The 51281-nt window shown below is 48.0% G+C and overlaps 4 protein-coding genes across 5 annotated transcripts in view; 2 read left to right on the top strand and 2 right to left on the bottom strand.

Moving 5' to 3' along the window:
• Window positions 1-2350: 2350 nt before the first annotated feature.
• Window positions 2351-30979, top strand: LOC120706697 (bifunctional aspartokinase/homoserine dehydrogenase 2, chloroplastic-like). 2 transcript variants are annotated; one of them, XM_039991403.1, is made up of 19 exons: window positions 2351-2640; window positions 3512-3577; window positions 3950-4014; window positions 4174-4551; window positions 5105-5193; window positions 9689-9992; window positions 25680-25732; window positions 25915-26120; window positions 26430-26517; window positions 26594-26707; window positions 27500-27598; window positions 27674-27868; window positions 27965-28047; window positions 28542-28767; window positions 29151-29296; window positions 29489-29624; window positions 30131-30214; window positions 30290-30382; window positions 30489-30979. In XM_039991403.1, exons 1-19 carry the CDS (start codon window positions 2567-2569, stop codon window positions 30732-30734), a joined length of 2745 nt encoding a protein of 914 aa, XP_039847337.1. In that variant the 5' UTR covers window positions 2351-2566; the 3' UTR covers window positions 30735-30979. The 2 variants fall into 2 exon arrangements, with proteins under 2 accessions (XP_039847337.1, XP_039847336.1); XM_039991402.1 differs by having other exon boundaries at window positions 2407-2640; window positions 4177-4551.
• Window positions 30980-34017: 3038 nt separating this feature from the next.
• Window positions 34018-34779, top strand: LOC120709748. The gene has a single exon (XM_039995406.1). The coding sequence runs from the start codon at window positions 34018-34020 to the stop codon at window positions 34777-34779; it is 762 nt and encodes a 253-aa protein (XP_039851340.1).
• Window positions 34780-35448: 669 nt separating this feature from the next.
• Window positions 35449-41770, bottom strand: LOC120706696 (myb-related protein P-like). Its single transcript, XM_039991401.1, has 3 exons — window positions 41479-41770; window positions 41223-41352; window positions 35449-36489 (listed from the first exon to the last, which is right to left on the bottom strand). Exons 1-3 carry the CDS (start codon window positions 41609-41611, stop codon window positions 35748-35750), a joined length of 1005 nt encoding a protein of 334 aa, XP_039847335.1. The 5' UTR covers window positions 41612-41770; the 3' UTR covers window positions 35449-35747.
• A 7401-nt stretch (window positions 41771-49171) lies between these two features.
• Window positions 49172-51281, bottom strand: part of LOC120706695 — a 3381-nt gene continuing 1271 nt past the window's right edge. Inside the window, exons 2-5 of the mRNA XM_039991400.1 lie at window positions 49881-49937; window positions 49728-49775; window positions 49555-49620; window positions 49172-49454 (exon numbers count right to left, since the gene is read on the bottom strand). Of these exons, the coding sequence (XP_039847334.1) occupies window positions 49401-49454; window positions 49555-49620; window positions 49728-49775; window positions 49881-49937 (225 nt within the window). The 3' untranslated portion in view covers window positions 49172-49400. The remainder of the gene's footprint in view (window positions 49455-49554; window positions 49621-49727; window positions 49776-49880; window positions 49938-51281) is intronic.

The raw sequence follows: 51281 nt of genomic DNA, 5'->3' as shown, positions 1-51281 counted from the left end.
GGATTCTCCTCCCTGGTGGCAGTGGGATTGCGAGCGAGGTCATCGAGGAAGACCGAGGTGAGTAGCTCCAGTCCATCCATTGGTACCTTGATGCAGCTGTATCTTATTTGGGGATCTTGATTGTAGATGTGGAGTTAACTGTTGGATTATAGTAAAATGTTGAAATATTAGGCTCAATTGTTGATTTCGTTGCAGTATGTCGTCTTCCCGCAAGCGATGTGCTCGGCATCAGCAAGCGCAAAACTTCTATGCTGAGCAACAGCTCTTGACAGCGGCAGCGATAGTTGAGGTAATGCGCAACGATGAGGAGACCCAACCACGCCGTGGCTCTGTCCCTGGTAGGAAAACAGTACCGAGAAACAAGTACGAAGGGTACCATCGGTTGATGTCTAATTATTTCTATGACCCCCCTGTGTTTGATGAAATGTTCTTTCGGCGCCGGTGAGTGATTGGCATGTCCATGTCCATTGATTACTTGATGTTATAGGTGGCCTAAGTCATGAGCTTCATTTGATATAGGTTCCGCATGACGAAGCATATGTTCTTGGACATATGCCACGCGGTGTCGGCAAAGAATGACTACTTCAAGCGTAAGTGTAACGCCGCCGGTCTTCCTGGTTTCACAACTGTTCAAAAGGTAACAGCAGCGTTGCGTATACTTGCATACGGGGGTGCTGCAGATCGCCTTGATGAGTACTTTCATATGGGCGAGTCTACAATTCTAGAGAGCGTGAGGGGCAGGATGTTGCAAAGTTGTTGGCAAAGGCTGAAGAGAGGGGATTTCCTGGGATGCTTGGGAGTATAGATTGTATGCATTGGGAGTGGGAGAAATGCCCAACTAGGCTACATGGCCAATACAGGGGACACCACAAAAAACCAACTATTATCCTTGAGGCCGTAGCTAGCCACAACCTCCATATTTGGCATGCTTTCTTTGGAATGCCAGGGTCATTGAACGATATCAACGTTCTGCATCGATCCCATGTATTTGATAGCATCTCCAGTGGTACATGTGCCCCTGTGAACTTCAATGTCAATGGTTCCATACGGTCCCAGTAGGCTTGAAGTGCCTGGTTCACACCAACAATAGGATCCTTGCTCACAGTCAAGTAAGCTGCGCACATCACTTCGTCCTCAACGTGACTGAAGTTCTTGGTTCCCTTTGGTGCCCCCTTGTTGCCCGCTGGGGTGCCCCCTTAGGTGCACGCCTCCGGGATGCCTTTTTCGGTCCCGGTTCTGCAACCGGTTCTTCTTGCCCCTGCGAAAAGGAAAAAAAATTAGTGCTTATCCATGTCACTAAACCAATAAGGATGAAATCAAAGTCACCTACCATGTCAAAGGAGTCATGCATTCCTGTTGGCACTGATCGTTCCCCTATTTCTATTCCAGGGGTGTAACTGAACTCACGTGTTGGCACATTGGCAATTGCAAGGTTCTCCCCAGCATCCATGGCTGCCCACTCATCCTCCATTGATGTCGTGGTGCTATGGCTTGATAAAAAAAATAAGACATCACATTCAACATTGTGCTAGCATGAATGAATGCATGGATCCACACGGTCCATATTCCACATACGTAGATCTGTCCCTACTGGACTCATTCCACATGGATTCACAGGTCAATCCAAGCATGGCCCCAAACCATAGCCTTCCCGTCGCAAAACCATAGCCTAATCATGGCCCCAAACCCAGCCTGCCGCCAAACCCTACCCGGCCAAAACTACCCACATCACAGATCCATACGCACAAAATCCACCTGCCTTGGACATAACGAAGCATACGTACCTTGGACGAACGACCGCCGGTGTGGTCGACGAGGAGCCGCTACCAGGAGATCCGCCACCAACGGATCGAGTTCCCCGCGCCCTCTTCCCCCACGAACGCTCCGCGTCGCCGCTAGCAGCCCGCCGTCCCCTACGCTTGCGACCCTTCGACTCCAGCGCTTCTCCACATCCGCCGCCGCGCCGCCGCGCTCGGGGGACGAGAGCGACGGCTTCGAACCGTAGGCGAGCGGCGGCTTCGAGCGGCGGGCGAGCGGCACCTTCCAGTGGTGGGCGAGCGACGACGTGGAGCGGCGGACGAGGGCGGAGGGCTGATTTGGTGGCAGCGGCGGGTGGATTTGGAGGAGACGAGCTATCCACCCGTTGGAGCGAAGCGAGTCACGGGCGACGGTTGGAAAGGATGCGCGGATGAGAAAGAACGCGCTGATATGCGCGGCCCGCGGCCCCTTCGCATTTCCCGCACCGCATGCACAACTTTTTTTTAGAAAGACGTACCCAAATGTGTATCCTTATCGGATATACGTACCTCTCAACCCGATCTATGGACCCCACCGGCCCCAGGGCCCACTTGATGCACAATAGGTTTTCCTTCCTCCCCGAGATTCCATCTCCTCCCTTTTGCCACCCCAGCCGCCGCTCTCGACGCTGTCGGCCGGTGCGGCGCTCTCCAGTCCTCCACGCTCCCCTGCCCAGCTGCAGCTCGAGTCCAGCTGGTGCGGCAGCACCCTCCCTTCCCACGACTTCTCTGTTCTTTCTCTCGGCCTCGGTCTTCCTTTCCTATCGGCGATGACAGGGCGAGTTGCGCTGCCCGTTGTTCATCGAGCCATGGTGGCTTCGCTGGCGACGAACATCCGACAAGGGTATGCCTGCCTATTCCCTTCCCTTCCCATCCCGCTGCACGAAATCAAACACCCAAATCCCTAAGGTCAGATATTTGTTTTCGGATCTGACCATGATTTTACCTACTAAATTCGATCTTTTTGCAACAGTGGTGTTTGTTTTCGGATCTGACCATGATTTTACATGCTAAATTCGATCTTTTTGCATGGTATCAGTCCATCAGAATGCTAATACTGGGTCCGCCCCTGCGGTTGGGGCTGCTCGGCGAACAGGGTTCCAGCCCAGCCCAGCCAGCCATAAATGCCCAGCCGAACAGGGTCATGCTTGTTCAGTTGTGCATGGTATCAGTCCATCAGAATTCAGCTAGAGTTGGCCTTGTCCGGCCCGTAAACTTTGTATCAAAGCCAATTAAGAACTGGCAAAACTAGGAAATGGACAGTCATCTGTTCAGATTGGATTTGGTCCAAGAATAAGAAAGCCAGGAACGGTCAGAGCTATGCATTAACAAATAGCTGCTCGTATGGTCCGGATCCTGCCACGGAAATTGGGAGCATGAATGCACAAACTTGAAATTCATGCATCGCATGTGGGTCTCAATTAGCAGTTGAAGTAGTAGATGAGAAGTGATGTATTTCGGAATTTATGACACTGTTGTGAGCTTTACTGAATATTGTTTCAGTAAAATGTCAATTTTTAGTTTCCACATTACGTCTTGGTGGATTGGCCAGTCTTTTTTTTTCACGTTTCCTTTTTTGTTTCCTCCGAGATTTACAGGAGTTTATGCCATCTAATCTCTTCTGTGTTTTCAAAAAACCCCCCTCGGATATATGAGTATGATGTGCCACTCATTTACCTTATCCTGATTGTGTTAAATGCTATGCTGGTTCACAGGGGAACGAGCGCACAATGTTGGAAGTATGACTTAAGTCAAGACCGATCTTTGGGAGGCTCCGTAAGGTACTATTTTTTGTGATTTCTGTTGTGTATTAATAGTGTATCTTTTCAATTAGAGGACCTGGTTACTTTCATTACGGCTAAATTCCAAACTTGTCAGGGCCTTGTAGTCATTTGACCATTTCACTAGTTTCAGTCCACCTTGCAAGCTTCAATTGTATGTTCAGCATTTAGTGTCCGATGTTAGCAGAACCATACTTTTCTTAAAATATACATTTCAGTCCAGAATAATTAGCTTTGAAAGTCTAGTTATGTTGTCTTCCTTATGTTCAATTGGATCATTACTCCTTTACCAGTTCTATTCCAGTCATTTAAGCTTTGCCCCAAAAGCCCCTCAAGTTAATACCCTCTTTGTTCTGTTGCTACATTTTTCAGGATAGGTCAGTCTCAAGGAAGTTTTCTCACGCATCGTTCCACAAATTTGCTCAGACCAGCTGCTGGTAGTTCTGCCTTCCATCATTCATTCAAAATGTTTTCTTATCCTTAGCACAAACCATTCTAGCCTTGTCTCAACTTGAAAATGTTAACTTTTTCTCACCCTGACATGTTACCAGCTAAGAATTTTTGCATTTCTTCACCTATGTATTTTTTTCTTGCAGCAGCTATTTCAGTCGAACAAGATGATGTTAATACATATCTTCCAAAAGGTGATATGTGGTCTGTCCACAAGTTTGGCGGAACCTGTATGGGAACGCCCCAAAGAATTCAGAGTGTCGCAGATATTGTGCTCAGTGATTCTTCTGAGAGAAAGCTGGTCATAGTTTCTGCAATGTCCAAAGTAACTGACATGATGTACAACCTTGTACATAAGGCTCAGTCAAGGGATGATTCATATATGATAGCACTGGAAGAAGTTTTCGAGAAGCATATGGCTGCAGCAAAGGATCTTCTTGATGGGGAGGATCTTGCAAGCTTTTTGTCTCAGTTGCACTCAGATGTCAGCAGCTTGCGAGCAATGCTCAGTGCTATTTATATAGGTTTGCACTGCAAACTCCCCACTTCTCAGTTCATGTTCATGTTCCTGGGTGATGATTCTTTTTTGTCAGATCTGGAAGTATTCTCTTGTTGAATCCTTTCTTGTTCTATTTTGCTGTCTTGGAGAGTTCATTGCACTGTTTAAAAAGGACATCGCCTAGCCTACGTAGGCATTAGGCGCTAGCCTCCATCTTGGTGCCTAGATGCTGCCAACTGCCCACCTAGTGCCTGGCACTTTCTATAAAACCGGACCTCATTGATGTCTGCAGTATGTCATATGCTAAATTCATCATGCATTGACTTGTACACCAAAACTTTGAAAGTACCATCCTCTTGTAAGAGTTAGTCCCATGTAGCTTTATACCTGTTTTGGGGTTCTGTATTTGGTTAAGTAGTCACATTATCCACTGACGCACTTTGTTTTGACTAGTAGATATTCTTGTTAGGTAAGGTTAGGTGAGGTTACCAAATACACCCAAGATCAGTGGTAACTTCAAATTTGTTTGTCTGACATTTATAATACTTGTATCAATATTTATTTATATATTTTTGCAGCTGGGCATGCCACAGAATCTTTCTCCGACTTTGTTGTTGGGCATGGAGAGTTGTGGTCCGCGCAGATGTTATCATATGCAATAAAGAAGGTAACACATGAAAAATCTTCACAACTCTGTACAATTTATTTTTTTACTTAGACAGCTTATTAATGCTACTGCGAACTTATGCATTGTAACATCAGAATTGGCATGATGCTACATGGAGTGGCCTCGTGCTCTGTTAATGTCCAACTGAATAACAACGAGGAACACTTAATAGTATTTGCACTTGTGATGAATTTTTTAACTTGCCGACTGAACAATTTATGCAAGAAAAATAAAACAATATCATTCAGGGGGAACACATGGGTCATCTTTTGCAGCAGCACCACCAACAACAACAACATAGCATTTTTTCCCAAGCAAGTTGGGGTAGGCTAGAGATGAAATCCAAAAGAAATAAAGGTCATGGTTCAGGCACATTGATAGCTAGTCTCCAAGCGCTCCTATCCAAAACTATCTCTTTAGAGATATTCCAATCCTTAAGGTCTCTCTTAACTGACTCATCCCAAGTCAATTTAGGTCTACCTCTACCTCTCTTTACATTATCGACCCGCTCAAGAACCCCACTACGCACCGGCGCCTCAGGAGGCCTCCGTTGGACATGTCTAAACCATCTCAGCCGATGTTGGGTAAGTTTCTCCTCAATTGGTGCCACCCCGATCCTATCCCGAATAGCTTCGTTTGGGACTCTATCCCTCCTTGTGTGTTCGCAAAACCACCGCAACATCTGCATCTCTGCTACACTCAGTTGCTGGACATGGTCGCCTTTTTGTAGGCTAACATTCAGCACCGTATAACATCGCCGGGCGAATTGTTGTCCTATAGAACTTGACTTTTAGCTTTTGTGGCACCCTTTTGTCACAAAGGATGCCAGAAACTTGACGCCATTTCAACCAGCCAGCTGAAATCGCGCTGAAATCACACATCATGTACTCGGTCTTGGTCCTACTAAGTCTGAATCCTTTCGACTCTAACGTGCGTCTCCACAGCTCTAACTTCCTATTAATCCCTGCCCTATTCTCGTCAACTAGCACTACATCATTAGCAAAGAGCATACACCAAGGGATCTCACCTTGTATATTCCTTGTGACCTCATCCATCACTAAAGCAAATAAATAAGGGTTCAATGCTGACCCCTGGTGTAGGCCTATATTAATAGGAAAGTCAGTGGTGTCGCCATCACATGTCCGGACAAACGTCGTCGCTTCTTTGTACATATCCTTGATGAGGGTAATGTACTTAGTTGGGACTTTGTGCTTCTCCAAGGCCTACCACATGACATTTCTCGGTACTTTGTCATACGCCTTCTCGAGGTCAATAAAGACCATGTGCAAGTCCTTCTTCTGCTCCATATATCTCCATCAATTGTCGTATTAAGAAAATCGCCTCCATGGTTGACCTTCCAGGCATGAACCCAAATTGGTTTTGGGTTACACTTGTCACTCTTCTTAGGCGATGCTCGATAACCCTCTCCCAGAGCTTCATCGTATGGCTCATCAGTTTAATCCCACGGTAGTTAGTACAACTTTGAACATCGCCCTTATTTTTGAAGATAGGTACTAATATACTTCTCCATTCTTCCGGCATCTTGTTTGACCGAAAAATGAGGTTAAAAAGCTTAGTTAACCATACTATTGCTCTGCCACCTAGGCATCTCCACACCTCAATGGGGATACCATCAGGGCCCATCGCTTTACCTCCCTTCATCCTCTTCAAAGCCTCCCCGATCTCTACCTTCTGAATTCTCCTCACAAAACGTCTGTTGGTACCATCAGGGATCATCGCTTTACCTCCCTTCATCCTCTTCAAAGCCTCCCCGATCTCTACCTCCTGAATTTTCCTCACAAAGCGTCTGTTGGTATCGTCAAAAGAGTCATCTAACTCAAGGGTAGGGCCCTCACTCTCCCCATTGAACAACTTGTCGAAGTACTGTCTCCATCTATCCCTGATCTCCTCATCCTTCACTAGCACTCGATCTGTCCCATCCTTGATGCATTTGATTTGGTTGATGTCCCTTGTCTTCCGCTCACGGATCCTAGCCATCCTATAAATGTCCTTCTCCCCTTCTTTCGTGCCTAGCCGCTGATACATATCATCATACGTCTTACCCTTTGCTACACTCACAGCTCGCTTTGCAACCCTCTTCGCTAATTTATAGCCCTCGATGTTGGCTGCACTCTTGTCAAGGTGGAGGCGCTTGAAACACTCATTCTTCTCCTTAATATCCCTTTGCACCTCGTCGTTCCACCACCAGGTGTCTTTCCCCTCCTGTTTGCCTCCCCTCCTCACGCCAAACACCTCTGAGGTCACTTTCCGAACACATGTTGCCATCTTTAGCCACATGCCATCTGCATCTTCTCCTTCTTCCCAAGGCCCCTCACCTAGCATCCTCTCCTTAAACGCTTGTGCCGCTTCCCCTCTAAGCTTCCACCACTTTGTTCTCGCAATCTTGGCACGTTTGTCCCGGTGGACACGTATCCGAAGACGAAAGTCCGCCACCACAAGCTTGTGTTGAGGGACAACACACTCCCCAGGTATCACCTTACAATCTAAGCAATCACGTCTATCCTCCCTTCTAGCAAGGATAAAGTCGATCTGGCTCGAGTGTTGTCCATTACGAAACGTCACAAGATGGGATTCCCTCTTCTTGAAGCACCGGCGAAGCACCGGCGAAGCAAAACTGTTGGGACAACACACTACCGAAGATACACGCTAACACACTAGTTTCACACAGAAACACACTAGTTGCCGCAGCAACCTACTTGGAACTGATCCACTTGATCAGCTCCTCCTGAAGTACCTAAAGTTGCCTCTGGTCAGCCTGTAAGCATCCGGCTATGGCAACTCCTACTCTGCAACCCTGGCAGTCATTTACGGCAACCTGCCAGTAGCCACTAGCCACACACACTCCTCTTATGAAGAGAACAACCAGATCACTCTCTTTTGGTGCTGCTTGATCTCTTGAGGGAGCTAGGCCCTCTCCTCTCTTTTTATAGCACTAGATATACACTACTATACAGCCACAATGGCTTACATGCCAAGGCAAAGACTTGGCTCAACTTGGTCCCTTAAGCAAAGACTTGGATCACAAGTCAAAGACTAGACTTGGACCCTAAGTAACTTACATGTACCTACTGCACTACTAGTCAAGATTATTGCTAACAAAAACTTTTCAAATTTGCTCCAGCCTTTAGTCCTCTTTATTATCTATTATTCTTGAATACCCAAAGCTCAGTCTTTACAAGCCATTATTGTGTGAAATGACCATCATTTGCTGCTCTAGTCCAGTTCTTATTCGAAGTACTGTTATCATACGTAACCATGTACTTGTGTGGTTCAGTATTGAGATGATACAGATTCATAGTTACTGAACATTGACAGGACCAGTGACTTCATTGCTACTGCTTTCTCCAATTGCCATACAATTCACATAGTGGTTAGGGGTTTAATTATTTGCTAGTAAATGATTAGTCCTTAAGCAAGGATATTAGAGGTGTCAATTGGTGACCTTAGGTGCCCCTCCAACCCTCTTTAGTTCAAAATTTTGCACTAATTTTCCAAACTGAGATATCATTTTGGAGAATTAGTACAAAATTTTGAACTAAAGAGAGTTGGAGGCATGGTTCTTAAGGCGTCGCCTAGGCGACGCCAAGGCGTCAAGGCGCTCAGGGAGGCCAAGGCGTCGCCGACGCCCAGCCAGAAGAGAGGAAGAGTAAGGGGAAGGAGCGACCGGGATGAGGTGTCCATGGTCGCCTTACCATAACAGCAGCAAAGTGAGAGAGGGAGGGAGGGAGAAGGGGGAGGAAGAGGAGAAACAGCTTCCTGCTAGCTCTGGCGTCGATCCGACGGACAGCAGCCATCTGGAGAGCGTGAGGAAGGGAGGGAGAAGGGAGAGGAAGGGAAGGCTTCCCTGCTGGCTCTGGCGGCTGGCGCGGATCCAGCAGGCAGCGGCTCACCTGGAGAACTTGAGGGAGGGAGAAGGGAGAGGGAGAGGAGGGGGAAGCTTCCTGCTAGCTCCGGTGAGGGAGGGAGAAGGAGGGAGAGGGCGAGGGCGAGGAGGGAGAGGAGCGGAAGGCAGCCGCCGCCGCCGGCAGTGACTCGCGAGCAAAAGGGTGGGCAAGTTTGAGAGTGTTCGGGAGAGGGGAGCTAGGTCAGGCCTGGTGGGGATGTGGGGTGGTGCTTGGGCTTTTAGTGGGCTGGGCCAAGTTGTCTCCTTTCTCTTATTCTTTTTCCTTTTCTCCCTTCTCCTTCCTTCTCTTTTTTCTTTTTCTCCCTACATCCTGCTGCTATAAGGCGTCGCCTTGCTCGCCTAGGCGTCCGCCTAGGCGTCGCCTCGCCATGCCGACGGGGTCGCTCGCCGTGCCTCGCCTTAACGCTTTAAGAACATTGGTTGGAGGTGCACCTAAGGGTCACCAATTTGCACCCCTAAAGGATATTATTTCTGCTTTCCCTTTGTTACAGTTACATGACACAGGTAATGTAATATGTTGTTTACCTTTGTGAACAAATTGACCTATGCTATAGCATTTAAACCATGCAGTCTGGAGCACCATGCAGTTGGATGGATACAAGAGAAGTTCTAGTTGTAAAACCTAGTGGTCCTAATCAAGTAGACCCTGATTACTTAGAATCCGAGAAGCGGCTTCAGAAATGGTTTTCTCGACAACCAGCTGAGATAATAGTTGCAACGGGGTTCATTGCGAGTACAGCAGAAAACATACCTACGACACTAAAAAGAGATGGAAGTGACTTCTCAGCAGCCATAATTGGTTCTCTTGTAAGGGCACGCCAGGTCACTATCTGGACTGATGTTGATGGGGTATTTAGTGCGGATCCTAGAAAAGGTTTGTCCTGTACGATTCTTCATATGCTTTCTGACAATTTTTTGTTTCATTTTAACTTGCTGAAATTAGCAATAGCATACTGTGCAAACTCAACTTTGCGTGATAACACTTGCATTTGCATTTGCTTTTTAATCTCATTTTTCGGTCAAACAAGATGCCGGAAGAATGGAGGAGAAGTATATTAGTACCTATCTTCAAAAACAAGGGCGATATTCAAAGTTGTACTAACTACCGTGGGATTAAGCTGATGAGCCATACGATGAAGCTTTGGGAGAGGGTTATCGAGAGTCGCCTAAGAAGTGTGACAAGTGTGACCCAAAACCAATTTGGGTTCATGCCTGGAATGTCAACTATGGATGCGATTTTCTTAATACGACAAATGATGGAGAGATAAGGAGCAGAAGAAGGACTTGCACATGGTCTTCATTGACCTTGAGAGGCCATATGACAAAGTACCGAGAAATGTCATGTGGTGGGCCTTGGAGAAGCACAAAGTCCCAACTAAGTACATTACCCTCATTAAGGATATGTACAAGGATGCGACGACGTTTGTCCGGACATGTGATGGCAACACCACTGATTTTCCTATTAACATAGGCCTACACCAGGGGTCAGCATTGAGCCCTTATTTATTTGCTTTAGTGATGGATGAGGTCACAAGAGATATACAAGGTGAGATCCCTTGGTGTATGCTCTTTGCTGATGATGTGGTGCTAGTTGACGAGAGTAGGCCAGTGGTTAATAGGAAGTTAGAGCTGTGGAGACGCACGTTAGAGTCGAAAGGGTTCAGACTTAGTAGGACCAAGACCGAGTACATGATGTGCGATTTCAGTGCGACTAGGTATGAGGGGGGAGACGTTAGTCTAGATGGGCAAGTGGTGGTCCAGAAGTATACTTTTCGGTATTTAGGATCGGTGCTACAAAAGGATGGCGACATTGATGAAGATGTTAGGCATAGAATTTCAGCTGGCTGGTTGAAATGACGGCAAGCTTCTGGCATCCTTTGTGACAAGAGGGTGCCACAAAAGCTAAAAGGCAAATTCTATAAGACAGCAATTCTTCCGGCGATGTTATACGGTGCTGAATGTTGGCCTATAAAAAGGCGACATGTCCAGCAACTGAGTGTAGCAGAGATGCGGATGTTGCGGTGGTTTTGCGGGCACACAAGGAGGGATAGAGTCCGGAACGAAGTTATTCGGGATAGGGTCGGGGTGGCACCAATTGAGGAGAAACTTACCCAGCATCGGCCGAGATGGTTTGGACATGTCCAACGAAGGCCTCCTGAGGCGCCGGTGCGTAATGAGGTTCTTGAGCGGGTCGATAATGTAAAGAGGGGTAGAGGTAGACCTAAACTGACGTGGGATGAGTCGGTTAAGAGAGACCTTAATGATTGGAATATCTCTTAAGAGATAGCTTTGGATAGGAGTGCTTGGAGACTAGCTATCAATGTGCCTGAACCTTGAACTTATTTCTTTCGGGTTTCATCTCTAACCTACCCCAACTTGCTTGGGAAAAAAAGCTATGTTGTTGTTGTACTAACCTTTTTATTTGAGAGCAATAATGTTACTAACCTTGGTGATCGGAAGTGATAATCTGTCCATTAGGGACAGGGAATATATAAAGGCCTCATGGTCCATATGAGCCTGCAATATATATGGGCCTTGATATACTTAGCCACCCCCCTTCAAACTCATGGTGGAAATGGAGGATCTGAGGCATTGAGTTTGAGCAGGTGAAGCTGATGTTGCCTCTCGAGTTTGTGCTTTAGTGAAAATCTGCCACTTGTAGTTTAGAGGACACAATTTTTTATGACAATGTGACCAGGTAAAGGAGGAATCAACACTAATATGCTTTGTTAACGCCCTAGTATTGTCACATAGAAGAGGCGTGGGGGTATCACAAGAGATACCAAAATCAGCCAAGAATCATTGAAGCCACACGATCTCTGAAGTGGGGTGGTTGCAAGTGCTCGAAGTTCTGCCTCTATACTAGATTGAGATATGTCAGCTTGCTTCTTGGACTTCCATGTAAGAGGAGAAGAGACAAGAAGGATACAATAGCCTGTGACTGAACGACGATCTGTTGGATCACTCGCCCAAGTAGAGTCTGAGTAAGCGTGGAGCTAAAGCACACTGTCACGAGCATAGAACAAACACTGAGATGAAGTCCCTCTCAAGTATCACAACACACGGAGCAAGTGTCCAAAATGAACAAAAGTAGGAGCACTCACAAATTGACTTAAAATATGAACCGCATGAGCAATATCGAGTTTTTACAGTGAGATAAACAAGACTACACACAATATGTCTATATCGAGATGGGTCTTCAAGAGGTGTACCATTAGTAGGAGGAAGCTACAAGTGAAGATCCAAAGGTGTTGCACCTTTCTATTCTCAGTGATTCTAGAACGAGCAACAAGGTCTTGAATGTATTTGAATTGAGAAATGCAATATCCCTTTGCAGAGTACAAAAACTCAATCCATAAGAAATAACTGAGGGGACCCAAATCAGAAATCTGGAATTTCTTACCAAGCTGCTTTTTGTCATGATTAATATATTCCAAATCATCTCTCGTAATCATCATATCTTTAGCATAGAGAAGTAAGGTATGTCTACCTGGAGGGAGGTGAATAAATAAAATAGGATCATGATCACTAGGCACAAAACCAACCGCCCGTATCATGAAGACAAAGTGCTCAAACCAAGCACGAGGGGCCTGTTTCAGACCATAAAGGGCACGACGGAGATGACAAACATGTCCTCAAGGCACATCAACACCGGGGGTGGTTGCATATAAACTTTCTCATACAAACCTCCATGAAGAAAAGCATTTTAACATCTATCCGAGGGATAGTCAAAGAATATGCAGCGGCCATGGCAATCAAAGTACGTGTTGGAGTATATTGAGCCCATGTGTATAGAGGCCCATCTAGAGGCCCATGTGTAGATTCTATATATACCCACCCTTCTAGGGTCGGAGGAATACATCGATTATTCCTTCTATCATGGTATCATTAGTTTAGGTTTAGGTTTTCACCTCTCCTTTGTTTCCAGCCGCCGGCTCTCCTCTGTTTCCAGCTGCCGGCTCCTCTGGTGCCCGCCGCCGCCGGCTCATGGCCAGCCGGCCGCCGGCTTCCTCCCCCTCCTCCCTTTCCCCCTCCTCCTTCCCACCCCTCACTTCCTCTGCTTCGAGCCCCGCCTGGTCCGCCGCCGCCTGGACCGCCTGGACACATCGGGGTCCCCTGCCTGCTCCTGTCGCCGCCGCCGCCGCCGCTGGGGCGCGGCGGGGGGGGGGGGATCTGCTGGGGGCGCGGCCGTCGCCCTGGCGGCGCTCGATCCGCCTGCTGCGGGCGCAGCGGAGGCCGACTTGGCGCCTCCCCTGTCCCGCACGGGTGAGGAGCCACCTCTTCCTGGGCCGCCCCTTCCTGGGCCGCCCCCTGGCTTCCCTCCCCGTTGGCCCGTGCACCCTGGGCCGCAGCTGCCCCATCCTGTGGTCGCCGGGCGTGCCGCGGATGCCGAGCGCGCCGCGGTTGCTGCTACTGGAGAGAGCGCCGAAGCTGCGCAGGCCGTCGCCGCCCACCGCACTGCCGTTGCTGCAGGATCCCGCCGCCACTGTGGCCCACCGCGCCGATGTCGCGGGCAAGCGGCCCTTCACCGACGCCGCGCTTGATGCCGCGTGGACCGGGCTCGGGATGTCGCCTGCGGATGCGCCGCTCTCCACCGCCGCTCTCCGCGGGCAGCAGGCCGACGCCGCTCTCGCCGCGGCCCTCCTCGCCGCCAAGTCGGAGGCTTCGGCGGCTCAGGAGCGGATCCGCGTGGCTGCCCTCGCCTTGGAGCGCGAGCGTGCCGCGGCCGACGCCTCCGCTCTCCGGGTCGCCGAGGCGGAGCACTTCCTCCGCGCATCCTCCGGCTAGCTGCCCGTCGACCCCGAGCCAGGCGTCTCTTCCTCACGCCAGGCGTCGCCCGCTGGATCTGGAGCCCGGTACGACCCGACCGACCCCATGGTCGCCCAGCTCCACCTCCAGGCCGCCGGGGTCCAGAACATCAGGGCCTTGGTCTCCGTCCTCCTCGACCCCGCGTCCTCCTCCTACGGCCGCTGGCGGGACCAGGTTTTGCTCGCCCTCCGCCGCTATGCCCTCGACGACCACGTCCTCGTCGACTTGCCGATCGAGGCGCGGGACGTGGCGTGGCTGCGCCTCGACACCGTCGCCATGTCCTGGATCTTCGGGACCATCTCCCTGGATCTTCAGGACCTCGTCAGGGTCCACGGTGGCACCGCGCGGCAGGCCTGGGTGGCGCTCGAGGGCTAGTTCCTCAGCAACGCCGAGTACAGCGCCCTCCAGCTCGACGCCACCTTCCGCACCTTCGTGCAGGGGGACCTCTCCATCGGTGAGTACTGCCGGCGGATGAAGAGCATGGCCGATGCTCTTCACGACCTCGGGGATCCAGTGTCCGATCGGGTCTTGGTGCTCAATGTCCTGCGGGGCCTGAGCAGCACCTACGACCACCTGAAGGGCTGGATCGCCCGTCAGAGGCCCTTCCCCACCTTCCTGCAGGTCCGGGACGACCTCGCCCTCGAGGAGATCACCAGGGGTCTCGCGCCCGGATCGTCCTCGCCCACCTCCTCCGCGCTCGTTGCTGCTCCACCGACCCCCTCCGCTGCTCCTGCCACCTCCATGCTCGGTGCTGCTTCAGCTGGGCAGATCGGAGGAGGGGGGGGGCGTGGACGTCGCCGCCGAGGGAGAAGTGGTGGCGGTGGTTGTGGCAGAACCGCCTAAATTATCCCGGCTCAAGTGCGCAGGCCATCACCATAAAGGCAACATTAGCTTAAACGCACTTCAAACGGAACAATTTTTGGTCTGTCGGGTAACGTCCCGATACAACCACCGATTCTCGGATCGAACAAGCATACCCCGCACGAAGGCGAGTTCAGAGATATTACAACCACAATTATACAACTCAGGCATAATAACGATTACATACCAGTTAAAAACATTATTACAAAGCCAACTTAAATAAAACAGTTATACAAGTTATGATTATAAGTTCAGAGTCTAAACAGCGGAAGATGAAACACGATGACTACAACACGTCGCAAAAGTATACCAAGCTAGCCCAAGCATGGTATCACTCGTCATAGTCATTGCCGGCCGAAGACGTATCCCACTCTACGGACCAGTCAGGAGGCAACGAGCAAGGATAGGTCAAGCTAGCGATCTGATCCTCAAAACTCATACCTGAAAAAGGGTTTCAACAGCAAGGCTGAGTATTCTAATACTCAGCAAGACTTAACTGTCAACGGGTATAAGTAGCCCACTTTAACTAGACTATGCAAGGTTTTGTGAGGCTCTGGTTTTCCTTTTGCTGAAAAGCAATAAGAGTATGTTCTTACTTTCAAGTTTTAGCTTCAAGATTCTAGTTGATTAACCATTCTATGTAAGCAGCTACTATCCAATCATGGTGGAACTTCTAAGCAAACATCAAGATTAATAAGAATATTGTTGCTCTTATTACTCTGTGTGGCAGATCAATTAAGCAGTCTCATTTCATCGTGAGAGGCGGACGATTCTGAATCGAAATTCAACCTTGCAAGGACAACCTAACACACACGTCTGGAACACCGTCGGGTCATTCCCAAACAACCGTTGACCTTTCTTTCCGGCTTGTGGATAGTGTCACTCTCCCCGACTAGAGGGCTCCAAGGCCGAACCTTATCCCTTGAAGTCGTAGTGTTGCGCAACATAAAATAAAACCTATCCCTACTGAGAGAGTGAAAGGTATATCCACTCCCCGGTCCAATCGGCTACTAGGCTTGCCGCGTACCATATTTACGGCATGTGGCTAGTACTTTCAAAAACTTAACCGGCACTACCACACACCGCGACCTTAGCAAGTTCATCAACACAGACGGGGTATCACATAAGGTCATGATATCGAACACAACCCCGTCCGTCGTCCTTATATTGATAACAGAAAGTAAACAATCAATCTCTATAAAGCTCGCGAGTGACAGGCAATCACTCGACTTTTACCGGTCCTATAAGCTTAGCAAGTAGTCGAACTCAGGTCTAGTGTTCAGTACATAGGTTCCTAAGATCATGCATCTAGGGTTTCAATTCAAATCCTATGAACTGTAAATGCACAAATAAGTAATACAGTAGTGATAATAATTTGAAGTATAGGTTATGTCCGGGGCTTGCCTTCTCGGTAATTACTAACTATTTCAGCGCTAGGCTCTTCCGAACTTTGGTTCGGGGCTTCAGTTAGTTCCGCAGTGTTTACTTGAGCTTCGAGATCACCTCCGTCAGACTCCGGAATCAACTCGTACGTCCCGTCCGACAAAGTAGTCGTATCTATATGTAATGCAAGAACAATATTAAAAACACACATGGGCAATCGTTTATAGAGTAGTTAAATAACAAATCTAACTACACAAGGCATCATGATCAACAGCACAAAAGAAGTTAACTAACTTCATAAAATGAGTAGTGGTGATTTCCTATACAATTAAGTCATGGTTTGCAAATAAATCAACAAATCAGAGTACAAATAGTAATAAATTCTACCAAAATTACACTAAACAGAACATGAACAAAGTAATCTACCCTGTAAAAATCATGCCAAAACATTTAACCATGTAAACACAATAAATCATTTATGCAGGCAACACCTAGTACAAGCTTGAATTATACCGATCAAACTAAAGCAGATCAGAAGCTCAAAATTTAACATGAGATCTACACAGGGATGATCTAGCTACTGTGAATTTTTCATGAGTTTATCTACACAGAATTTATTCTGAGAAAATAAACAAAACAGACATCAGTTTAGCCAGATTCAATTTTAACTCCTGTTCTAGACATGAACTGAAGCTCAAACTTCTTGGACAAGCTAAGCTACTCAAAAAGAACATGCCGAAATAAAATCATGATTTATTACGAACAGAAACTATTTACCATAAATAAAGTGTACTAAACAAAGTTTAAATCAAAGAAAAAGCTACACAAGAGAACTGATCAGGAAATTTTTATAGCAAAGCTAGTGTAACATGAGTAAACTACCACAAAAATTTCAGAGCAAGACCAGCTTTCAAGCATTAGATAAGAAAAAGACTAAACATCTAGTATTTATTTACCTAGTGACACAAAACCATTTACACAGCAAAAACTTGCAACTAAAGCCTAACATATTATGGTTCTACTGCATAGAGCTCTTCAAGAGGATTCCAAAACATCAAAATTTTCTATTTTATGAATTTTCTACGAATTGATCTAGAATTTCAAAGTTCACAGCAAACTAATACAAACAAGTCCTTATAGCACTATTTCCCTGAGTCACTGACAACGCAGACAACCCCCTGGGGTTTTTCAAATTCAAACCCGAGGTCCTCGGGTCGGGTCAGAGGGGGAGCGCGGGTTTTGACCGGCGATTTCCCGGCGAGGGGCTCACCGGCGGCGAGGGTGGAGGGGTGCGTGAGCCTCACGGGTGCAAGGCGCACCTCTGGGTGCTTGGAATCGAGGCTAGGGCGGTCGGAGGTGGGGTGTCGACGGCGAGCGGCGGCTTGCGGGCTCGGAGCACGGCGGCGGGGTAGCTCCGGTGAGGTTTGGGCGAGGGGAAGTGGCCTGGGAGCTGCGCTAGGACGAGGCGGCGCTAATGGTGGGGGCTGTAGGGGTGGAGCGGGTCTGGGGTGGCGGCTCCGCGGCAGGGTGAGCTCGCCGGGGTTCGGGTGGTGCGGCTGCGGCGTTCCGAGGCGTGGGAGCGAGGGGAGAGGAAAGGGACGAACGAAATCGATTGCTGGGGTTTATGTAGTGCTTAGCGCTCGCTAGAAGAGGGCGGCGTGCTCTGCAGCGGCTGTTCCACGGCGGCGTCGTGGTGGCGGCCGACGGGGTGGTTCTGGAAGCGGCGGGGCGCGTGGCAAGGGAAGAAGAGGGCCAGCTTGAGGCAACAGGAGGGGGAGGTGGTCGTCCGCGACGCGTGGGCGCCAGCGCACGGCGGAGTAATGGCCGGAATGGCCGGGAAGGCGTCGGCGGCGGCGCTGTCGGTGGCGTCGGCGGCGAGAAGCAGAGCAGGGAGGTGGGAGATGGTCATAAGGGTCGATTTGTAATTACCAAAAATTCCAGGGACCTCTCTGTAAACAAGCAATAACTTTTAAACTAAAGCTCAAATGAAAAAGTGCCCAACATGAAAGTTGTTCAACTTTTCAAGATCTACAACTTTGATGTTGTGCAAAAATTTATTTGACCAAAGACTCAAGAGCTAAAATTAAAATCGTTGAAGGGATTTTGAATTCTAGGAAATTTCTCTTTTTCAAAGCAAATTCACTTCAAACATAGACTTAAAAGTAAATTTTGCTGCCATGCATTAAATGCATTGAATTTTTGCAAAAACACCCTCCACAAAAGCTATATTCAGAAATAACTAAAGAAAGGACCCTGCATAAAATCATAATTACACATATAACCTTTCATAATTACAAAAAGATCCTTTTTAAGCAAATCAAACACATGATGCATAGTAAACATACATAATTACTGTGCAGACTCCTATTTAATTACTGTTCAGACACCCGGGGTGTTACAGTGGTGGCACCGGTTGCCCTGCTTCTGGGGGTACCAATACCGGTGGGGGCCGTCGGGGCGCGCCGACACCGGCTCCTGCTCCCGCTTCTGCCGCTGGAGGTGCGCCCTGGCCATCCTTCAGCAACCCATGGTTAGGGCGCATCTCGATGTGGCCGTTCTAAGGTCCGGGAGGGGGCCCTCGTCCTCAACTCCAGCCGGCGGCCGTGTTCACTGGCGCTGCTCCACTCTTCGCGCCGTCCTGGACCCCGCTCAGCCCAGCCAGCAGCCGACCTGGCCTGGGGGGTGGGACCAGGCCGCTCTGGCGCAGTCCTTCAGCACCATGGGACTGACGCCGCCGACCAGCACCGAGTGGATCGCCGACTCGGGTGCCTCGTTCCACACCACTCCCGATGCTGGTATCCTCTCTTCTGTCCGACCCCCACACCCCTCTTGTCCTTCTTCTATCATGGTTGGTGATGGGTCTTGCCTTCTTCTCACCGCCGTGGGTTCTGCTCCTCGTCTTCCTAATGTTCTTGTTGCTCCTCAAATGGTTGACAACCTTCTTTCTATTCGCCAGTTTACTGCTGACAACTCCTGTTCTATCGAATTTGACTCCTCTGGTCTTACTGTGAAGGATTCGGCTTCCCTGCGTTCGCTCCTCCGATGTGACAGCCCGGGGCCCCTTTACACTCTTCGGCTTCCTACTTCCGCTGCCTCGCCTTCGGCTTCTTCGTCTTCTGCTTTTGCTGTGACGCCTTCTTCCACCACCTGGCACCGCCGGCTTGGTCACCCCGGCCGCAACGTTTTGGCTCAGCTCCGCCGTAGTACCGATGTTCCATGTACTAGGGCTCCTGCTGAGCACCTCTGTCATGCGTGCTAGTTAGGTAATCATGTTAGACTTTCGTTTTCTTTTTCTTCTTCGCATGCTGCGCATGTTTTTGATCTCATTCACTGTGACCTGTGGACATATCCTGTACTCAGCATGTCTGGCTATAGATATTATCTGGTCATTGTTGATGATTTTCTCATTACTCTTGGACTTTCCCTTTACGCGACAAGTCTGAGACCTTCCCCACCCTCCTCCACTTTTTTGCCTGGGTGTCCACTCAGTTCGGCCTCATCGTTAAGGCTGTCCAGTGTGACAACGGGCGGGAGTTCGATAACTCCACCTCCCGGTCTTTCTTCCTGTCTCGGGGTGTTCAGCTGCGTATGTCTTGTCCGTATACCTCTCCTCAGAACGGCAAGGTTGAGTGGATGATTCGCACGACGAACGACGTCGTGCGCACCCTTCTGATCCAGGCTTCTCTCCCCCGCGCTTCTGGGCTGAGAGCCTACACACCGCCACCTACCTGCTCAACCGCCTTCCGTTCACTGCTTCTCCTGCTCCCACTCCACACCACGCTCTTTTCGGTACCCCTCCTCGCAACGACCACCTTCGGGTCTTCGGGTGTGCATGTTACCCTAACACCTCCGCCACCGCTTCTCACAAGCTGGCACCCCGCTCGACTCGTTGTGTGTTCCTCGGGTACTTCCCTGATCACAAGGGGTACCGATGCTTTGACCTCACCACTCGCCGCGTTCTGATCTCCCGACACGTCGTCTTTGACGAGTCGGATTTCCCCTACTCTACCTCCTCACCTTCTTCTGATCCCGAGCTGGCGTCTCTACTTCCGACTGACCCGGTGGTTCAGCCACCATTACCTGTATGTCCTTTTCCTGTAGGTTTTCACGGCGCACCGGCACCGTTTCCGGTGATCCCTGCTGCGCCGAGCGCGGCCCCGGTGCCCGCGTTCGCGCCACACGCGACCCCCGGACCACCGGTCGTGCCGCGCGCGCGGACCCGGTGTCTCCCGCTGCGCCACGCGCGGCCCCGGTGCCTTCCCCTGCACCTCAGCGGAACGCTCAGTCGGTGCAGGTGTACCGGCGTCGTTCGGCGTCGACACCGGCGCCGCCTCCTGCTCCGGAGGCCGCCGCCGCCTCCTCCGGCTCCCTCTCGAGCCGAGCCGGAGGTGTACCACCCGCCGGTCATCCATCGAGATCCTCGGCATATCCATCGCATGGTGACTCGGCGGATGGCGTCCCAGGCCGCGACTCTCTCCGCCACCGAGGGAGAGCCGCGTGTCTCTCCGGTACCCTCCTCTGTCCGCGACGCCTTGGCGGATCCTCACTGGCGTCGCGCGATGGAAGAGGAGTACGCGGCTCTTTTTGCCAACCAGACGTGGGACCTCGTGCCGCGTCCGTCTGGTTGCAATGTGGTGACTGGCAAGTGGATCTGGACGCATAAGCGTCGGGCTGACGGCACACTGGAGCGCTACAAGGCTCGTTGGGTTCTCCGAGGGTTCACTCAGCGGCCTGGTGTGGACTATGATGAGACCTTCAGCCCGGTCGTGAAGCCCGCTACGGTGCGCACGGTCCTCTCGCTTGCGCTCTCGCGCACTTGGCCTGTGCGCCAGCTGGACGTGAAGAATGCGTTTCTTCACGGCACCTTGTCAGAGACTATTTACTGCTCTCAGCCAGCGGGATTTGTGGACTCGAGTCGTCCGGATATGGTCTGCCTGCTCAACAAGTCTCTATATGGACTGAACCAGGCTCCTCGGTCTTGGTACTCTCGGTTCGCCACGTTCTTGATGACACTGGGGTTCACCGAGGCCAAGTCTGACACGTCTCTCTTCATCTACCGCCGTGGGGATGAGACGGCATATCTGCTGCTATATGTCGATGACATTGTGCTCACAGCTTCCAGTCAGCAGTGGCTTCAGAGTGTCATCTCTCTGCAGCAGGAGTTCGCTATGAAGGATCTCGGTTAGCTCCACCACTTCTTGAGCGTCACTGTTAAGCCTCACCCGTCTGGTCTTCTCCTTCACCAGCGGCAGTACGCCCTCGATATTCTGGAGCGGGCTGGGATGACTGATTGCAAGCCCTGCTCCACTCCAGTCGACACTCAGGCGAAGCTGTCTGCTGATCTGGGTGATCCGGTGGCTGATCCTACTGCCTACCGGAGTCTGGCCGGCACTTTGCAGTACCTCACCTTCACCAGGCCGGACCTCACCTACGCTGTTCAGCAGGTCTGTCTCCATATGCATGATCCCCGGGAGTCACACCTTGCAGCGCTGAAGCGTCTCCTCCGGTACGTCCGTGGCACTGTGGACCTCGGCCTGGTACTTCACCGCTCGTCCTCTGCTGAGCTGGTGGTCTACACCGACGCTGACTGGGCGGCAACCTAGTCTCCTGGTCGTCCAAGCGGCAGCCAGTTGTCTCCCGCTCCAGTGCCGAGGCGGAGTACCGGGTTGTCGCTAACGGCGTGGCGGAGGCGTCCTGGCTACGACAGCTCTTGGCGGAGCTCCACAGCCCGCTCGCCAAGAGCACGCTTGTCTACTGCGACAACGCCAGCGCCGTGTATCTCTCCACCAACCCCGTCCAGCATCAGCGGACGAAGCACGTGGAGATCGACCTACACTTCGTGCGCGACAGAGTCGCCATCGGCGATGTTCGGGTACTCCATGTCCCGACTACCTCCCAGTTTTCTGACATCTTCACCAAGGGGCTGCCCTCGTCGGCCTTCTCGGAGTTTCGATCCAGCCTCAACGTAGCCGGTGGCTAGTTGTGCGTGCGGGGGGTATTAGCCTTTTGTACTCTATTTGTACTCTCATTTTGTCCAGTCTTGAACACCGCTGTGCCAGTAGTTCGGACTGCGGGGGAGTGTTGGAGTATATTGAGCCTATGTGTATAGAGGCCCATCTAGAGGCTCATGTGTAGATTTTATATATACCCACCCTTCTAGGGTTGGAGGAATACAACAATTAATCCTTCTATCAGTACGGATAGTGGTCAAGTAACTGGAGCACAAATTTCATCATTATCTTTTCCCTGAGTCTATTGTAAACCTTGAGCAACAAGACGAGCTTTATATCGCTCAATAGAAGCATCTGATTTGGTCATAATTTTGAATACCCACTTGCATGCAGGGTTCACCTTACCGGTGGGAACCGGTCCGGTTCCGGTTTGGGCTGGTACCAAACCGGCCCAAATTCAAAATTCAAATTTGAATTAAAAAAAATGAAAAATTTCCAAAAAATTTCTAAAAATACTTCAAGGTGCGACGAATCTAATGGTGCCAAATTTTCTCAAAAATTCGTTCGTTTAACATACTTTTCGGGCATTTAAAGTTAAAACAAAAAAGAAAAGGAAAAAAATGAGACGGCCCATTAAGGCCCACTTGGTAAACCGGTAAAACCGGCCGGTAAACCGGTCTAACCGGCCGGTATACCGGTCCAAACCGGTTACACATGCGATTTTAAATTTGGATTTGAATACAAACCGGTCAAACCGGCCGGTAAACCGGTCTAACCGGTCGGTATACCGGTACGAACCGGTTGAATTGAGTTTTTTGAATTCAAATTTGAATTTGACCGGTTTCTACCGGTAATCGGTCAAACCGGTCCGGTAAACCGGAATCGGTGGGCGCCGGTTTGGGTAAACCGGTCGGGAAAAAAAACCTTGCTTGCATGTAATAGGGAACTGCATGTGACGGTAACAAAACGGTATCTAAATGCCTATACAATCAAGAGCAGCTAGCTTCTCAGACATAGCAAGTTGCCATTCCAGAACACTAGAAGCTTCCTGATAAGTGGATGGCTCATCAACAATAGCATTTACATGGGGAAAACCATACTTATCAGTAGGGCCAATAGTTGAACGGTCATGCAGATTATATTGTGGACCTTATTGTAACTCATCAGAAATAGCATGTGACTCATCAATGTTATTAGAATCTTCAAAAACCAAAATGTTAGGAATGGCTGAGTTCGGATTAGGTTGTGCCATTGTGAGACGACGAGTGTAGACTTGTATGATTGGAGGTTTAGAAGGTGGAGGTGGAGATGTAGATGGAGTAAGTGATGAAGGCGCAATAGGGGGTGGTGGGGTGGGGGGGGGGTTGTTAGGTGGAGTGGCATCATCACTGGATGGAATAGGAGGAAGACCAAGAAACGATAAGGACTCTGTAGGCGAATATGAAGGTTGAGTAGAAGGGTGATCCTCAACAAAGGTCACAACACGAGAAATCCGTATGCTCCGAGCTTAAGGGTCATAACACCGATAACCCTTATGCTCAGGACTATACCCTAGAAAAACATAATTAGCTGACTGGGCAGTCAACTTAGTTTGCTCACGGGGTGCAAGCAGAACATAGCATGTACATCCAAAACCCCGAAGATGATCATAGCTAGCAGTATCAAAAAATATTTCACCTGGTCATTTTTCGGATAGTTTGGATGATGGTTGCTTATTGAGATAGACTGTAGTAGAAATAACGTCTCCAAAATTGAGTAGGAACAATAGAGGAAATGAGTAGGGTTCACGTAGTCTCTATGGGATGACAATGGGTAGGAACAACAAAGATGACTAGGATGATGATGCCACTTTGCGAAGGATGAGGTGGATGACAAACGAGCAGAAGAGCTAGTGGAAGACTGGGGAGGACGTAGGGTGACGAGAACATAGAGGCTAGGAGAACCTCTACAACAATGGCTAGTCGTAATCACAGTCCGCTAGGGATGTAAACGGATCGAATACTGATGGATATCACAACAACAACAACAACAACATAGCCTTTTTTTCCAAGCAAGTTGGGTAGGCTTATGGGTTTCATATCCATTAGAGTGGCTGTTTTTTATGCTGATTCACCAACCCTGCTCCCGGGACCGGTAATGTTGAGACGACTCAAGAAAGTCTTCCAGTCAACATAGGCGGAGTTGACGGATATCACTAGTATCATATTTGTTTTTACATTTTGTATTGGATTCGGTTTCAAATACGGATAGCCTTGGATACAAATAAGAATACGGATTGCTCCGGTTACGAATACAAATAGATGTGTACGGATAACGTCGGACACAGATGTTTCTCCAGATATCGAGTGAAGGCTACATTCATACATATCACACGTGTTGTAACCATTCCAACACCCTAGGAATCTAAATTCTAACTAGATTATGCTTAACGAAGCAAACTAACAGTCGTTATATCACATTTCTAACTTATTACATATATGAGTGATTTTTTATTACACTACATCATGACTGGCTACATAGTTTAGAGCCTTAGATTGAGAGACACTCGATTACACTTACACGATGTACATAGATGATATTTGACACTTTGATAGGCACTCGAACCGATTACACTTACACGACATGACATTATGCTACAGTTAGTAGTTACTACATGGTCACACAAATAAACAACTTAATAGCATTTAGCTCACGCCCTCATGGGCTATTTCCGTCCAGAACGTCACACAGTAAATTAGGATTGGCTTACTACCTTGGAATTGGTGCAACTCAAAGTTGTAGTGGTGCTTCTACTTAGTGCTTCCAGAATTGACTGGTGCCACATTTGGGTTCATCACAAGATCTGAAATAGCATCTCCTGCATTTTGCTGTTCAGCACAAGCTCTGAAATGGCATCTCCTGCATTTTACCCAACGTTGACTCTCCAGTCACGCCATCTATGCCCGCACGCGGCAATCTGTACCTAATCTGCGTCGATGAGGGATTCCCAGTAGTTCAATTTGCTTGTGAGTATTGTGGATTGAGGAGTCCTGTGTGCGGTTGGGCCCTGGCATCAAGGCAGCGGGATGGCCGCGACCGCGATATGGTGGGCTGACCGGCGACGAGTGCTGCGGGCTGCCGAGAGTACGACGCGTTGCGCGATCGGGCAACCAGCGAGGACCAGAGGACGCGTGGGTAGGACCGGCGCGGAACACCCGAGGACTGTGGCAGTGCGTCCTGTGGCGTCTCGCGAAGTCGTGACGGGCACTTAGGGGACGAAGAACCAAAGGGGAAAGGTCATGGTCTTGCGGATATCGTGGGCAGGTCGGGGGAGCGGTTGTCGGCCTATCAGGCTGGTATGCCTGGTTTGTTTACTTATTGGATGCATCTCGGTCAAAATAGTGCATGATGCAAATGAAGTTTTTGAACAAAAAACATCCAATAAATATGCATTTTGAAATCTCGAAAACCAAACATGTTGGACTTGTCTAGTTGTCTATTAGAACAAGGCAATGTTTCTTCTCTTGTACTGTGGAGTTAAATATATATCTGATTGAAAAAGCATTTCATTAATGCAGTTAGTGAGGCTGTGATCTTAAGCACGTTATCCTACCAGGAGGCCTGGGAAATGGTAATTTTTTCTATCCTTGGGACACATGTTTATTTGCTTGCACCCATCTTTTAGCTATGTTTAAACAATGGGGGTGCCGCTGTTCTTACTCCGTATGCTCTAAGATCATTCTTTCTGTCCTAAGCTATTTGATCTCTTAGAACACTAAAGCTCATCGATTTACTCAAATTTGTTCTATGCAGTCATATTTTGGTGCAAATGTGTTGCATCCCCGCACCATTATACCTGTGATGAAAGACAACATCCCCATTGTTATTAGGAACATGTTCAATATCTCTGCCCCTGGAACTATGATTTGCAGGCAGCCTGCCAATGATAATGGTGATTTAGATGCTTGTGTCAAATCATTTGCTACTATTGATAACTTGGCCCTTGTCAATGTTGAAGGGTAAGTTAGTTTCATTTCTTGAACTTCTTTAGTTGTAAACAGTAACAGTTAATTCCTTATTCTTTTAGTCATTAACTGTTGTGATGATGAACTTCCATGATCTTCTTTAGCTTCAAAAGAAAACTGGTGATCTGTCTGTTGGAAATGTCAACTCTAGATTCTTCTTTTGGCTGATCTTCCAATGTTAACTCAATGAGAATAAATTCATAGGTGTTACAATGGGATAGCCTGACTATGTAGTTGTTAAAAAAAATATCTCTTCAATTGCCATATTTAGTGTTGGAAGTAGTCACTGATTCTTCATTGCAGAACTGGAATGGCTGGTGTTCCAGGTACGTCAAGTGCCATATTTAGTGTTGTAAAAGATGTTGGCGCTAATGTTATCATGATATCTCAGGTAGATAATGTCTTTTTATCTTTGGTGCATACATACGATTCATCTAGGTTCTTCCTCACCACAAATTATCGTGCAGGCTAGCAGTGAACATTCCATATGCTTTGCTGTTCCAGAAAAGGAAGTTGCTGCAGTCTCTGCTGCCTTGCATGTTAGGTTTCGCGAGGCATTAGCAGCAGGGAGGTTATCTAAGGTAATTTTATCTTCAGCGAAGATTATTTGAATACTTGCTTTGACAAACATGACTTAAATATGAACTAGTTTCAAGAATGGAACGATGTTGTATCCAGTCTAAATGTATTAAGCTTCCTCATCTTGAGCAAACATGACTAGGATAATCTGACACATGTCCCCAAGCGAACCTTATATCCTAGTAGCATCATCCCACATGTTGATGCAAATTTCTTGAAGCAAGAGCACGAAGTTGTGAACATAGTGCTTCATACTGTAGCATATGGCCTGTTTGGCATAGCTCCAGCTCTGAGATCCATGCTGGAGCTGAAGTTTGTAAAGTAGATTAAAATATTCTTATTTTATTTTTTTAAAGTATAATGACTCAGCAAATGATTTATTTACAACTCTAGCTCCAAGAATTTCTGGAGTTGAGTATGAGCAGCTCCAAGAACTCCAAGAATTTTCTGGAGTTGGAGCCATGCCAAACACACCCTGAAATGTTAACTTGATGCTGCAGCCACTAAAGAATAAATTGAAGATAAGCTCATTTTATTCTATGTTTAGTACAATGACTGGGTGTCAAAGGCCGCCTCCAAATGTTCAGCAACAGTAAACAAAAGGCCATAGGAGTGCTGCTCAAATAGTCAAATGTAGTTTAGTTCTGTATTTCCCTTGTCCTGTTTGCACTTTACAGATGTGATATTACTAACACAAATATCTTACTGAGTTGTGATGTGAACTTATAGCAAATGTTTTGTTGTCTGGATTTGAATCAATTATAAATTATTAGGATGCAAATAATTAATTTCAGGTTGAAGTTATTAATGGTTGTAGCATTCTTGCTGTTGTTGGCTTGAGGATGGCCAGCACTCCTGGAGTGAGTGCAATGCTTTTTGATGCGTTAGCAAAGGTATTATAAATTGCTGAATTTGGTTAGAGTGGGAATTCCATTATTGGATTTATGAACCTATGATAACTGATGCAGGCAAACATTAATGTTCGAGCAATAGCTCAAGGGTGCAGTGAATACAATATTACTGTTGTATTGAAGCAAGAAGATTGTGTAAGGGCTCTGAGAGCTGCTCACTCAAGGTTCTTCCTCTCCAAAACCACTCTTGCTGTCGGAATCATTGGACCTGGTTTAATTGGTGGGACACTCCTTAACCAGCTGAAGGATCAGGTATCTACTGTCCTAATTTTTTGAGCATTATCCAATCATTCCTCTGCTGGATCTCAGAGCATTTCTGCACTTGTACCCATTTAACGTTTTCTGCAGGCTGCTGTTCTCAAGGAAAATATGAACATTGATCTGCGTGTCATTGGAATAACTGGCTCAAGTACAATGCTTTTGAGTGACACGTATGTAATTCAATTCATATTTCCTCTTTGTGTATTGTGTGCTGTATTGCTTCGAAGAATCTACTTTTCTATTAGTCAGAACTCAAGAAAATGCTAAGCTTTGTTCAATAAATCCTTTGCTCTGATTTAGTGAAAGGGGCACTGTACCTACAACTTCTCTGGTCCTCTTTTTTGTTGGGCTTGAGCTGCCCTGATAATTATTGACTGCCCTGATAATTATTGAGAAGACAACAATCTAGATGGACAGATTAACATTTAAGAAGTTAGATATTTATTTGCTTTCTGTATGATCAGGTGCATTTACAAAAGAATGAATCAGCTTATAGTTCGGTTACAAATTCAGAAATTGTGTCTCGAACCACTGAATATTTTCTTTCTTTGTTTTACCAGTATCTGATTTCCTGACCTAAAGCTTGACATTATTCTTCCGGGGTTTTGCTACTATAACTATGTTCTCCTTCATATTTCACAATTTTCCCAATTCTTTTCTACAGGGGAATAGATTTGACCCAGTGGAAAGAGCTTCTACGAAAGGAAGCAGAACCAGCTGATCTTGCTAATTTTGTTCGCCATATGTCTGATAATCATGTGTTTCCGAACAAGGTTTTGGTGGACTGCACAGCAGATACAAGTGTAGCATCCCACTATTACGATTGGTTAAAGAAGGGTATTCATGTCATCACGCCGAATAAGAAAGCAAATTCTGGGCCACTTGATCGGGTAACTATTTGACTTGTGAAACTTTTTTTTTATATAAACTTAGTCTTGAAATAACTCTAAATAGCTATTAAATCATCATTGACTGTTTTTCAATTGACCTCCAGCATTGCATTAACAACTGTGATCATGGCTACTCTGTGATCTTAAAGACAAACCTTTTGAATATTGATACATAATTTCTGTAACTGAGATCCATTAGCTTTTACCATGAAGATCAATTTTAAACACCTTCTGTGCATCCATATATGAACATCAAATAAGGAAAATCAAATAGGGAAGGAAATACAGCTTAGTGCTAAAAGAACCTATAACAATTTCCATGTCACATTTTCTGCTGTTGCAATGTTTATTTACTAAGTAATGCTTTTCCACCTTGTATACAGTACCTGAAATTACGGACACTGCAGCGTGCCTCATACACTCATTACTTTTATGAAGCAACTGTTGGTGCTGGCCTGCCCATCATTAGCACCCTGCGAGGTCTTCTGGAGACGGGGGACAAGATACTGCGTATTGAGGGCATTTTTAGGTTTGTATTTTGGCTTCTGGACTGAGGTTATTTTACTGTGTCACTCACTCTGCAGTTTTAGTAAACCACAAACAAACCATGGAAAAAATATTTGCACCGAATACTTAGGATCTACAATCTGTGCTATTCAATATGGATTCAGTATAATGATATTGCTGGCTGATGCAAAGTATCTTTTCTGTTCAATTGCAGTGGAACATTGAGTTATATATTTAACAATTTTGAAGGCACAAGGACCTTTAGCAATGTTGTTGCTGAAGCCAAAGAAGCTGGATACACTGAACCTGATCCAAGGGATGATCTATCTGGAACTGATGTTGCCCGAAAGGTAGAGCTTATTTCCTGTTCAGATAAAATTCTTGAAAATTGAACCTATTCTTTCTGATACCAATCACTGTACTTCGATTAATCAGCATACCAGACAAAAGTTCTTGTTTCTGTATCTCCATTAACTAGAATCTTTGCAACTCGTATACTTCATTTGATTAATCAGCATATAGGATGTATTAAAGATAATATACTTCATTTGGTTTGTAGCTGCTCAGCGGACTAGTCTTTCTGATGACATTTTCTTCTATGGCTTCTTAAACCTAATATTTGTATATATATTATTTTTTCTGAATAATCGCCCGGTGAAATTCCTATATTTTCTTTGAGTAAGAATTTGAAATCAGCAAACCAAAATGTAATTTCTGATAACTTTGTTTTCTGCTGCGTTGTCAAAGTAAGAGAGACAATACTCGGGGGTAATTTATTATACTTTTCTTTCATGTTTTTGTTGCATGTTCTTCAGTAGTCACCATACTTGGTCCCTTTTCTTAAAATCTGGAGCAGGTCATCATCTTGGCAAGGGAATCTGGTTTGACGCTTGAACTTTCTGATATTCCTGTGAAGAGCCTTGTGCCAGAAGCACTTGCGGTAAGAGTATCCTCTTAACAGCTGATACTTTTCTGTGTTTCACTCTTCCTAATTTGTTTTTTTTTATCATGGCAGTCATGCTCATCGGCAGATGAATTCATGCAAAAGCTACCATCCTTTGATGAGGACTGGGCCAAACAACGTAGCGAGGCAGAGGCTGCAGGCGAAGTGAGTTGGCCCTCGCGCTTTATTGATTTCCATGTTTCCATTCTTAGTCAGCCTTTCCGAGATATCTTGAATACAGAAGTTGACTGAACTAATTGTTCATCTGAAGGTCTTACGGTACGTCGGAGTTGTGGACGCGGTGAACCAGAAGGGACAGGTGGAGCTGCGCAGATACAAGAGGGACCACCCGTTCGCCCAGCTCTCCGGCTCCGACAACATCATCGCCTTCACCACGTCAAGATACAAGGAGCAGCCGCTGATCGTGCGGGGGCCAGGTGCGGGCGCGGAGGTGACGGCCGGAGGCGTCTTCTGCGACATGCTGCGGCTGGCATCTTCCCTCGGCGCTCCCTCATAGATCTGGGCTGCTGACAAATTTCCAGGGGCAGACGGACACGATTGTCCAGTATGATGCCTCCGTTTGATCCCGTTTATGGATGGACTTGCATTGCTCTCAATATAAGTGCCCGGAAATAAGGCCTCTCTGGTTAGCAAAGGTTCGGCTTTGGGCTAGCCGACTGGGCGGTGTGGTGTTTCATCGAATCCAGAATTCATATCGAATTGATAATGAAGTGCCAACTCAATAATGTTTGCTTGTGCCTATTGCTGTGCTTCGATCTGCAAATCCTCGGACCCGAATGGGGTGCTTGCTCACCTCGCAATGCTAGCCAATGCAAGCAATGCAAACAGTAAGCTGCAATGGAACGTGATGAACAAATTAGAGATGTTAATTGGTTCTTCAACTTTTTTATTTCAAAGTTTTGTACTACTTTTTCTAAAATAAGATTTTATTTTGAAGTAGTATAAAATTTTGAATTAAAAAGAGTTGGAGGTGCACCTATGGATCACCAATTATTCCCTAGAACAAATATTGAAATCCCAGTAGGCAAACGGTAATTAAAAAAGGTAGTTGTACCGTCAACGACAACATAAAACTGGTGAGGCTATGGCTATGTACCAATTAACACCTCGAGGGAAAAAAAAAGGGTAGACAGTCAACGACAGCAGAAAACTGGTGAGGCTATGGCTATGGCTATGTACCGTCAGATGGATCGTGCACTTGCAGCTATTTTATTGGGCTCCGTACATATTTTGCTGAGAGAGATTTTCTGGGTGCATGTATACAAAAGAAGAAAATAACATCACTTATGCATGCGAAGTCAAAATTTAAAAATAAAAGTAAACCGAACCTCAAAATTAATTTCAGACTGCACCATTATATTTTTTTATGATAAGATCTTGAAAACAAGACCATACCTACCTATAAAGTAAATTACACCACAGGTCCCCAAACTTGTCTCGAGATTTCACCTAGGTCCCCAAACTCTCAAATCGTCCACCTGGGTCCCTAAACTTTGTTGAGTGTTCCACTCGAGGTCCCAAACGTGCCACGCCAGCTTCCAACGCCGACGTGGCATGCCACGTGGCAACACAGTGGCAAATATTTACAAAAAAAATCCTTCCACAGTTTCATCTTCCCCCATTTAATCCTCTCTCTCCCTCTCTCAATCTCTCTCTCCGCACCACCGCCGTCCGCCACTGGAGCTACCCGAGCGGACGCGGACGCGGCTGGCGCGGGCGGCGGCAGTCGGCCTGGCACGACGGCGGCGAGGGAGGCTGGTGCGGGATGCGACCGCGGCCGGTCCAGGCAGCGGCAGTCGGCATGGCGCTTTGGCGGCGAGGGAGGCAGTGCTGGATGCGGCCGCGACATGCGCGGGCGGCGTCCATTGGGGTGGCGCGGCGGCAGCCGCGAGGGATGCAGCCACGAACGTTGTGCGATGGCGGCCTGCGCAGGCGACGGCCATCGTGGTGGCACGGCGATGGACGCAGGGGAGGTTGATGCCGGTGCGGCGGCGGCCGGCGGGGTTCGGCTAGGCGCAGCAGGCCGGAGCCATGGCCGGGGACACCAAATCGAGCTCCACCGCCACTGGATTGAGCTCCGCCACCTCCAATCGAGCTTTTCTGCCGCCGAATCGAGCTTCGCTGCGGATCTGCCTTTCCCCTTCCTCACGCTGGTACCGCCACGCCAACAAGGGCCGCACCGCCGAGGGGGGCCGCGACGACCCATCGCCGTCGAATTGGCAGCAGCAGGGGCGCGCGGACGCGGAGGCCACGCCCGTCCGGACCCACTCTCGCCGAACTCCGGGTCCACGGCCACCAAGCCGCGCCTCCGCCCTAAACGCGGTGGCCTGCGCGCGGCGGCGACCGGCGTGTGCGGCGTGGCGGCGACCGGTGTGTGGCGGCAGCCACGGGCAGGGGTAGAGAGATAGAGGGAGAGAGGAAAGAGAGAGAGATTGGAGGAGGGAGAGAGAGAGGAGCAGAACGGAGAAGATAAGAATATGTAGGGTTTTTTTTGTAAATTCTTGCCAGGCTGACACTACGAGGCATGCCACGTCAGCGTTGGAAGCTGGCGTGGCGTATTTGGGACCTCGAATGGAACACTCAACAAAGTTTAGGGACCCAGGTGGACTGTTTGAGAGTTTGGGGACCTAGGTGAAATCTTGAGACAAGTTTGGGGACCCTTGGTGCAATTTACTCCTACCTATATTTGCATGATATTTTTAAAAATATTTTATGGAACAACAAAGTTTTTTTATCTAGATGTACAAAGTTTATAATGTGCTAGTAGAAAGTTTATAAATTTGGAGTCAAGGTGCGGAATACGAAGTTTTTAGTAGTATAATGTTTGAAACATGTTAGTAGAGTTTAGTGTCAGTTTTTGTAAAAAGTTTTTGACTAGTGACATGAAAGTTTCTAAATTCAAAGTGCAAAGTTACTAAGTTTGGAATATAAAGTTTCTGAGAAAAGTGACTTTGAAAATTTAGAGCGAAGAAGGTTAAATATTTAGTTTGATTTTTTTCACAAAATTTTCATATATTCATATATGAATTTTCTTTGTTGAATAATTACTATGATATAAGGGAGAAATATTAAGCACTTCTATATCTATATAGTTGTCAAAGTAATCCCCACCTGATGTCCCGAATGGGAGCTAAAAAGTGCAAAAAAAAAAAAAAACTAGATACGAGAGAAAGAAATTTATAGATAGAAAAACGGAATCTACCTAATTATATAGTTGTCAAAGTAATCCCCACCCGATGCCCGAATGGGAACTAAAAAGTGCAAAAAAAAACTAGACATGAGAGAAAGAAATTTACAGATAGAAAAACGGAAGCTACCTAATTAATATGTACCAGCTCTAGACAAGTTGTATCTCCTTACATATATGGTATTAACTAATACATGCTGTAGTTAGTTGCTGTGCTCGTGCGCCGCTAGTAGATTACAACGCTCATTCGTCGCTACTGTATCGGCTCGCCCGCTAGGTGCCCCGCCAACAGGAGAACGGCAGTACTTGTGTGCTAGCATGTGCTATCTGGGGGCCTCTGGGAGTAGTGCGGGGGCTTTCCGATCAGCACACGCTACTCTCCGCGTCCATCCGACCGTTGCTCTACTTGATTTGCATCGAATCTACGGGAACGTGCCCGGGGGTAGCCTAGTCCTTTTCCTTGGGGCTGGGTGCGACCGTTGCAACCCCACTTCGAAACTTTGAAACCCGGGCGCACCGCGAAACCGCACCACCACCTCCACTCCACCTGCGCAGTTGCAAACCACGCGTTCCGAGAAACGGAAGGGCAGAGATGGAGAACGGCGGCGGCGCCAAGCCGACGACCCGGTTCGGCTTCTCGTGGGCCGACGAGGTCGAGCGCGAGGAGCGGGAGCAGGCCGGGATGCAGCAGCAGCAGCAGGAGGAGGCGAGGAGGGAGCAGATCAAGCCCGACCCCTTCGGCGCGGCGCGCCCGCGGGAGGTGGTGCTGGCCGAGAAGGGCGTCGACTGGCGCGCGCGCGACCGCGAGCTCGACCTCTGCGCTGCCCCTCGCGGCCCGCCCCGCAGCGCCGCACGCCGCCGTAGGCACGCCGCCGCCGCCGCTACGGCTGCGGCGGCTTCCGCGTGTACGGCGACGCCGGCGCGCGGCGTGCCGCTGGACCGTGACGCCGGACGGACGCCGCACCCGCGGCGGCAGGGTGCTGCCGCCTCGACGCCGCGGCCGCCGCCCACGGGCCGCGGGAACGCGGCGTCGATTGGCCGCAGCGCGCGGGGCGGCAGCAAGAGGAAGTTCGCCGGGGAGGCCCCGGCGCGACAGGCCCGTCCCGCCGGCGACCACGCCGAGCAGGGGAGGAGGGGGGTCTTCCGCGAACTCAACGTCGGCAACGGCTGCTGCTGCGGCAGCAACCCGGGTGGATCTCTGACAGAGGGGATGAAAGCGGCTGGCGCCGCGGCTGCAGACGGTGCTCCATCGGCCGGTGAATCTGCTGCTGGTCAGAAGAGGGGGAGGGGAGCGAAGAGGACGAGGGGAAGGGGATCGGGCAAGGCCAAGGAGCAACAGGCTCAGCCGACCTAGGTACTAGAGCTGCTCCTCTGATTACTGAATAACGATGACTGGTGTGAACTGGACTGAAATTAGATGGTGTGTAGTGCAGTGTTAGCTTTTGCTGGAGCATCGATTGTGCATCAGTAGGAGATTAGTTCATTGATTGTGTGGTATGAACTGATTTTATGGTGTGAAGTTATTCCGTAATGATTGGATTGTGCGCCATCAACTGATTAGACTGATTAAAGGCCAGGGATGTTCTGTGTGAAATCATTCAGCAAATGAGTAGGGCCTAGCTGATACTAAAATTATTACAGTAGTATATTTCAGGCCTTTGCGATGTCCGTTTCCTTCTTCAGATGTTAATGTGTAGGCTGTTGTGCTGAAAGTTGTAGATTCTAGTGAAATTGTCTTTGCCTGCGCAATGTTGCTCGCATCGCCAGCACATTGGATCATGTCAAAACTTGTGACCAGTGTGGCAATGCACAAGAATCACGGGTAAATGCAGGATGTGTAACACTCGGCTTCAGTGAATTCGGGATTTATGACTTCACTTGACAGGGAATTGAGTAGCATGTGCTGAATTTTCCTATAATTTAGCCATTTTACAAAGACGATGAGTAGCTGAAAATGTCAATCCGTGCAGCATGTTGCAATGTTCCATCCATTTCATGGCACACTACGGTGCAACTCGGCAGGTCCAGCATCAAAGTGAAAACGCTTCTGCCCTAACATTTGCCATCACACGCTGTAACCGTACAAACACTGGGAATTCTCCCCATTCCGCGCCAGGCTTTATTTGAACAGTTCAACTAACGGAGCAATTCCGGCCCTTTATTTTTTGCACATTTTTCTCCGCTCTTACTGTTCATCACTCACCAGACCAATACTTATCCTATCTCACTCATCACCACATACATCGAGCTCTACTGGATGAAAAGCTAAAAACATCACAGAAGCCAAGCTGAAGATGCACAGGGCCACCATGGCTCCACCCCCTACATGTTGTCCAGGAAGAAGAGGTCTGACATCAACTCCTGCTGCTGCTGGTGGTGGCCCCCACCCGGGACCACCACGTCCATGTCAGCGTAGTCCCACATGTCACCGGCGGTGGAGATGTCCAGCCCCATCAAGTCCCAGTCCATGATGGCCTTGTCGCCCAGCTCTTGGCCCACATCCCCCGTGGGCCCACCGGGCCCACTCTCGCCGTCCACCACCACGGACGGGCCACTGTCACTGTCCATGCACGAGCCGTCCGGGCCCACCTCCAGCTTTGGGCTTCCGGGGCCCAGAAGCGCACTCATCATCTCCTCGCTCAGGGCCAATGGGTCCTCATCGTGCCCATCATCAGACGTCAGGCCGCTGGCGCTGCCCTGCGCTTGCTCCTCGCTCTGGGCAGCGCCGCACGGCTGGGAGTGTGAGCTCGGCGTCGACAGGGCCATGTCGTCGTCCTCCTTGAGCTGCTGCTCCTCGTCCTTCTGGTGCTCCGCTTCTGCAACCTTGCTCTTCCTCTTGCCCTTCTCCTTCTCCTTCTCCTTCACCTTCTCTTTGGCGGCGGTCATCACGCCGCGGCTGGCCCGGCCGCCGCGCCGCTTGCCGCCGCCAGGGAGCTTGCTGAGGTCGACGTTGACGACGACGCCGTCGCGGAAGTCAGCCGCCCGCCTGCTGAGGTGCGAGTTCCAGTAGTTCTTGATCTCGTTGTCCGTCCGGCCGGGCAGGTGGCCGGCGATCAGGGACCACCTGAGCCGCAACACCAAAAAAAAAAGGGGGGAATTTTCAGGGTCAGAATTCCAGAATTCAGATACACAGGTTAGCATGAGTAGCAGGCACAATTCCCGATAAAAAAATCTTACATACATGGAGTACTAAACGAAGTTTATTTGTAAAACTTTTTCACGGATGGGTATAACTTTTCACGGCGAATCTAATGACAGTAATTAATCGATGATTGGCTACAGTGATGCTACAGTAACCATCCTCTAATCGTGCAGTCAAAGGTCTCATTATGTTCGTCTCGCAGAGTAGCGCAGGGTTGTGGAGTTAGTTTTATAAATTGACTTTATTTAGTACCCCTAATTATTGGTCAAAATTTTTATACTACTTGTGCTACACACAACCAAACATGAAACATGGCCACAATTGACTGCACTGTGCTGTATGCTCTGTTACTACAAAGAACAGGAGCTCGCTGCCGTACTGTGCCTGTCCCTGCCATGCGTGGCCGTGGCCACGAGGTTCAGACTTTCAGACAGCACGGCAGAGGCATGTGGCGATGATTAATACGCGTGCTGGTGATCCAACAACCCGAGCTGCAGCGAGTGCCATCGCGGCATAACATAAGAGCAAGTTTTATAGTCTACACCTACTGCCGGCTGCAAGAGTGTGAGGTTGTCGTGCATGGTGGTGGACCCTAGCAGTATTTATTGCTTGGCAGTGAGAGCGGAGATGCTTTCACAATCTCTCTCCTACATTCTCTCTCCAACACTTAGGATCTCGTCCACTATTCACTCACCCATAATACCTGCTCTAAGGGCGTCCGCAACTGTCCTCGCCAGGCTAGCGACGTCGCCGGCTGCATTTACTCTCTGGACCCGCGCGCGTTCTCCCGTCGCTCAAATCGATCGGCGACGAACTCCTCACTAGCAAGCACTATGCGTCAACTGTTCATCGATTAAAAAATGAAATCGCTGGCCCAAATCACCCGCCGTTGGGGACGCCTAAATGAAGGCCTCCCGCTCGCAGCGGCGTCGTTGGGTGTGTTTAGATCCGCGAAAATCTGTTAGAAAAAGTTACATCGGACATTATAGAATACTGTAGCACTTTTCGTTTATTTGTGTTAAATATTGTTCTATTATAGACTAACTAGACTTAAAAGATTCGTCTCCCAACGTACATCAAAACTATACAATTAATTTTTTTATTTACCTACATTTAGTATTTCATGCATGGATCATTTGCTATATTTAATATTTTGATGTGATTTCGATGTGATGAAAAATTTGAAAGAATTCGGGGGAAGTGAACACAGCCGTTATCCCGTTGCGTCCAGAGCAAATGCACCATCTTGCTGATGCTGCAGCAGCTGCTATTCATTCCTGCGGCCGATGATGGATCGGATCGGGAACGCAAGTGGTTCCTTATCTCGGCCACGACATTCACTGTTTTCCAAGCCATGGTTCCGTGTCAGTGCACGTTGCCCTCCCTCACTGATCGACAAAATGACAAAGATAGTAATACGATCTTGAATTCGTTTTAGTAGCAGATGGACCAGAAACAGTAAAAACTTTCTTTGTACAGTCTGTACAAAGATGAAATCGTTTTAGAAGCAGATGGAGCGGAGCAAAATTCTGCTGGTCCTGTTTAGTCTGTGAAAAAATTTGGGTTTTGATACTGTAACACAGCAGCTAGAGCCTAGAGAGGGACTAAGCTAAGGTCTTGTTTAGTTCCCAAAAAATTTTCTACAGTACCCGTCACATCGAATTTTTTGACACATGCATGAAACATTAAATGTAGTTGAAAAAATAATTAATTACACAGTCTAACTGATTAGAATGAGATGAATTTTTTCAACCTAATTAGTCCATAATTAGATATTATTTGTCAAATAACAATAAAATGTGTTACAGTATCAAAACCCAAATTTTTTCACAGACTCAACACAGCCAGAGGTTTGATGCACGCACAGTGTGGCAACCCCTGCCGACAAGCGGTGTGCGCATGTCACGACGACGGTTGCCCGAGACCGAGGAGGGGGCACGTCCCCGTCGCACGTGAGAAACGAGAGATTCCGTGCCTCTCCAGGGTCCAAGCACGTTGGGCGGCGACATGGGAGGGTTTTTTTTCTCGGCGAAAATTTTCCGAGAAAACCGAAAATCGTGTTTCTCGGTGCAGCCTATTTTTTTTTTATCGCCCAAATTTTTCGGTACTTTTGAATCCAGCCCAAATTATTTTGGCCCGGTCTAATACCAAGCAACCTCCCGCCACCTCCAGACCCTAAATCTCATCCATTTTATTCCCCATCCCTTCTCCACGCCTGCACAGCAAGCCATGACGGCGGCGGATCTCTGCGTGCCCGCGCCCTGCTCCTCCCCTGGTCGCCGTTGCCGCGGCCGCACACCACCTCTCCTGCGCATCGGCGCTAGAGGTGCAGCCACGCTCGCTGTTTCCTGCATGGCTCCACCTTCTTCCTTGCCGAGTCTCGCGTGCGACGCACGGAGCCAGCGAGCCGCTGCTGCAGTGCTGCCACCTGGCGCCACCCCAATCCCTGTCTCTGCTCGCTGCAACACGCGAGTCTCGTTGCCTTCGAGACCGGCAGCGTCGGGTGCTGCGCGGTGACAGCGATGGCGGGGGAGGATGATGCTTCTGCGCCTCCATTGCTACGTACTGAAAAGACTATCTGTTGCTTCAACAAAATCATATTTCTCATCTCATTGCATTGTTATATCTTGTTTTGCTGTTAGGTTGTTTGGAAATAATCTAAGTTATTCCCTGTACAAATTGAAGTGTTTTTTTTCTAAATTTCATCCGAAAGCAAAACGGCGAATCCGAAAATTTTCCGATAAATCCGAGAAACGTGTTTCTCGGTGACCTCCGGTATTTTTTTGTTACCGGCATGGAAAACCCTGCATGGGACCGGCAGAGACAAGACATCAGTGATCATCAGTGACCAGCCAAGCCCAGCCGTCGCGATTGGGCGTGCTGCACCTCGGTCCAAAGGGCTTCTGGAACTCGAGGAGCTAGATGGGTGAAATTGGGCTCGCAAGGCCAGGACATGGGGGGGGGGGATTTTCAACTCACGCTGATGAAGATGAACACACCGGGTCCTTATCCTCAAGGCTGATTTTGACATTCCGAAGAACTCCACAGCCACAGGAGTTTTTTACTGTGGCATCTACTACGTACGACTCTGTGTTCTCGTCAGTGAAAGTGAATTATTTTAAAACCGACCAATGGAGGGACCGCGCGGCGCCACGCCCACTGACAATCGGCGCCTCCGTCGGTGAGGGTGAGCTGCCTGAGAGAGCGCCTCCGTCAGGAAAATCAATGCGCGAGCCCCCAGCGAAATAATGCCCGACGCCCGACGGGGCCGTCACCGGCCGACGGCGACGGGGCAGCCCTGTCCCTGGCTGTCGACGGCCGAGACGGCGAGAGGAGAGGGGACGACTGCGCCGCCGCCGGCCGCTGTTACGCAACAGCCAAGCCGGCGGCTAACGGAATGGGATCCGGCCCACGTCCATGTCCACGGCGAGAAAAACCGGCGCGCGCGTGGCTCACGCAGTCGCCGCCTGGCCCTGCTCTGCTGTGTCTGGTTGCGCTCTCCTTTTCCGGTCGTGTCCTTTTCGTGAGCGCGCGCGCACGAGGGGGGCAAAAACAAAAAAATCGACCGGTCGTCATCTCGGTGCAAAGGCGAGAGAGGAGGTGGCGTCTCCACCTCAACGGCTCAACCCATTGACAGAAGTGGCCAGTGACAGAGGAGATCGCCGAGGTTTCGCTTGCATGCCTTGCTGGACTAGGAAAGTACTACCGTCTTGTTTTCTCCATCCAGACCAGAAGAATGGGTTTCATTTGAGAACGTCTTCTGCCAATAATAGCCCGAAGTGATGGGGCATTTGAACACTAGAGGTGTGTTTGCAGACGGTCTTTTGTTCACATTTGAACACTGAAGGTGTGTTTGCGGACAATCTTTTGTTAGCATTTGAACACTGAAGGTGCGTTTGCAGACGATGCTTTGTTAAGTTTTAACCAAACACTACCAATAGGCATTACAACATAGCAAGCAGATCATATTGTTTTGGACCTGCTGCACTTGGTTCGCACATGTCTTGAAGTATGGTTTTTTAAAAACAACATCCAAACATGCGTGTTCTAAATAACTGATTTGTGGGGAAAAGTAAACAGTGGAACAGAGCTTCTTGGCACATGTGCCTCCGTTTTATAAGAAACCACAACTGAAGGTAATAGAGCCAAATTTGTCTTGGGTGAAAAAAAAATGCATAGTCACGGAAGCAGAGCTCCATGCTAGAAACGAGCAGATTAAAATACTACCATATCTTCATTTTCCTATTTAAGATCAGTATCCTGAGTGATTCGATAAGGCTTATTTTCAGTCTCATCTGTTAATTTTCAACGCTACTTGTAAATGCACAGTATATATATTTTTTAACCACAGCCTTTCCTAAATTTTTTCTGTCAACAAAACCGACGCAATGTTTCAGACTGAAACTTTCAGGGGGTTCTTCACTTGCCTGTCAGTTCTGACGAGCTCATCACCTATAGAAAGGTACCATAGAAAGCTCGGAATCTTTTCTACTACTACGAATGCAAGAACTCTGAACTATGACGCCGTGCGACATATGTTCAGTGCTACCAAATTCCTTCGAATGCAGGAATAATAAAAAAAGCACAAGATCGAGTCTGCACACAAATTCCAAGCAGTTGGGGGGAGACGAGCAGAGTGTCTGATAGAGGCGCACCTGTTGCCAAGGGTGGCGTGGAGCTTGATGATCATCTCCTCCTCCTCCTCCGAGATGTTCCCCCTCTTGAGGTCCGCCCTCAGGTAGTTGATCCACCGCAGCCTGCAGCTCTTCCCGCACCGCAGCAGCCCTGCATAACCAAGATTCATCAGAAATTAATCTCGGCTTAATCATGACAGACAACCGATTAAGAGCGGGGGGAGCAGCTTTCTCAAGGAATTCTTTTTTCCCTCTCTACTTGCTTGTTCTTCCGTACCAGCATTCTTGGGCAGCGATCTCCATGACCCTTCTCCGTGCTCCTTGATGTACCTCGCCAGGATCTCGTCCTCCTCCTTCGTCCACCTGCCCTTCTTCAACCCCACCTTCTCGCAGCACGGCGCTCTCCCCATCCTCTTCTGTGTTTGCGAGAGGAGAGAGACGGAGCGAGGTCGCCGCTGCAGCTGCAAGAAACGCGGCTTCTTCTTGCGTGCCTCGCCGGCGCTGCGGAATGTGGAGTGAGCTGGATGGGTCTGAAACAAGTGGGAGGAGCTTTGGAGTTCTGCTGGGGTCCGTGGATAAATATACACACACGGCGCTCACGAAGGAGAAACCTGGGTCTCCCAATTTGCCTGGGACGTTTCGCTGGGGGCACGTACCAACAAAAGCGTGGGTGCAGCTCTCCTGCCCACGGGAATGCGTGGCGCTGGACCTGACACGTGGATGATCGGGGAAATCGGAGGGGCCCTGTCGTTACGTGCACCACAGGGGATCCACGAGGGACACGCTGGTAATTGAGTGGAATTTGAGCATTTTTTGCACTTTTGCAGAGTTCCATTTTGGATGGTTGCTGTCTGTTAGTGTGGAAAATTTTGAACCACTTTTTCATCCGTTTGATGTTGATTTTGGTGAACAAAATATTTTCATGATCTTTACTACTCGCTCGGTCTCAAATTATAGGTCATTTTTGCTATGCGCCTTAAGATATGCTACATCTGGATACATCTTAAAACACAAAAAAATATGTATTTTAAAAAATAAAATGACATATAATTTGGAATGGAGAAAGTAACATAGAATGACAATGTGGTATGATCACGTTTGAATATCTAACAATGGACTGACAAAATATTAATGAGTCAAAATAATATGGAAGATAGATTCAACATCTCAAATTTAACGGGCATGTGAGCCCTAATAGCTGGTGCATGTTTAATGACACTTGATTGCCTTAGTGTCGTCAAAAGTAGAATGACATAGGGGAGCTATTTTGAGTGCGTAAGAAAGAATAGGTAGCTATGCTACACATTACAAAGTGGAAAGATGTAGGTATTCAATTACAGCATCTCAAAGCAGTGGCATGATGGATTCTATACCTTCCACTCTATCGCTTTGAAAGGCACGAAATTAAGTAGAGGTGGATAGCACAAGTAGAAAAAACTACCAAACCCACGTGCCATTGCCCTTATACACATCTATCTAACTAATCCTGGTGCATTTTCTTGCACCAGGAGGTGGCCACACCGACAAAAATGTATGGGCCGTCGGACCGTCGGATCAGTCGATCCAACGATCATAAATAATTCTAGAGCATTTGACCCCATATGTGGGACCTGTGGACATGGGTCCCACATGTGGGCCCACCATGGGCCCCGTAGGACCCGACAACGTGGGCCCCACTATGGACCCACAGGACCCACAAGTAGGTCCCACCATATGTGGGGCCCATGTAACCAATTATATGTGGGGCTTACTATAGTTTTTCAAACAAAAAACCTCTGAACTCTAATAAAATCAACCCGCACTCTATCTACGTCGCTCCACATAAAACCTTATGAGATTTGGTGAAATCAATTTGCACTCCACGAACAACAAATCTACAGAAAACACCCCAAGACTTCTGCAAAACCAACCCGCTTAATGTATATTGGTGACGGGTTAAATCGCCTCACACATTTACACACTGCATATACCACAACATTGACACGTATGATGACTGCCACATACAAGCTTTCTCGCTACGGACGCATAGACAATCTGGGGACGTAAATTTGGTGAAAACCCCCTGGACCTTTGGTGAAATCAACCCGCAGTCCATGGATGGCAATTTTACAAAAAAAACCTCCAGTCTTTGTGAATGTCTACAAAAGACCACCTGAACTTCAACAAAATCGGCACGCACTCTATTGATGGCAACTTTATGAAAAAAAAACCCTGATCCTTGGCGAAACCAATCTGCACTCGACGAACATCAAATTCACAGAAAAATCCCCTAGAGTTTTGCGAAACCAACCTCCTTAATGTGTATCTGTGACGGATTTAATCGCTCGCACATTTACACACTGCATATACCACAGCATTGACACCTATAATGATTGCCACATACAAACTTTCTCGCTACGAACGCATGGACGATCCGTAGACATATTTCAACAGTCTACACCTCACACACATACATTTAACAACCCAAATCAAATTTGACCTAGCCAGCAATAAAATTTTATAACCACATATATATATATATACACACACACACGTGACGGGCCTCTCGGGGGCACCAATGGCACAGCATTTTTCTAGTCCATGAACTAGAAGATTCAGCAGCTCCCATTTGTAGATCCATATATGACAGCTACACAGCAGATGAAAATAAGAAACATATGGGATTCCATCAAGCAATCAATCAATCATTCAGTCAGTTCAATTAATCTATATTATTTTATTATTTGGCCAATAAATGGAGCCTCCACGTTCGCTCTCAAAGCTTAGAAATTCCCACGTTAATCGGAAAAAAATAGAAAAATAAAAATTACCCACCACTGTCATTACGATAAAAATTAGCCTAAAATACCCCTGTGCCTAATTAAAAATCACCCACCAATGACATTATAAAAAATTAAATATAAAATACCATTTAGCTATGTATCAGTTACAAATATATACTATTAATAAAAACTAAAGCTAACAATAATCAATCAAAATAAAATAAAAATAAGAATAATTATGTGCATAATATTATTAAAGCTCAACAAATCAAATTATTATTATAGGTAAATCATAATTGAATTGTTTTAATCAACAATAAGATATAATTTATGATAATGAACAGGATGATGTATGGTAAAAAAATAGTATAACTTTTAAGTAAGAATATAACGACATATAATTTTTTGAATTTTTAATACTAGCTGCGCAAATGTGCGGGCTATATGCCTAGTTCTATTAAAAACACCTTCCTCTTGATAAAATATTTGCTCAGTCAAGTTCGCAAAAATTCAACCAAAAACACAACTTCAATAGTTGAATTGCAGATTCACTAGATGGTGATGATACACAGTACACAGCCGATCCGTAGTGTTCTTGATGGGCAGGAACACCACCATGTTATTTGGAGCTGTTTGGCCCCCTTTCGCTTTTCCCCTTTTGCTCCAAAAAGCCGGACAGCTTTTCACGTGATGTATGGCACCCAGAAACAGATGATACACTGCCTTTTATGCTTTGGTATTTACGCTTCGGACAGAAAGCTCAACATAGCACGGAAAGGAACAGGGATCGATCTTAAACAAAGCTCCATATATTCTTTCACAAAAAGAAATAACAATGCGGTACGGTCTATAACGTGCTGACTGTTCACTGATCAGCCATTATATTGATGCTCGTTGGGTCCGGCTGTCCCTGCATTTGTTCCTGACATCTCTGCATCTGCTTGCAGACAGGTAGGTCATGGCTCATGAGCCTGCCCTACATGTGCCCATTCACCCACTGATTTTTGCTAGGTTCTTGACAGCTTCCAGTAACTCCGATCACCCACATGGACCCTTTGCTTGGTTGCCTACAATTTTTTTGTTTCATAGAGGGAAAATTTTTGGGTAGTGTATTTTCTAAAAGCCTCCATAAACCATGGCTTAAAATCGTTGATAATGTATTTTTTTTCATAACAAAAGGCCTATTAGTCTAAAAGAGAATTAGTACTCCCTCCATTCAAGTATAAGACATCCAAATCTTGGAGAGTCAAAGTAATCTTAAGTTTGACCAAGATTATAGAGAGAAATATAAATATTTATGATATCAAATTGATGTACCATGAAAATATAACTAATATAATCTAATGATACTTAGTTTATATAATAAATGTCATTATTCTATTATATAAATTTGGTCAAATATAAAAAACTTTGACTCTCCAAGATTGTTGGAATGTCTTATAATTTGGAACGGAGGGAGTATATCTAAGACCCACCATGCCTTTTTCTCTATTCACCCACCACGGCCTTTGACTGATAGGCAGGATACACACAACTTATGAAATCTTACGGAAATACAAGGATGTCATGATAATATATATGATTCCACAGCACACAACTTCAGTTTTGGGCACCTCTATATAAGTTTGATCTGTTTAATTTGGTAACATATATTTCGGCTGCAATTTATCTGTAGCAAAGCGCATTGCACGAATGGTCTGACCTGAGAGACGAGGGCATCCACATGATCTGGATAGGAAACTGATCTATGAAAGTTTGGTCATTTGTCCTTTAGGAATTTGTGGTTGGATCCCATGCATGCATGATGTGTCCAATACATATGACGAGGTAGAAGCTGTACCATGCACTTCTCAACGTTTCTTTCCTTTTCCAATGAACTCTTTATATGATGCACCTCTTATCATTTTTTTGGAAAATAAAAATAGCAAAAGACCCGAAAATTTAGCTGCAAATCATAAACACAAATAAATTAACCTGTGGTAAAGCACGTTACACGAGTTCAAAAACAAAGAAATGAACACATTTGTGGCCCAGCTCATCATCAAGCGAGAGCTCGGCCGGAATATGGCGGTCCCGGGAGGATCCCAAATATTACGAATTGAATTCCGGCCTTAATGCCGGATAGCTACTTGGAGCCTCGTTGCATGATTTGGAGAACGGTGGTATATACCTGTCGCCAACTCTCTTGACGGTGACCCCCTGTTTCTTTGCCCCTGTTGTAAGTTATTCTTAGGTTTTTTTTTCTTTCAAATTAGAACGCTTGGTTTTTTAATGTCTTGAAAAGCCCTTTGGCTTAAGCCCTGCAGGTGAGTCTCTGTTTGAGATATGACTGAGGGACGATATGGTTGTTATCGATTAGTAAATGACGTGCATTGCATGTGTGTCTGTATTATTGCGGGGTCAGGAAAGATGCTTTCCCACGTAGCCCAACCAGAGCATGGAACATGTGGTGTACAAACTATTTTGCTTCTCCTGCATCACGAAATCCCGAGTGAGTATCAATGGCTTAGGATAGGGCAGGAGCAGACCACACGGAGATCTTCATAGGGATTATTAATTCCACCCTGCATCATGGCATCTCTGCAGACTTGGCATGGCAGCAGCGTCACTCACCCCCAATATCAAAATCGCACCGGGTACTAGACCAATCCATTTTTTTTTCTAAGCAAGCATTTGATCCTACAGCGTTGGATTTCGGTCGCCTGGAGCTGAGATTGATTGCCTGGCAGGCAAGCTCAGGCCAGGGCGCCCTCCAAACGAGCCTACAGGGACTCTCACCTGCCTGCATGCTTGCCTCGCCTGCATCGTTTGCGCCCCCCGCGCACGCGTGCAGGGCCGGAGGCGGGTTAGCTCGTAGCTGTGCGTGGCGTGCGCGCGGTCACGCGCCTCCGCCATTTTTTTGTCAGCCCCCCGCCGGTGAGTAACTGCGTGATAGATAGAGGCATGGACCTTGACAACGTGATGCATGACGCTCATTTAGTTATCTGCGGGGACGCCGTTGCGCCACGTCGTCCTCTCTCTCCGCGATCGATGTATACGATGGATGGGTGCTCGTTTTTCAAGCAACCTGGAGCGTCAACAACCACACGCAACGGAAAACATGTGTACTATGCGTGTGGTGATCCTTAGATGCATCTCCAATCCTTTTTAATTTAAAATTTTATACTATTTTTTTTAAAATAATATTTTATTTTAAAAAATTAGTATAATATTTTAAACTAAAGAGGGTTGTAGGTGCCTCTAGAGGTCAACCATTGGCACCCCTAACATGTACATAAGTACAATACTTTGTGTGCATGATGCTTGGTGGCATTATTGATCATTCGGACAGGTCGGCCGCACGCACCGTGGCTCGCCAAGCCGTCAGTGACCGTGCCACGAGTCGATCGCGGCGGCTAATTGAATTCCATTGGGCTAGAATTTATGACGTTCGTTCTCCTTGCCTTGGCTAGCCTTCTTTTTATAATGATATGATTGCAAAGCGCATTGACGCATTGGCCACGGCACGGACGATGGTCTATCCACGCGAATGACAACCACGCAGAGAGCTAAACTAAAATCAAATCCTTGCACCGAAGAAACTGACTTGTGGGTTCCGTCAAATAAATTGATGACGACGACTATCGTCTTTGCATTTCGTCTTTGAGTTGGAACTTGAAATATTGATCTATCAAGCCATGGTAACAGGATAATCTCCCATCCCAACACGAACACTGCTGCAGCCTGCCGCGGCGGGGCGCTTTATCTGCGGCATCACATGGCAGCCGGCCAACGAGTCGCTTTTGGCTCCTTGGCAGCATCCGCCCGCCCTGCGCGCTACACGCGCTCCTCCTGCTCACCGGGCCGTACGTCCGTGTTCCTCGTGCAGCGGAGATCCCGGCCGTCGTGCGTGTGGCAGCCAGGTAATGATTTCAACGGCGACTCCGGCCTCGTTGCTTTCCCTCCGTCGGCGGCTCGATCGGCGCGGCACCAGGAACAGGTTCAAGTTTTTTTTTTCTTCCCCCGACACTACACTAGGGCCGTTCACGTACTCGAGTCGCCGCCAATGCCATGGCGAGCTGCTCGGCCGAATCGATCAGATCAGAGATTCCGGCAGATGGGTGGGCTGGCTCCGGGGCGCCGCCGCCGCCGTGGACGCGATCGCCCGCTCGGCTCGGCGTCGAGGACAGGGAGATGCAGCGACGAGCCGGGCAGGCGGGGCGGGCCCTCCGGGTGCCGTACGTGCCTGCTGCCTGATTAGGGACGGCCTCCTTTTTGTTTTAGCTGCGGATCGCGAGACGGCAGGCACATGCGCCGCGCCGCCGCCACGCATATACTCTGACATGCTTTTGATCGCTCCTTGCATTGGCTAAGTATAGTAACATGTTTTAAGCAGATTCTGAGATGGAGGAAGGAGGAAACCCAGACTGTAAGCATAGGACCGATTTCGAAATAGAAACCAAAAACTTTATAATAGAGATAAGTGGGACATATAAAGATTCTTACAGTCAGTAGATGGCTATATAAGATTCTTACAGTCAGTAGATAGCTATATTATTAATCTTGCACTGACATAGACAGGTGGCGATGAGCGGGATACTAGAACACATGGCGCAGTGTGATTTCGACGCATCGACCAATAAAGAGGAGGACACGACGACCACGTGGGTGGCACGACCCACGCCCTCCTAGAGATGGAAAATGACGTCAACTTATAACTTAGATAATCTAAAAACTGAATCTTATAAGCGTCGGGCTCTAATCTTATAAAATTTAAGTTATAAAAATATAAGAGTCAAATTGGATTGTGAAAAGAGTATTAGAGTCAATTAAATTTGAGGAACTTCATGGAGTTAGCCATGTAAAATTTGAGGACCAAACGCTGTCTAGAAGGAGGTTGAAAGCGTGACCAAGTCAATTTCTGAATTGTAACAACGCCCCCCGGCACGTGAACTGCAACCATATCCATCAGATTCGTCCGTGCTATCCATACTGAGCCCAGAACTTGAGGCCCGTCGATATAGTTCCACAGATTTCAGCCCATGCCCTCCCTTCTGTTTCCCAACAGCCCATCGACGAAACAACAAAACGTGTTGCGGCGTGAAATGGCCGTTCATTCAAAACGACACCGAGGCTAGGCAGCCCGCGCGGCGCGCGTACCTGAGCCTAAGCCCTAAGCTCTCCTACAATGGCGAAGGCTGAAGACGCGATTAGACTGAAGAAGCAGCAGAAACCGAAACCAAAACGAAGACTGAAGATTGAAGACGAGACGCCGAGTGCACCGATCACTTCATTTCAGATAGCTCCACACTGCTGAGCAGTGACAGCATGCGTCCCCGTATTTACAACCCAATTCGCCCCAACTCCACGGATCCTGGCTCCCTATAGTGCGACTCTGTGTGAGGCATCACGAGCTAGCTGCAACGCCGCCGACGGGACGAGACAGGAGCCGCGCCAGCTACTCCGACGTGCACGCCGGCCTTCGCGGGGGGAGCTGGTGGTACGCCGTCCGCTTCAGAGACGAGAAAACAGAGGCGCCCATCAGAGCTTTTGATTTTGATGAGGAGTGATTGAGGAAGCCTTTCAAATTTTTTTATTTCATTTTGACCTACCTGCAGCTTGGGCTTGAGGGGCTCGGCGGCCGGGACCGTCGCGCCGTTGCTGCTGGTCGCGCCTTGCTGCACAAAACAAACAGGGAGGAGGTGATCGTGAGCATCGGTAGTAAATGGTCGCAGGGATTCATTTCTGCCGCTGTTTTCGCAGGTTGATCTGTTCCTCTGGTTACCTTGCCGAGGACCCAATCTGCCGAGTCGAAGTAGGCGCGCTCGTGGTCCTGAAAGAAAGGGGGAAAAAACACGTTCGAAGAATTCCTCGATGATTTCGGAAGGTTTCCTTGCTGACGTTCAGGTTCATTAAGATGCGCATGACATCAGCGTACCTTGCTGATCAGGGGCTTCTTCGGCGAAATGCCGCCGTACTTGCTCCGGGAAGGTGCCTGCAACCACAAGAAAATTAGACGGGCGAATAGTCACCGTCGGACTTCGTCAGTTCAGCTCAGCTCTTGGATGAACATGAGCATGCAGATCAGATGAGATGGTTTCAGACTTTCAGTCTGACGCTTCCTTCCAAAAACGCTGCAGCAGACTCTACTGCTGGTAGTAGCAGTTAGCTGAACATCACATCAGAAATCTGGTACGATATCACGTCGTGAAAACCATGGAGAGCGTACGGGGCACTCCGACCTCGACACCCTCCGGCCAATAATTTACCCCACGTGCTCATATAAAACGGCAGCGCCGCTGTCGACAGCAACAGGGGAACCCAAAGCCGGCCGAGCTGTGGTTTTCTTCCTTGTGGCCACAGTGGCCCCTCGACTATTTCTGGCCACACTGGGGGCAGCCAACTTGCGTGTATTGTACATCTGTACTCCGTATCATTCAAGGCGCTAGCTCCTGCTCCGCCCGTTCTCTCGCTGCGTTTGTTTGCTCACGAGTCACGACAGTGATCCGCTACCCAAAAATCTTATCATCGCCTCCGAATCGGATCGCGCTCAGTTGCCTCCGAGAAGGCTGGATCCCTGATTGGCGGATAAACTCTGAGGAGGAAGGTTTTTGGTCGGCCTTGTACGGTGGATGATTTTGTGGCTTTGCTGACACTTTTGTTTTGTAATCCGAGAAAGAATTAGGACGAGATCACTAAATCACATATGTTCAGAATGGCCATAGGTTAATGTCAGTTTTCGATAGATCGACGCTCTCTTTTCTGAAACTGCATGGAATTTTCTGAGGAAAACCAAACGTTTCTAAGGCTATCTGAGGCCTTCTCCAGTGGCACCTTGGAATGAGCTGTCACACCAAAATCGCACCCTCAGCACTGGAGCAAACCGCACCCCTCACCTTGAGACAAGAATCGAAGCCCAAATAGGATTCGATGCCTACCAATTGAACCCACCGCTGGAGAAGGCCTCAGCCTCGAAAGCCAAAAGCTCTGCTCTCTTCTACAAGCTACAAGCTCTGCTTTTGGAATGAAAGAAATAAACATCTAGTCTTCCCCCCCCCCCTTCTATCATGTCATGTGCAAAGATATTTCGTGTCACTGGAGTCATAAAACAAAGCCATTGGACTGAATAAACATTTGGGATTTATTAATAGCCTGCTGATGCAACTTGTATGCAAAAGAAATGCATGCCCTTTTCTCTAGAGCTTTTAGGTGTGGACCAAAGGTCTTGGTCGGCAGCAGCTCAACTGAAATCCGAGGCCAGAATCCGCCCATGTAGACATCCTGTGTTTTTTTTTCCAGGTTGACCTAGAAAGGTCTCTCAAGTGCCTGGAGGCATCAT

This window comes from Panicum virgatum, chromosome 5K (genome assembly GCF_016808335.1).
Source record: "Panicum virgatum strain AP13 chromosome 5K, P.virgatum_v5, whole genome shotgun sequence".
In the NCBI taxonomy this organism is placed as follows: Eukaryota; Viridiplantae; Streptophyta; class Magnoliopsida; order Poales; family Poaceae; genus Panicum; species Panicum virgatum.
Note: the sequence above shows the minus strand (reverse complement) of the source record. Positions and strands in the feature narration are given on the sequence as shown.

What these genes read in the sequence shown, in the direction of transcription:
- LOC120706697 (XM_039991403.1), top strand. Translation starts at nt 2,567, where the DNA reads ATGACAGGGCGAGTTGCGCTGCCCGTTGTTCATCGAGCCATGGTGGCT. An exon ending in TAGTGCGGATCCTAGAAAAG is followed by an intron (nt 9,993 to 25,679) that starts GTTTGTCCTGTA and finishes TCATTAATGCAG; the next exon opens with TTAGTGAGGCTGTGATCTTA. An exon ending in GAACTGATGTTGCCCGAAAG is followed by an intron (nt 29,625 to 30,130) that starts GTAGAGCTTATT and finishes AATCTGGAGCAG; the next exon opens with GTCATCATCTTGGCAAGGGA.
- LOC120709748 (XM_039995406.1), top strand. Translation starts at nt 34,018, where the DNA reads ATGGAGAACGGCGGCGGCGCCAAGCCGACGACCCGGTTCGGCTTCTCG.
- LOC120706696 (XM_039991401.1), bottom strand. Translation starts at nt 41,611, where the DNA reads ATGGGGAGAGCGCCGTGCTGCGAGAAGGTGGGGTTGAAGAAGGGCAGG. An exon ending in ATCGCTGCCCAAGAATGCTG is followed by an intron (nt 41,353 to 41,478) that starts GTACGGAAGAAC and finishes TTGGTTATGCAG; the next exon opens with GGCTGCTGCGGTGCGGGAAG. An exon ending in CACGCCACCCTTGGCAACAG is followed by an intron (nt 36,490 to 41,222) that starts GTGCGCCTCTAT and finishes GTTGCGGCTCAG; the next exon opens with GTGGTCCCTGATCGCCGGCC.